The sequence below is a fragment of the Phoenix dactylifera genome, chromosome 14 (assembly GCF_009389715.1).
Source record: "Phoenix dactylifera cultivar Barhee BC4 chromosome 14, palm_55x_up_171113_PBpolish2nd_filt_p, whole genome shotgun sequence".
Lineage (NCBI taxonomy): Eukaryota > Viridiplantae > Streptophyta > Magnoliopsida > Arecales > Arecaceae > Phoenix > Phoenix dactylifera.
In genome coordinates this window covers 14920021-14992109 of record NC_052405.1, presented here as the reverse complement: position 1 = coordinate 14992109, position 72089 = coordinate 14920021, and the positions used below count along the sequence as shown (strand labels likewise).

Below are 72089 nucleotides of genomic sequence, written 5' to 3'. Positions count from 1 at the left end.
GAAAGCAACATGACAAGGGTTCATCCATCACCCTTTTGCCAAAGAAATTAGCTTTCCATTACAAAAATCACCTCCCCTTTTGTTTTTCTTTTCTTTTCTTTTCAGAAACAGGGCATACCCTGTTTCTCTTTTTCCTTTTTTTTCTTTGAATGGCTGCTTCCCCTGTTTTCTTTTCTTCTTCCCACGAATCAGCCTCCCCTTTTTCCCTTCTCAGCCGACTCCTCTTATACTCAACTCTCCCTCTCTATGGATCTTGGGAATGCGCTGGAGGAGGCTGAATCTTAGGCGCGTGAGGCTGGGAGGTGATCGCGGGCGAAGATGAGCTGGAAATGAAGCTCGGACGGGTGAGTCACAGATCTGGAAGATGCCTGGAAGGAAGGAGCGTGGACGCGGGGATCTGTGGGAGGAGCGGACGCTGATCTCGGCTGGGATATTGCGGAGAAATGAAGCCGCGGACGCTGTGGAGGAGGCAGTGTGCTGGGAAGCTTCACGATCTCTTCCGGATGTCCGCTGGGAAGATTCACGGGATGCTGGGACGCGTGAACTGATCACGGCCGGAAGAAGAGCTGGGAGGCGTAGATGGTGCTCACGGAAGTTGATCGCTTCACGGGATGCTGGGAATCCCGAAGATTGCTCGCAGATGAGAGCTGATGGCAGAGGTTTGCATGCGAACGGAAAGGCTGAAGAGCCGGCTGCGGGATGGAGGAGGCGGCTTCACAGGCTCAGGCGGACGTTTGGGTGCGGGAGAATCGCGCGTGCTTCGCGGAAGAACGGAGGAGGCGGACGGCTGGGACGCTGATGGACGAAGGAACTGATCGTGGAGATCTGAGAGGAGCTGGTGATGCGGACGGGGTCGCGGTGGAGAAGATGGACGGCTGGGAAATCCGTTGCGAGAGGATCGTGGAAGGCTGCAGGGGGGGCGCTGGAGTTGTGTGGGATAGCCAACCAATACTTGGAATATTTCCCCAACTACACGTGATCTTTCTTTATTTTGATCCCCAATGTGCTCTAGAAGCTGTGGTATATAGACATGTGTAGCTCCGGTGCAAGTATGCTTGACCAGGTTCAATTATGCTCCTAACATCATCAGGCTTGGAGCCATGCCTTATCCCAAACTATACAAAATGCGCATTTAAACTCTTGATTTACAATAACCTGTGCACCACAAAAATATAATATTAATGCAACACTTTTATCATTATTTATTAGCAATAATATTAATTTAAGTGATGTGTAAATCGCACTTTTGTGCTCTCATCACACCCCCCAACTAGCTTATTGTTAGTCTCTTAGCAATTAACGGACAAATGAAAAAAATGAGAGTGCAAAAGGTGTGGTTTAAACTATGACTTTTTATTGAAGCTAAAGATACAAAACTAAGATACGTACCCACTTTCGTAGGGCGTCACGATTGCACTTAGCACGTGCAACAAGCCGTTAAACCCCTAGGTTACCCTAGTGGACGAGTGTTGTCTCGTGAGGATTTGCAGAGATGTTACCCACAAACATCATTCATAAAATGATATACAATGAAATCTAAGTCAATACATATGTGATATATATTTTTCTCAAGCTTGGCAACTATCAAAGCAAGGGGAATACTAAAGTGTAGTATGCATAAACAGAATGACTTTCTTAGAGTACTAATACCTCCACCACAACATGGTACCGCTTGAATTTTAGGTGCACTACTCAAGTTCGCAAGTGTTTACTACAGTTTATTAGAACCTGATCTATCAAATTTTCAGAATATCACATGTTGTCTACATTCGTCAAGAATGGTTCGTATGTAAAGAAAGAGCTATCAATCCCAACTAAATATCCAAAGTACACAAAGGTCCAATACAATGGAGTCAAACCAGCCATTACCACATGTCACTGGGTTCAGCCCGACCAACCCTATTTATGCCCTTTTTTTTTTTTTTAACACATATGATGATTACAATAGTCCAACCCCCTTAGGCTCTAGCAAGGTCCATGTAGCGAGTTTTCGGCCAATGACTCTTGATCCAGTTGGCTCAAGGCATTAGGTGAAAACACCCCTCGGGCTTAATTACTCGAACCAAACTACGCCACGAGGTTAGACTTGTCATCTCCTCATTTATTTATTTATTTATTTATTTTAAATTTTTTTTTCAAAATAGAGAAGGTAAACTGAACAATATAATGTGACTGCAACGTGACTATAGGTCAACCAAGATCGGAACATAAGGCATTTAGATGATCTAGCCGGGGTATTCAACCTCTATCTTTATGTGAAAACCAAATCAAGAACCTTATAGTACGGACAAGGATACTCGTACTTCTTTTTCAGATATGGCTTAATAAAAATGTATTAAACAAATGTGAACTCCTGAGGCCTTCCTATAATCATTAAATACATGTGCGGGGATCTAATAATAGGTCTCTAATCAGTCATAGTACGCATGTATTCCTTGCCTTAATAGTTGCACAAACTCAATATGAAAATACATGTGCATTTGCTTAGAAAAGAATGCAAAAACATTTTTTTTTTTTTTTTTTTGTTGCAAAATACTTCCCTCCCCCCAACTTAAACATTGCATTGTCCTCAATGTAATAGATACAAGAAAATTATAATGAAAGACAGTAGAGAAAATAATATTGGAGAGAAGAGGAATATCTTGAGCTGTTGATATCCAGAAAATAAAACTTACAAAACTAGAAAAATAATCCTAACTAATATACACATACCTTTGCCTTCATGTTCAGTCATAAGAAGGCTCCCCCAAGAAAAAGGAGTCTTCTTCATCTGCAAAATTCTCAAGAAAAGGTTTAAGTCTGTGTCCATTTACCTTAAAAATTCTACCATCCCGTGGATTCTCAATCTCAACCGCCCCATGTGGAAAAACAGCTTTTATAATGTAAGGACCTATCCATCTCGATCGCAACTTACCAGGAAACAGATGTAAGCGGGAATCATATAAAAGAACTTTTTGCAAAGGTTCAAAAGATTTTTTTAAAATTGATTTATCATGTAAGATCTTCATTCGTTCTTTGCAAATTTTAGCATTGTCATAAGCATCTCTGCGATCTCATTAAGCTCGTTCAATTGCAATTTTCTAGCTAGACCGGCATCTTGTAAATCAAAATTCAATTTTCTAATTGCCCAATACGATTTATGTTCTATTTCTACAGGCAGATGACACGCTTTTCCATAGACTAGACGGTAGGGAGACATGCCAAGAATGGTTTTGTATGCAGTACGATAGCCCATAATGCATCTGATAGTTTCAAGGACCAATCTTTTCGTGATGGGTTCACCGTTTTCTCTAAAATACGCTTGATCTCCCTATTGGCTAATTCTACTTGGCCACTAGTTTGCGGGTGATATGGGGTAGCAACTTTGTGGGTGACACCATACTTTTTTAATAATGTCTCAAAAGGCTTATTACAAAAGTGTTTTCCACCATCACTAATTATGACCTTAGGCATCCCAAATCGTGAAAAAATATTTTCTTTTAAAAACTTCAGGACTGGTTTGTGATCATTGGTCTTACAAGCAACAGCTTCTACCCATTTGGACACATATTCGACACCGACTAAAATGTACTCATATCCAAAAGACGGTGGGAATGGGCCCATAAAATCGATGCCCCAACAATCGAAAATTTCGATAATAGTAATGGGTTGAAGAGGCATCATTTGCCTACGAGTTAGACTTCCAATACGTTGACATGGATCACATGTTCTGCAGAACTCATGGGCATCTTTGAACATAGTAGGCCAATAGAAACCACATTGCAAGACCTTTTGCAACAGTTTTCTTAGAGGCAAAGTGTCCACCGCAAGCATCAGTGTGGCAGAAAGAAAGTACGCTTTGTATATCATGATCCGGTATGCATCGTCTAAAGATTTGATCATTGCAATATTTAAACAAATAGGGTTCGTCATAGTAATAATTCTTTACCTCGCGCAAGAAAATTTTTCTATCTGTCGACCCCCAATGCTCCGGCATCCGGCTTGTAACAAGAAAATTTACAATATCTGCATACCATGGTATACTAGAAAGTGCAAACAACTGCTCTTCAGGGAATGAGTCCTTGATGGAAAACTGTGGCACTGAATCATGAAAAACTAATCGTGATAAATGGTCAGCAACCACATTCTCTACTCCTTTTTTATCTTTGATAGTGATGTCAAATTCTTGGAGTAGAAGTATCCATCGTATTAAGCGTGGTTTGGCCTCTTTCTTATCCAACAAATATTTTAGTGCCGCATGGTCCGTGAAGATAACAATAGGAGCACCAAGGATATAAGAGCGAAATTTATCTAAGGCAAATACTACTGCAAGCAATTCCTTCTCGGTGGTAGTGTAATTCATTTGAGCATCGTTTAAGGTTTTGCTTGCATAGTAAATGAACATATGGCTTATTATCCTTGCGTTGTCCTAGGACAGCTCCTATTGCATAGTCGCTAGCGTCGCACATAATCTCAAACGGTAATGACCAATCGGGTGGTCGCACGATGGGTGCAGGGCTAAGCATAGACTTCAACTTTTCGAAATGCCTCCTGACAGGTTTCAGTCCAATTGAACGGTGTATCAAGGGATAGGAGATTACATAATGGTCGAGATATGACACTAAAGTCCTTGATGAATCTCCTATAAAATCCGGCGTGACCCAAAAATGATCTAACATCTCTAACCGTCTTGGGTGCAGGTAGCTTAGCAATTAAATCAGTCTTAGCTCTATCTACTTCCATTCCCTTTCGATGAAACAATGTATCCTAAGACAATTCCCTTTGGCACCATGAAGTGACATTTCTCCCAATTCAGTATCAAATTCTTTTCTATACATCGAGCTAAGACAGCTTGTAAATGTGACAGGCAATCATCAAATGAGTCGCCAAAAATGGAGAAATCGTCCATGAACACTTCCAAAAAATTTCTCGTTCATGTCTTCAAAGATGCTGAGCATGCATCTTTGGAATGTTGCAGGTGCATTACACAACCCGAATGGCATTCGTCGGAAAGCAAATGTGCCAAAAGGACAAGTGAAGGTAGTCTTCTCTTGATCTTCTGGTGCAATTTCAATTTGATAATATCCCGAATAGCCATCGAAGAAAACAATAGAAAGCATGTCCTGCAACTCTCTCCAATACTTGGTCTAGGAAGGGTAGAGGAAAGTGATCCTTTCGTGTGACCAAATTAAGCTTTCGGTAGTCAACACACATACGCCAACTCGTCAGGATACGAGTTGGAACTAGTTCACCTTGTTCATTTTCTACTACCGTCAAACCCGACTTCTTAGGAACGACTTGAGTAGGGCTTACCCACTTGCTATCGGAAATTGGGTGAATAATACCCACATCAAGCAACTTGAGGACTTCTGCCTTAACCACATCTCTCATCGTAGGATTTAACCTTCGTTGCATTTGCCTTGTGGTTTTGGCATTGTCCTCCAAATATATCCGGTGCGTGCAAATTAAGGGGCTAATTCCCTTCAAATCGGCAATAGACCACCCTAAGGCTCCTTTATGATTCTTTAAAACATCAATTAATTTTCTTTCTTGGTATGATCAAGTCCAGACGAGATGATTACAGGAAAAGTATCTTCGGGTCCAAGAAAAGTATACTTAAGTTCCTTTGGTAAGGGTTTCAATTCGAGCTTGGGTGCTTGCTTCATGGGATGGTACTATTTTCACCTCTCGAGGCGACAATCCCTCAAATTCTCCTACTTTTGGTCTCCACCCATTGACCATCTTGATATCCTGATTATCCACAATAGGTGTGACTGACAAATCACCATCATTGGTGCCATTAGGACACCAATCAATCAAGCTATCGTTGAATGGGTCGTTAATTGCTTTAGCTAACAAATAATCTTCTGCGATGGTTTCAACCCAATCAACCTCCTTACTCTCTTCGGGATCGTTGGGTTGTTTGCACACATTAAAAATATTCAGTTCTAAGGTCATGTTACCAAAAGAAAGCTTCATGACGCCATTCCTACAATTAATTAATGCATTAGAAGTCGCAAGGAATGGACGTCCTAAAATGACCGGAATCTGAGACTGTGAGTTCGAAGCCGGATGTGTGTCCAATACGATAAAATCGACAGGAAAGTAGAACTTGTCTACTTGGACTAATACATCCTCGACAATCCCCCTTGGAATTTTAACTGACCGGTCAGCTAATTGCAAAGTGACGGAGGTTGGCTTCAACTCACCTAAACCAAGTTGCTCATATACAGAATATGGCAACAAATTCACACTCGCCCCTAAATCTAACAATGCTCGCTCTATCCTAAAGTCGCCTATGATGCATGAGATGGTTGGGCAACCTGGATCTTTATATTTAGGGAGAATGTTGTGCTGCAAAATAGCACTCACATTTTCAGTTAAAAATGCCTTCTTCTTAACATTTAATCGACGCTTGACAGTACACAAGTCCTTCAAAAATTTGGCATATGAAGGTACTTGTTTGATTGCATCAAGAAGAGGTATGTTGATCTTTACTTGTTTAAAAAGCTCAAGAATTTCAGAATTAGGTTCGAGCTTTTGCAACGGCTTTAACCGTTGTGGAAAAGGTGGAGGAAAAGGACATTCAACTTTCTCGGTAGAAGTTGGGACCTCAACTTCTTCTTTGTCCCTTTCATCGACTTTGGGAGCATCAGAATTAGAAGTGACTTGCGGTCTCAATGGGACGGTTTGATCAATGACTTTCCCATTACGCAAAGTCATAATGCTCTTTGCATGCTCTGTATGCGAACTAGAAGGAGCCGTATTATTACTACCGTGCATTTGTGGGTTAGGTTGGGGTTGAGCTGGAAGCTTACCCTTCTCTTGGATACTTAGGACGGTAGTCAACATTGACAATTGGTTCCTTATATCTTCAAAATTTCGAGTATTTTGAGCATTGATATTAGCTTGACCTTGTAGAAAAGTTTGTATGGATTGCAAGGTATCCTCGATATTTGGCTTTTGAGAGGGTGATGATGCATAAGGAGGATGTGCAGGTGGAGGAGCTGAATGGTGTGACTGTTGAGGATGATCGTTTCTCCACCTAAAGTTTGGATGATTCTTCCAACCAGGGTTATAGGCATTCGAGTATGGATCGTTATAAGGCTTTTGGTAGGAGTTCATAGCATTTGCTTGATCGTGCAAGACTTCCTTGAATGCCGGTATGGTGGGGCAATCTGTAGTGGTATGACCCGACATATCGCAGATACCACAACACTCATTTCTAAGTTCTATAGTCTTGACAGGCTCAACCTTCCTAAGCTCAATTTCTTCTACCTTCCTAGTGAGGGCTGCCATTTTAGCATGAAGATCATCCTCAGTTCTGAGGTTGTAAAGGCCTCCCATGTACAGAGCTAGTAGGCTTAGGCAAAGACTTGTTGTTTCTATCCCCGTTATCCCAAAGTTGGGCAGTCTCAGCAAGGGAATCCAAATATTCCCATGCCTCATCAGGGTGTTTTTCTAAAAATCTACCATTGCACATGGTCTCTACAAATTGTTTTAACTGTGGAGATAAACCTTCATAAAAGAAGCTAATGGTTCTCCAAGTTTCGAACCCGTGATGAGGGCATGAGAGAAGAAGGTCTTTAAATCTTTCCCAACATTCATAAAATGTTTCATTATCTTTTTGTTGGAAATTGCTAATATGTCTTTTTAAAAAGTTGGTCCTTTGTGTGGGAAAGAACTTCTTTAAAAATTCTCTCTGCATATCTTGCCAAGTTCTTATTGATCTAGGTCGCAACGAGTTTAGCCATGTTTTGGCCTTATCCTTTAGAGAGAAAGGGAACAATGTCAACTTGAGGACATCCTCGGTGACGTTCGGCACTCTAAATGTAATGCTCAATTCTTCAAAATCCTTTCAAATGAAGATACGGACTCTCGGACTCTAACCCGTGGAAACTTGGGCAGCAATTGGATTATCCCTGGTTTGATGTCAAAATGTCCTACATTATCAGGAAAAATTATGCATGAAGGCTGACTAGTCCTAGCCGGTTGTAGGTATTGTCTTAGAGTCATAACATGGGGTTCTCGTTCTCGATTGTGGTGACTCCCCGCATCTTCATTTAGATCAGCCATCTCACAAGGTGTGAGATATTGCGAAGGAATTTCAGAAGTATGTCCTAAGGGATGATCTAAAGTTGTACGACTTAATCGACCGGTGTCGTCCCTATTCCACTTTAGCATGCAAAATATTTCCCTCTTTTTTTTTCTTTTTTTTTAAAAAAAATAAATAAATATAAGTACCAACTAAAGATACTCTAAAACGACATCCTAAAACAAAAAATCCTATTCACAATCAAACATGCAACAAAACATTACACCTCAATTTCTAATATTTTTCTTAAATTTCTAGACAGCTCCTAACTGGTTTGAAGAGGACACCTAAGCCTCCAATCCGGTCTAATGAACCTAGTTGACCAGGTAAGCTCCCAGGTAAGTGGAGGGGTCACGATGCGTTCGCAAAGGTCCCACTTAAAACCCACTTGCCTCGAACAGATGAACTGTCTCCCTTATAGGGACAAAGCTTGCCTAGACATCAACTAAGCCACAGAGCGAAATTGGTGCAACTTTCGGTGGTCTTCGTCCTATTGAGCTCGAATGTCCTTAGGGGCCAACGTCTAGTTGATTTTAGTTAAGCTTGGGATATTTATGCACTGGGGTGATTTTTGGGCTAAGGACGAGTGATGAAATCCCGACCTTATCTTTTTAAATGGGTTCAGCCCTTAGAATATTTTATGTTGATGCCTTACACTATATGCAACAATCAAGAGATTTTTTTTTTAATATTTTATGACATGACATTAAATTTCATTGAATAGGCGATCAAGCAAATTAATTATTTTTTTTTAAATTTTATGAGTTGAAGTCTGAAATTTGAAATTTGAAATTTGAAATTTAAAATTTAAAATTTTAGGTTTTCCCTCTTTTTTAAATTTTGAATGATCACACTTGATCTTTTCTTAAAGTTATTTTTTTTTTAATTTTTAATTAGCAACAAGGGTTAATGAGATATAATAACAATATAATTCTGATTCTAAAAAAAATAAATGCAGAAAGTTTAAAGTAGAAAGCAGCAAGGTTTCATATTAATCTGAATGGCAATCAGACCGTTCAGATTATCTAACAATGTGTCTTACACTAGCTGACCAAATTTGAGTCAAATCAGACGGCTAATTTCTATGATATCAGAGTTTGATGCCAGACTGTGCAGGGAATTAAAAATAGTAGTAAGATGCAATTTTTTTTTTTAAAAGAAAAATACTAACTACTAAGGTAAAAATTAAATCTAAAATTATACTAATAACTCAGCCGTTCCCCGGCAACGGCGCCAAAAACTTGGTGCAAAAGTAAAACTGTTCTCCCAAGTGCAGGAGAATCGCACAAGTAGTATAACTCGGAAGTCCGAGGTCGATTCCTCAGGGAACGATCTATAGATTATTAGCGTAATTTTTAGATGTAATTTTTAGTGGATCTTCAGAAATTAAAAGCAGAGAATAATAGATAATTAAACAACGTTCAAGAATATGGAGAAGGCTAGGGATCTGGATTCCCTCTTGACAATGTTACTTTCAACAATTAAATTTTGCGATTCTTGATTAAGGATTAATTAGATAGAATAGTTCTAAGCATGGGATATATACTTTGAAAACATAAATTCAACATTTAAGTATTTATCGTGCCGGTTACGTCTACGACAAATCAAAAATCGAAACAATCCATGCATCAATAAATATAAACCATACAAGATCTATCTAATAAATAAATATGCAAGAATCCAAAACATACCAATGGATATAAAACAATTAGAATAAAGGTTTAGAATGTACTTGATGAAAGCAACATGACAAGGGTTCATCCATCACCCTTTTGCCAAAGAAATTAGCTTTCCATTACAAAAATCACCTCCCCTTTTGTTTTTCTTTTCTTTTCTTTTCAGAAACAGGGCATACCCTGTTTCTCTTTTTCCTTTTTTTTCTTTGAATGGCTGCTTCCCCTGTTTTCTTTTCTTCTTCCCACGAATCAGCCTCCCCTTTTTCCCTTCTCAGCCGACTCCTCTTATACTCAACTCTCCCTCTCTATGGATCTTGGGAATGCGCTGGAGGAGGCTGAATCTTAGGCGCGTGAGGCTGGGAGGTGATCGCGGGCGAAGATGAGCTGGAAATGAAGCTCGGACGGGTGAGTCACAGATCTGGAAGATGCCTGGAAGGAAGGAGCGTGGACGCGGGGATCTGTGGGAGGAGCGGACGCTGATCTCGGCTGGGATATTGCGGAGAAATGAAGCCGCGGACGCTGTGGAGGAGGCAGTGTGCTGGGAAGCTTCACGATCTCTTCCGGATGTCCGCTGGGAAGATTCACGGGATGCTGGGACGCGTGAACTGATCACGGCCGGAAGAAGAGCTGGGAGGCGTAGATGGTGCTCACGGAAGTTGATCGCTTCACGGGATGCTGGGAATCCCGAAGATTGCTCGCAGATGAGAGCTGATGGCAGAGGTTTGCATGCGAACGGAAGGGCTGAAGAGCCGGCTGTGGGATGGAGGCGGCGGCTTCACAGGCTCAGGCGGACGTTTGGGTGCGGGAGAATCGCGCGTGCTTCGCGGAAGAACGGAGGAGGCGGACGGCTGGGACGCTGATGGACGAAGGAACTGATCGTGGAGATCTGAGAGGAGCTGGTGATGCGGACGGGGTCGCGGTGGAGAAGATGGACGGCTGGGAAATCCGTTGCGAGAGGATCGTGGAAGGCTGCAGGGGGGGCGCTGGAGTTGTGTGGGATAGCCAACCAATACTTGGAATATTTCCCAACTACACGTGATCTTTCTTTATTTTGATCCCCAATGTGCTCTAGAAGCTGTGGCATGTAGACATGTGTAGCTCCGGTGCAAGTATGCTTGACCAGGTTCAATTATGCTCCTAACATCATCAGGCTTGGAGCCATGCCTTATCCCAAGCTATACAAAATGCGCATTTAAACTCTTGATTTACAATAACCTGTGCACCACAAAAATATAATATTAATGCAACACTTTTATCATTATTTATTAGCAATAATATTAATTTAAGTGATGTGTAAATCGCACTTTTGTGCTCTCATCACACCCCCCAACTAGCTTATTGTTAGTCTCTTAGCAATTAACGGACAAATGAAAAAAATGAGAGTGCAAAAGGTGTGGTTTAAAACTATGACTTTTTATTGAAGCTAAAGATACAAAACTAAGATACGTACCCACTTTCGTAGGGCGTCACGATTGCACTTAGCACGTGCAACAAGCCGTTAAACCCCTAGGTTACCCTAGTGGACGAGTGTTGTCTCGTGAGGGTTTGCAGAGATGTTACCCACAAACATCATTCATAAAATGATATACAATGAAATCTAAGTCAATACACATGTGATATATATTTTTCTCAAGCTTGGCAACTATCAAAGCAAGGAGAATACTAAAGTGTAGTATGCATAAACAGAATGACTTTCTTAGAGTACTAATACCTCCACCACAACATGGTACCGCTTGAATTTTAGGTGCACTACTCAAGTTCGCAAGTGTTTACTACAGTTTATTAGAACCTGATCTATCAAATTTTCAGAATATCACATGTTGTCTACATTCGTCAAGAATGGTTCGTATGTAAAGAAAGAGCTATCAATCCCAACTAAATATCCAAAGTACACAAAGGTCCAATACAATGGAGTCAAACCAACCATTACCACATGTCACTGGGTTCAGCCCGACCAACCCTATTTATGCCCTTTTTTTTTTTTTTTAACACATATGATGATTACAATAGTCCAACCCCCTTAGGCTCTAGCAAGGTCCATGTAGCGAGTTTTCGGCCAATGACTCTTGATCCAGTTGGCTCAAGGCATTAGGTGAAAACACCCCTCGGGCTTAATTACTCGAACCAAACTACGCCACGAGGTTAGACTTGTCATCTCCTCATTTATTTATTTATTTATTTATTTTAAATTTTTTTTTTCAAAATAGAGAAGGTAAACTGAACAATATAATATGACTGCAACGTGACTATAGGTCAACCAAGATCGGAACATAAGGCATTTAGATGATCTAGCCGGGGTATTCAAACCTCTATCTTTATGTGAAAACCAAATCAAGAACCTTATAGTACGGACAAGGATACTCATACTTCTTTTACAGATATGGCTTAATAAAAATGTATTAAACAAATGTGAACTCCTGAGGCCTTCCTATAATCATTAAATACATGTGCGGAGATCTAATAATAGGTCTCTAATCAGTCATAGTACGCATGTATTCCTTGCCTTAATAGTTGCACAAAACTCAATATGAAAATACATGTGCATTTGCTTAGAAAAGAATGCAAAAACTTTTTTTTTTTTTTTGTTTTTTTGCAAAATACTTCCCTCCCCCCAACTTAAACATTGCATTGTCCTCAATGTAATAGATACAAGAAAATTATAATGAAAGACAGTAGAGAAAATAATATTGGAGAGAAGAGGAATACCTTGAGCTGTTGATATCCAGAAAATAAAACCTACAAAACTAGAAAAATAATCCTAACTAATATACACATACCTTTGCCTTCATGTTCAGTCATAAGAAGGCTCCCCCAAGAAAAAGGAGTCTTCTTCATCTGCAAAATTCTCAAGAAAAGGTTTAAGTCTGTGTCCATTTACCTTAAAAATTCTACCATCCCGTGGATTCTCAATCTCAACCGCCCCATGTGGAAAAACAGTTTTTATAATATAAGGACCTGTCCATCTCGATCGCAACTTACCAGGAAACAGATGTAAGCGGAAATCATATAAAAGAACTTTTTGCAAAGGTTCAAAAGATTTTTTTAAAATTGATTTATCATGTAAGATCTTCATTCGTTCTTTGCAAATTTTAGCATTGTCATAAGCATCTCTGCGAATCTCATTAAGCTCATTCAATTGTAATTTTCTAGCTAGACCGGCATCTTGTAAATCAAAATTTAATTTTCTAATTGCCCAATACGATTTATGTTCTATTTCTACAGGCAGATGACATGCTTTTCCATAGACTAGACGGTAGGGAGACATGCCAAGAATAGTTTTGTATGCAGTACGATAGGCCCATAATGCATCTGATAGTTTCAAGGACCAATCTTTTCGTGATGGGTTCACCGTTTCTCTAAAATACGCTTGATCTCCCTATTGGCTAATTCTACTTGGCCACTAGTTTGCGGGTGATATGGGGTAGCAACTTTGTGGGTGACACCATACTTTTTTAATAATGTCTCAAAAGGCTTATTACAAAAGTGTTTTCCACCATCACTAATTATGACCTTAGGCATCCCAAATCGTGAAAAAATATTTTCTTTTAAAAACTTCAGGACTGGTTTGTGATCATTGGTCTTACAAGCAACAGCTTCTACCCATTTGGACACATATTCGACACCGACTAAAATGTACTCATATCCAAAAGATGGTGGGAATGGGCCCATAAAATCGATACCCCAACAATCGAAAATTTCGATAATAGTAATGGGTTGAAGAGGCATCATTTGCCTAGAGTTAGACTTCCAATACGTTGACATGGATCACATGTCTTGCAGAACTCGTGGGCATCTTTGAACATAGTGGGCCAATAGAAACCACATTGCAAAACTTTTGCAACAGTTTTCTTAGAGGCAAAGTGTCCACCGCAAGCATCAGTGTGGCAGAAAGAAAGTACGCTTTGTATATCATGATCCGGTATGCATCGTCTAAAGATTTGATCATTGCAATATTTAAACAAATAGGGTTCGTCATAGTAATAATTCTTTACTTCGCGCAAGAAAATTTTTCTATCTGTCGACCCCCAATGCTCCGGCATCCGGCTAGTAACAAGAAAATTTACAATATCTGCATACCATGGTATACTAGAAAGTGCAAACAACTGCTCTTCAGGGAATGAGTCCTTGATGGAAAATTGTGGCACTGAATCATGAAAAACTAATCGTGATAAATGGTCAGCAACCACATTCTCTACTCCTTTTTTATCTTTGATAGTGATGTCAAATTCTTGGAGTAGAAGTATCCATCGTATTAAGCGTGGTTTGGCCTCTTTCTTATCCAACAAATATTTTAGTGCCGCATGGTCCGTGAAGATAACAATAGGAGCACCAAGGATATAAGAGCGAAATTTATCTAAGGCAAATACTACTGCAAGCAATTCCTTTTCGGTGGTAGTGTAATTCATTTGAGCATCGTTTAAGGTTTTGCTTGCATAGTAAATGACATATGGCTTATTATCCTTGCGTTGTCCTAAGACAGCTCCTATTGCATAGTCGCTAGCGTCGCACATAATCTCAAAAGGTAATGACCAATCGGGTGGTCGAACGATGGGTGCAGTGCTAAGCATAGACTTTAACTTCTCGAATGCATCTTGGCAAGTTTCAGTCCAATTGAATGGTGTATCAAGGGATAGGAGATTACATAATGGTCGAGATATGACACTAAAGTCCTTGATGAATCTCCTATAAAATCCGGCGTGACCCAAAAATGATCTAACATCTCTAACCGTCTTGGGTGCAGGTAGCTTAGCAATTAAATCAGTCTTAGCTCTATCTACTTCCATGCCCTTCGATGAAACAATATGTCCTAAGACAATTCCCTTTGGCACCATGAAGTGGCATTTCTCCCAATTCAGTATCAAATTCTTTTCCATACATCGAGCTAAGACAGCTTGTAAATGTGACAGGCAATCATCAAATGTGTCGCCAAAAATGGAGAAGTCGTCCATGAACACTTCCAAAAATTTCTCGTTCATGTCTTCAAAGATGCTGAGCATGCATCTTTGGAATGTTGCAGGTGCATTACACAACCCGAATGGCATTCGTCGGAAAGCAAATGTGCCAAAAGGACAAGTGAAGGTAGTCTTCTCTTGATCTTCCGGTGAAATTTCAATTTGATAATATCCCGAATAGCCATCGAGAAAACAATAGAAATCATGCCCTGCAACCCTCTCCAATACTTGGTCTAGGAAGGGTAGAGGAAAGTGATCCTTTCGTGTGACCAAATTCAGCTTTCGGTAGTCAACACACATGCGCCAACTCGTCGGGACACGAGTTGGAACTAGTTCACCTTGTTCATTTTCTACTACCGTCAAACCCGATTTCTTAGGAACGACTTGAGTAGGGCTTACCCACTTGCTGTCGGAAATTGGGTAAATAATACCCACGTCATGCAACTTGAGGACTTCTGCCTTAACCACATCTCTCATTGTAGGATTTAACCTTCGTTGCATTTGCCTTATGGTTTTGGCATTGTCCTCCAAATATATCCGGTGCGTGCAAATTAAGAGGCTAATTCCCTTCAAATCGGCAATAGACCACCCTAAGGCTCCTTTATGATTCTTTAAAACATCAATTAATTTTCTTTCTTGGATATGATCAAGTCCAGACGAGATGATTACAGGAAAAGTATCTTCGGGTCCAAGAAAAGCATACTTAAGTTCCTTTGGTAAGGGTTTCAATTCGAGCTTGGGTGCTTGCTTATGGGATGGTACTATTTTCACCTCTCGAGGCGACAATCCCTCAAATTCTCCTACTTTTGGTCTCCACCCATTGACCATCTTGATATCCTGATTATCCACAATAGGTGTGACTGACAAATCACCATCATTGGTGCCATTAGGACACCAATCAATCAAGCTATCGTTGAATGGGTCGTTAATTGCTTTAGCTAACAAATAATCTTCTGCGATGGTTTCAACCCAATCAACCTCCTTACTCTCTTCGGGATCGTTGGGTTGTTTGCACACATTAAAAATATTCAGTTCTAAGGTCATGTTACCAAAAGAAAGCTTCATGACGCCATTCCTACAATTAATTAATGCATTAGAAGTCGCAAGGAATGGACGTCCTAAAATGACCGGAATCTGAGACTGTGAGTTCGAAGCCGGATGTGTGTCCAATACGATAAAATCGACAGGAAAGTAGAACTTGTCTACTTGGACTAATACATCCTCGACAATCCCCCTTGGAATTTTAACTGACCGGTCAGCTAATTGCAAAGTGACGGAGGTTGGCTTCAACTCACCTAAACCAAGTTGCTCATATACAGAATATGGCAACAAATTCACACTCGCCCCTAAATCTAACAATGCTCGCTCTATCCTAAAGTCGCCTATGATGCATGAGATGGTTGGGCAACCTGGATCTTTATATTTAGGGAGAATGTTGTGCTGCAAAATAGCACTCACATTTTCAGTTAAAAATGCCTTCTTCTTAACATTTAATCGACGCTTGACAGTACACAAGTCCTTTAAAAATTTGGCATATGAAGGTACTTGTTTGATTGCATCAAGAAGAGGTATGTTGATCTTTACTTGTTTAAAAAGCTCAAGAATTTCAGAATTAGGTTCGAGCTTTTGCAACGGCTTTAACCGTTGTGGAAAAGGTGGAGGAAAAGGACATTCCACTTTCTCGGTAGAAGTTGGGACCTCAACTTCTTCTTTGTCCCTTTCATCGACTTTGGGAGCATCAGAATTAGAAGTGACTTGCGGTCTCAATGGGACGGTTTGATCAATGACTTTCCCATTACGCAAAGTCATAATGCTTTTTGCATGCTCTGTATGCGAACTAGAAGGAGCCGTATTATTACTACCGTGCATTTGTGGGTTAGGTTGGGGTTGAGCTGGAAGCTTACCCTTCTCTTGAATACTTAGGACGGTAGTCAACATTGACAATTGGTTCCTTATATCTTCAAAATTTCGAGTATTTTGAGCATTGATATTAGCTTGACCTTGTAGAAAAGTTTGTATGGATTGCAATGTATCCTCGATATTTGGCTTTTGAGAAGGTGATGATGCATAAGGAGGATGTGCAGGTGGAGGAGCTGAATGGTGTGACTGTTGAGGATGATCGTTTCTCCACCTAAAGTTTGGATGATTCTTCCAACCAGGGTTATAGGCATTCGAGTATGGATCGTTATAAGGCTTTTGGTAGGAGTTCATAGCATTTGCTTGATCGTGCAAGACTTCCTTGAATGCCGGTATGGTGGGGCAATCTGTAGTGGTATGACCCGACATATCGCAGATACCACAACACTCATTTCTAAGCTCTATAGTCTTGACAGGCTCAACCTTCCTCACAGCAACCTGACCAACCCCACCGCCATAGATCCCGGCCAATCCCGGTGGCCGGCGGCGGCACAATCCGGAAGAGAGAGGCCGAAACAGGGGTACCCTGTTTCGGGCTCTTCTCCGACGATTCACCGACCAAACACCCCATCAACAAGGCCCTAATCCTAGCAAATGAAGCATAAAGAAGGAAGCCACACTTACCTCGGTCCGACGGCGTGCTCCGGCGGCCTTTCCGGCGAGCAATCGGAGGAGGAAATCCGTGAGCACACGCACGGGTCCAAAGCTTTTTCTCCCGTTTGCGGGAGGTCTTCACCGAAGAAAACTTCCTCCGTGGCCGGCCGGATCTCGGTCTCCTCTCCGGCGATCAACCCCTCCGGCGACCAACCTCTCCCCGGACGCTGCCGCCGCCGCTCTCCCCCTTCCCTTTTTTTTTTTTTTGTGTTTCTTCTCCCACGATCGTGCCCTAGGCACGATCGTATATGGTGGATGGGCCCGGTCTTTTCGGGCCGGCCCGTCCACCTCTCTCTTTTTTTTTTCTTTTCTTTTTTTTTCCTGGGTATCACATACTCTCCCCCCTTAAAAAAAATTTCGTCCTCAAAATTAACTTACTTGAAGCTTCAAACTTTAAAAATATGCATCCGTTATATCATCCCCGAGATCTCAAGTAGTCTCCCTCTCAGAGTACCTACTCACAAGATTTTGACATACAAAAATCATAGCATCTCAAAACTTGATCCTTTCTATTTACCACACGTAGTAAGTTCTTTTGGTATCCTTCAAAAGAATTCCAAACTCCCAACCTTGGATTAAAATGCCATAATTATATCCCAAGAAATTAATTTCTCTTGATTCTACATAGAGATCATAATTGACTTGACAGAAATAGGAGAAATCTTTAGTATCAAATGCTCTTAATATTCTATAATCATTTTTCTTTTCTTTCTCCCACATCATTCCAACAATAAAAGATCCATAGAATCAACAACATTCTCCTGAAACTAACTCAAGTATTTCATCATAATGCCTTTTAGATCAAATATTAATGATCTTAACCAGTGTCAAAATAAGTCAAACCACCACACTTCCGCTGCACTCTCTGATTTAATTCATTTAATTCTCTAAAGTCACAAAATGATTTCTGACTAAAGTATCACTTTGCATTGAGACTAAGAAACTCCAAATTTCAAATTTCCAAGTAGAACTAGAGCAAAACCTCTAGATCTTTTTGTCCTCAATTTATATAGAGTGTACATACCATAACTAACCCCCGATCCTTTAGTCAAGTTTAAGGTCACTATGTGATCTCCACAACCTTTTTGGAATCCAAAATATCTAGGTTTGATTTAAAGGGGGTAATTCTTTGTATTCTCTTTGCAATTTAATTAGAAAATCTACTTTGATTTTCCTTCCGACAGAATTTATTTCAAATTCAATGGGTTAGAAGTCATTGAACCAATACACTATGATTAGAATTTAACTCGATCGATCTCCCGATCTTCCTTCACCAAGATTCTTAACATCCATCAGTAATGCTATATATGATAATTCATGTAAGCATCTCATGACCGAAGTCTCTACTCAATATGACATTTATTAGTGGCTTCATCAATAATGACAAAAGATCCCTGCTCAAATCTTAAACCTAGGCTTGAGTTTTAAATTAACACATCAAATAGTCTGCTACAATTATAAGTAAAATCCAGTAGCCCAATCCAAACATGAGAATTCAAATAATTAGAATTCTCCCATCAATATGCATACTCTATGGCCTCAAAATAATCAAATACATCCATAGAAAATAGACCTATTTGCAATATCCAACATGCCAACACCAGATATAATCCACATACATTTTCAACTTCGAAGAACGTTCCTTTCAATATTATGAAATCTCCTTAGCTTATTCCAATACTAAATCAACGTACAAATCCCACTCTAATAATTAGCAGCAAAACCAAAAGTATGATCACATCAAAACCCACATCAAATTTGAACTTTCAAATCATTTAAATAATATCTGAACATGGTATACTCGATATGCCATTGCTGACCTACACTTATCTTAGGTCAAACCTCTTTTATCATGATCAAAGACAATTTATACTTTCCTTCCGTATGCATCGAAAACCAAACCGATGCATACATTTTATCACAATGCCCAGTGATCTTACACCGTAAGCACTGAATTTAATTATCATGTTTCAAGTAATCATAACCTTAAGCTATGATATATTTCTGTCACAATACCTAATGATCTTAAACATATGCTCAGATTCCAACTGGTCACATTTTCCAACAATCTTAAACCTCAAACTTTAATGCCACTAAGGCCACAGTCCCTAGTGGTCTTAAACCTTAGATTATAATATCATTCTTGTAACAATCTCAAGTGATTATAAACCAAATCTCTGATAGTTTTTCTATCATAATTCTCCACTGATACTCACCTGAACATAAACCCTAGGATACCTTAACCTTAAGCTCTGATACCACTCTGTCACGCCCCGAACCCGTCACCCGGGTCCGGCACGCGACCGGCCGCATGAGCCCTAGAGCAAGGCCCTAAAGATCATGCAAGGCCTAAGATAAACAACAATTCCAATAATTCCATAAATGCCAAAATCAAAGATTGATGTAATTCAATCAAATCCAGCTACAATGTACTGATTTATTACATAATTTCAAATGTCCATAAATAAAAGATAAATTGACTTCTAACTATCTAGCAGTCTGACTCCAGATCGAGCTCACTTCTTGTCCCATCCGACAGATTCTACGAATCCAGTGCCTCTGAAAAAAAATGGAAGTGTAGTATGAGCTTTTCCAGCCCAGTAAGAATCCCAACAGCCATACACAACAAAATCATAAAATAATCAAGTATCAAAATATATATATCATTTCATCATTTCAAAAGCTCAACAAACAACAAATGTATGTAATCAGTACATATACACAAATCCTTTTTCACATTATGTGATCCATTCCCGTATTACTCAAATTCCAAAGTTTTCAAACTTTTCATTTCTGGCGTTGGACTAACCAAGATCATGTCCCAGTCCAAGACTGCACAAATCCCACGCATAAGCTCGTGGCAGCTATCCCACGCGTAAGCCCGTGGAGGCTATCCTACGCATAAGCTCGTAGAGGCTATCCCACGCGTAAGCCCGTGGAGGCTATCCTACGCATAAGCGCGTAGAGGCTATCCCACGCATAAGCCCGTGGAGGCTATCCCACGCATCAGCTCGTGGCCGCTATCCTACGCATAAGCTCGTAGAGGCTATCTCATGACAAGGTTAGTCCAACCCATATTACATGTCTAGTTTTACATGTTCAATCACATTCCCATCACATCACATATTTTCATAAATTTTCAAAAAATATGTTATTTCTTCCCAAATGAATTTATCTCAATATTTTCATTATAAACAACATGCACGCCTCATAGGTGCCGCATCAACTCATAAACAATAACAACATAATAATGAAAATATGTTGATAAAAATTCGTCTCATATGTATCATATCAACTCACAAGCAATAACATCAAAACTGCAAATAAATCCAACGATAAATCAATATACGCATAGAAGTGCTCAGATGTAGGGATTCTTACAGAAATTGTAGACTGACTCAAACACAGTCCGAATCGCAACCTACGCGCTGGGGTGCTGAGTCCCCTGATCAAAACCTCCTGGCTCCGCCGACTCTTCCTCTACAACATCAATTATATTTCACAAACTAAATTATTCAATATTTAAATATTCTAAACCATAATTCTCATCTGTTATGGGGTCCATCATCAGGTCCCCAAACATCTCAATCCTCCCAGATCTAGGGCAGTCGGGATAGTCCGACTCCCATCTTGTACCACCGGCCTACGTCGTCGCCAGCCGTGGCCGCTGCCACGCCGGCGATGATGGCCGGTCCCGGTAAAGAGACCAACATAAAGGAATGATTCCTCTCTCTTCATGGTTGGGAGTACATCTCCCTCCTTCAAATCTCTTTGGTCTAAGGGTAATAGCCATGGTGGCTGTGCCCTTTCCTTCCCCAACCCGACAACACCACAGCCACCACTAGCCACATCATCGCCGGCCAAGAGAAGGAGGGAAGAAGAGATATCTTCTTCTTCTTCTTCTTATTCCCCCAAGAATCGGCATGCTTTCCTCCCTTCCTCCTCCCCCTTCACCCACGGAAGACCACCCTGAGGGTGGCTCGGCTCCCCCCACCCGCCAGCAACCACCTCACCGTCGTCGCCGGCCGGCAGCCAACCGATGAGGGAAGAGAAGGGAGATGGGATCACGAGGTAGGAGATCTCGGTCCACCTCTCTCCATCCCCTCTAAAACCCTAGAAATCCCTCTCCGATCCTCACAGCAACCTGACCAACCCCACCGCCATAGATCCCGGCCAATCCCGGTGGCCGGCGGCGGCACAATCCGGAAGAGAGAGGCCGAAACAGGGGTACCCTGTTTCGGGCTCTTCTCCGACGATTCACCGACCAAACACCCCATCAACAAGGCCCTAATCCTAGCAAATGAAGCATAAAGAAGGAAGCCACACTTACCTCGGTCCGACGGCGTGCTCCGGCGGCCTTTCCGGCGAGCAATCGGAGGAGGAAATCCGTGAGCACACGCACGGGTCCAAAGCTTTTTCTCCCGTTTGCGGGAGGTCTTCACCGAAGAAACCTTCCTCCGTGGCCGGCCGGATCTCGGTCTCCTCTCCGGCGATCAACCCCTCCGGCGACCAACCTCTCCCCGGACGCTGCCGCCGCCGCTCTCCCCCTTCCCTTTTTTTTTTTTTTTGTGTTTCTTCTCCCACGATCGTGCCCTAGGCACGATCGTATATGGTGGATGGGCCCGGTCTTTTCGGGCCGGCCCGTCCACCTCTCTCTTTTTTTTTTTCTTTTCTTTTTTTTTTCCTGGGTATCACAGTAATCTGAGATAGTAATCATGAAATCGCGATGTGAAAAGTCGATTTCACTAAAATCAGATTTTACTATTCATTCACGATTACTGTTCATTCATTATTTCACTGTTCATGTCTCAATGTTCGTGATGAACAGTAATGCTAGTGTATATTGTCAACTTATGTTATACATTCAACTATGCACAAAATCAACATGCTAGGGTAAAATGTAAATATATATTAATCAATTTTTATCACTAGAAATTAAGTTGTATATTTGATTGGTCTAAGAGTAGCCAAAGCATCTTAAACGATGATAATATACATATTCAGTGCTTTAGTGGAATCAAAATTTGGATTGTCTAGAAGTTTGATAATTTGGCCCCAAAGGGAGATTGTCAAATTTTTTATAGATGTATTTAGGTTTATTATTGAGTTTTCATTTAGAAATTTATGATCTAGAATCCATAACATGCTCTCTTACAAAACGGTGTCTAGAAAGATCTGTCTAGGTAGCTTAGTACTTAAGTGAGCCTAGTGCTCCACCTCCTATCTGGGATCGGCCTGGCTGTCTTGTACTTGAGTACTAACCAAATTTTTAGAGATCAAATATCTAGCAAGATAACTCTATGAGGTGTTAATAAGATAATATATTGACATTATATTGGAAGAGATACCTAAATACCCAAAGGTAAAGGGTCTTATTCCTTTCAATATTAATAATTTGGGTCTTATTAACATTCGGTCTTTACAAATAACTTGTGTGTTATAACTTTTACCCAAAGGAGAGTTATAATGACACTGAATTTTTGTTTATAGAAATCTCAACGTGGGTTGATTTTTCAAACTAAAGTTAAGATGGAATTTTGTGTTTCATAGTACTTAGTAAGCAAGTTTATTTGTTTGCAGTCATTACACTAAATGAGTCATCACGTCTCCTTATACTAAGTGGTGATAATTTCTCGAAATGGAAAGAGAAAATTCTCCTAACTTTAGGGTGCATGGATATTGATTTGGCGCTCCGTAAGGATGAACCACCAATCCCAATGGAATTAAGTGCGACAATCAAAAAGAGTGCATATGATCGGTGGGAGCGGTCAAACCGCTTGTGTTTTATGTATATGTAGAACTATGTGGGAAAGAGCATTCAGGGTTCTATCCCTAGATGCACTAAGGCAAAAAAATTTCTCAAGGCTGTAGAGGAACAGTACGAGACTTCTGATAAGGCCTTAGCTAGCACTCTAATGAATAAGATGTCATCCATGAAGTATAATGGTACCAAAGGGATCCGTGAGCATATCATGGAAATGCGAGACATCGCTATACAACTAAAGTCTTTGGAGAATAAGTTTTCTGAGTCATTCCTTGTCCACTTCATACTTAACTCCCTTCCTAAAGAATTTGGGCAACTTAAGATATTTTACAACACACATAAGGAAAAATGGTCTATTCATGAATTATTGACCATGTGTGTGCAAGAAGAAGAGAGGTTAAACCAAGAGAAACTGGAAATTGCCCATCTAGTGACTTGGAAGACCGGACAAGGAAAAATGGAGAAAAGTGACGCCAACAAGAAGAAAGGTAAAAAGGTGAAGGGCAATAAAGATACTTCAAAGTGCTTTTTCTATAAAGACAAGGGTTACTACAAAAAGGATTGCCCCAAGTTTAAAGGATGGCTCGAGAAGAAAGGTAAACTATTCTCCTTAGTGTGTTTTGAATCTAATTTAGTTAATATACCTCATAATACATGGTGGATTGATTCTGGATCTACAATCCATATTGCCAATACCATGCTGGGTTTCATAAATCGAAGGAATCCGACGGAAAGTGAATGATGCATCTATTTAGGAAACCGGATGCATTCACATGTCGAAGCGGTTGGAATCTTTAGGCTTGTCTTTCACTCCGGTTTCGTTTTGGACCTTGAAAGAACTTTCTACATTCCATTTTTTTTTCCAGAAATCTTGTTTCCATTTCAAGACTGTCATTATTGGAAATGCAAATTTAGTTGATGGTTTGTTCAAACTCCATTTGGATTTAACTTTTGATCTTACTCTTATTACTACACATGGTATTATTGGCAAAAAGCGTTGTGTTATGGATGAGAATTCTTCTATGTTATGGCATAGAACATTCGGACATATCTCCATAGAAAGAATCAAAAGGTTAGTGAATGAAGGAGTACTTAGTGCTCTTGATTTCTCTGACTTTGGTACTTGTGTGGAATGCATTAAAAGAAAGCAAACCAACAAAACCAAGAAGGGTGCCAGGAGAAGCTCTCAAGCATTAGAGATTATACACTCTAACATTTGTGATCCTTTGGTCTATTTATAATTAAGATCCCAAACATTTTGAGGATCGTATCATTACAAACTCAGCATCGTGCTGCAACAACTTGTTGACATGGTGTAACAACTCAGGGATGTGGTATAACCACTTGACATATGATGGAATTGTTGGGACCCCGTAAGCATATGGGCGAAGGGATCGAGCTGTCTCTGTTGTGAGAAGGTACTGCTTGGCTTGGGTTGGTTCGTCTGACCGAATTGAAAGACTTTACCTTTGAAGGTGGGCTATTTCTGGTCTCTTCGTCCCAGCTTTCAGGTCAACTAGGGGATCTTTATCACTTTAGAGTATCTCTGAATGTGCCTCAATTGCCATATAAATTATAAGCTGGATGAATCTAATGATGCCGCATCATTTTGGTCACTTAATGCAACATCATGATTTATGAGTTCTCATTATTAGACTCATGCTCCAACAGGAGAGAGAACCGTCCAAGGATGAAGATACAGACGTCTAAACTGATTACAATCACGGCCAGAAAGTTCTGCACAAAGTCGAGAAAGATAGGGGAGTCGCGGTATAAGCGATTCTTGCTGTCTCGAGGGCTATTTCAGTGTTTAAACTTAGAAGACCCTTTCACAGCACAGTAAGCTTTGGAATTCAAAGCCTGGTCAAGCCAAAGATGAATCAACTCAGGCAGCATCTATCTATTAAACGACGTACAACTTCTATTCCGAGAGTTTATAATAAGAGCATCATCTTTCAGTATCCAACGCTAAACCTTTTTCTAGCTTGCGCATGCACTAAGAGATGGGATGGCAACCAGGGAATGGGGAAGCTAACATGGCTTTCCTTTGCCACTGATAAAAAGCATATATGGCAACTGTTGCTGGAAATTGGACCCGGGGGCTACCGCGAAGCCGGGGAAGGAGGAGCTTCGCTGCAGGGACGGTGGTCGGCGGCGCTCCGACTGGTGACGTCCTCCTGGAGGGGTGTAAGTCCTGCAAAAAGCCGGTGGCCGGGCTCCCCGGCGCCGGCCCTCCGATGCCTAAGTCAGAGGGGGGGCAGATATGTGGAGAGAGCAAGGAAGAGAGTATATGGAGAAGACAGCAGAAATATTTTTATAAGATGAAGAAGATGAAGAGGGTGATATCCTCCATTGTGTCCGTGCTGTTTGCTTCTTTTCACCCGATCCAGGAGGGTTCTGTCCGGGCCGCCCCATCCTTTTCCCCCCAGGTTTCCTTTTATAGAAGAATTTTTGTTACCTGGGAGGTGACAGGAGGTTTGTCCTCTTTTGTAATAATTGGGCACGATTTGGCCCATTAATGGCGTAGTGGAGAACGGGACCGAATCGGACTGGAATCAGGGAGTTGTCACGGTCGATCGGACCTGTTGGAGTGGTTGAACCGCCGGCTGTGGTGGGCCTAGGGTCCGTAGATGACAAGTGCATTGATTGCTGAGTGAACCGGTGGTCAGAAAGAGCCATACGCTTTGATGGTTCAGTGATCCGGAGATCATCTTGAGCCGTGTTCATTTAATGACTGAGTGCATCGGAGGCCTGAGGGGGTCTCATGCATTAATGATAGGGTGTGCCGAATGCCTGCGGAGATCTTGTGCCTTAATGACTTGGGGATGGTGGCAGATTGAAGTGGAGTCATGTATTTAGTTGTCAGATCCTTTGGAGGGTTAGGCGGAGATTGGATATTTGGCTAAGGCATGGGCTCGGCGAGGTTGCCTTTCTGGTCGGCGCTCTCTGGTCTCGGCCTTCTGGTCTCGGCTCTCTGGTTTCGGCCTTCTGGTCTTGGCCTTCTGGTCTTGGCTCTCTGGTCTCGGCTCTCTGGTCTCGGCCTTCTGGTCTCGGCCTTCTGGTCTCGGCCTTCTGTGCTCGGCCTGCTGTGCTCGGCTCGGCCTATGAGCTCGATCACTTAGATGAGCTCGAGAGCGGAAGAGCCCGAGCACTTGGATGAGCTCGAGGGCGGAAGAGCTCGATCACTTAGATGAGCTCGAGAGCGGAAGAGCCCGAGCACTTGGATGAGCTCGAGGGCGGACGGATTTGGATGCTATAATTGCATTTGTGGGATGGTCCATTTTTCCACCAACACTACCCCCCGACTTCCGAGTTCGAGCTGCCTTTTGGCTCGGACGAAGGAAGTAGTCCAGTCGTCGATCATCCTGTAATATAGCCAAATATATATGGAGATGTGCGTGCCAAGCAGGATGTACCTTTTTATGCAGTTAGAGTTAAAGTGCTTTAGGTCGACTCAGCGGCCTTCTTTGGCGTGTGGTCAACTCAGCAGGGTGCCCCCACTCAGATCGGGGCGTGTTGTCGTAGGAGGCGTCGAATGGCGTTGAAAGGCGTCGAATGGCGTTGAATGTCGTCGAATGGCGTCGAAATGTCGTCGAATGGCGTCGAAGTGTCGTCGAATGGCGTCGAAGTGTCGTCGAATGGCGTCGAATGGCGTCGAAGTGGCGTCGAAGTGGCGTCGAATGGCGTCGAGTGGCGTCGAGTGGCGTCGAGTGTCGTCGAGTGTCGTCGAAGTGTCGTCGAATGTCGTCAAAGTTGGCATCCCGAGCTTAGCCAGAGCATCATTGGAGACGCATACAGGAGACGGACTTCGTCCGTCGGCGATCGTGCGCCCTATTCGGGGCGATGTTGGTCGTTTTTTGGATTCTCCGACCTGGAAATAGATAAAATATTGAAATTATTTGAAGCCAAAGTGGCGTCCTGTACCTTTTGGAGATATTTTGATGGCTTCCGAGCTTCGAAGTCCCTCAGGACTTGGCTCAGCACCGGCCTTCTTTGGCTCAATTTTCTGGGAGGTGTTCTGCATTCGGGCTTCTGAGCTCGGGCTTCGGAGCTTGGCAGCCTTCTGAGCTCGGCGGCCTTCGGAGCTCGGCCTTCTGAGCTCGGCAGCCTTCTGGACCATGAAAGGATTTAGCTTCATAGTACTTTCTTGGGGTAGAATCTCCTATGAATCTAGCCAGAGGAGCGCTCATCCTTTGGAAGGCATACAAAATAAGGCATCAGCTGAGCTTTCATTATGTACTAAAATTCTTTTTTAAAGCCTTGCAATGATGAGGAAAATAGCTACAGCGTCGTCATAAAGAGGGCTCAACACCCTTTTGGTCTTCATCAGAAAAGGAGATGTGACTTTCACAGTGCACGGATGCTTTGAGGAAGCTCTTTTTTCGGAGCTCGGAGCTTCTGGTGCCTCTAGTTGCCCGCCCTCTGATGGTATTGATGATGCCCGTGAGAGGTCAGTTGTCATTCTGCTCCTTATGCGGCACTGGATTTTGTTCCTCGGGCTCTCTCCTGTAGGCATGATCACGGACAAAATAACTCAACCGACCTCGGCGGACAAGTGCCTCGATCTCATCACGAAGCTCGTAGCAATCCTCCGTATCATGGCCGCGATCTCGGTGGAAGCGGCAGTACTTTTTCGAGTGCTTTCGTGACTCTGTCGGACGCATTCTCAATGGAGGTCGGAGGTAGCCCCGACCCTCAATCTCCATGAGAATTTCTGCTCGGGTGGATGTGAGAGGAGTGTACGTCTGAAATTTTTGGAGGGGAGACCCCGGGTGAGCTAGGCTCTTGGGCCAAGGAGGCTCTTTCTCATGCCAGGGGAATCTGCTACTTGGTTGGGAGTGCTCCTGGTGCCTCTTCTGCATCTTGGCAGGTTGTTCGGCTTCCTCCCGCCGAGAGGCCATGGCTTCCTCAGCCTTGGCGTACTTGCGAGCTCGGGCCAACGTTTCGGTGAGGTCCGCAGGAAAGTTCTTCTCGATAGAGAAGAGGAACCTGTAAGACCGGGCTCCAGTCTTTAGTGCCGACATGGCGATTGACTGGTCCAGCTCCCGGACTTCCCATGTTGCGGCAGTAAACCGATCCAAGTACTCCTTGAAGGACTCTCCCTCCTCTTGTTTGATGTCAAGGAGGGAGTCCGACGTCCGCCGCTGGGGCTGGCTAGCGGCAAAATTATTGGCAAACTGCCTGCCGAGCTGCTCAAAGGAGGAGACAGTACTCGGCTTCAGCCCGGTGAACCAAAGCCGGGCCGGTCCTCGGAGCGTTGCTGGAAAGGCTTTGCACATCATGGCCTCCGAGGCTCCTTGTAGGGCCATTAAGACCCGATAACTTTCCAGGTGGTCGAGGGGGTCGGCCCTGCCGTTGTAAGGCTCCACCTGGGGCATCTTGAACCGCGGCGGGACTGGTTCGTCATCAATTTGCTGGGAGAAGGGGGACTTTGTGGTGAACTCAAAGTCACCATCACGTCCCGGTTTCCTTCCATGGAGTGCCTGGATCTGGCGCTCCAGCTCCTCGACCTTCTTGTCGAGTTCATCATTCTGGGGGATCGCTGCAGCGGTCCGTTCTGGTGCAAGTTGCCCTGGAACTGACTCGGCCTCTGAGGGTTGGGGCCTGACTCGGCTTCTAGCTGGGTGTTCTCTCCAGAGGGAGGCCTGGACTTGAGAGTCCTGACCTCGAAAGGGAAGTCCGCTTGTAGGAAGCTCCGGTTGGACTGGAGCCGGAGGAGGCGGTGCCGTTGGGATGCCCCTGGGTTGCAGGCTTTGGACAGCGGTGGCCAAGGCCTGCACCTGTTGCACCAGGGCATCGAATTGCTCCGGCCGAACTTGATGAACTGACTCAGCCGGAGGTGGTGAGTTCCGGACGGAATGCTCAGGACTGGGTGGAGGACGTCGAGAGGCGTTGGAAGCCCCTTTGCTTCTTAGCTTCATGGCAGCGAACTCGGTCCCTTCCTCTAGCGCCAACTGTTGCTGAAAATTGGACTCGGGGGCTACCGCGAAGCCGGGGAAGGAGGAGCTTCGCTGCAGGGACGGTGGTCGGCGGCGCTCCGACTGGTGACGTCCTCCTGGAGGGGTGTAAGTCCTGCAAAAAGCCGGTGGCCGGGCTCCCCGGCGCCGGCCCTCCGATGCTTAAGTCAGAGGGGGGGCAGATATGTGGAGAGAGCAAGGAAGAGAGTATATGGAGAAGACAGCAGGAATATTTTTATAAGATGAAGAAGATGAAGAGGGTGATATCCTCCATTGTGTCCGTGCTGTTTGCTTCTTTTCACCCGGTCCAGGAGGGTTCTGTCCGGGCCCCCATCCTTTTCCCCCCAGGTTTCCTTTTATAGAAGGATTTTTGTTACCTGAGAGGTGACAGGAGGTTTGTCCTCTTTTGTAATAATTGGGCACGATTTGGCCCATTAATGGCGTAGTGGAGAACGGGACCGAATCGGACCGGAATCAGGGAGTTGTCACGGTCGATCGGACCTGTTGGAGTGGTTGAACCGCCGGCTGTGGTGGGCCTGGGGTCCGTAGATGACAAGTGCATTGATTGCTGAGTGAACCGGTGGTCAGAAAGAGCCATACGCTTTGATGGTTCAGTGATCCGGAGATCATCTTGAGCCGTGTTCATTTAATGACTGAGTGCATCGGAGGCCTGAGGGGGTCTCATGCATTAATGATAGGGTGTGCCGAATGCCTGCGGAGATCTTGTGCCTTAATGACTTGGGGATGGTGGCAGATTGAAGTGGAGTCATGTATTTAGTTGTCAGATCCTTTGGAGGGTTAGGCGGAGATTGGATATTTGGCTAAGGCATGGGCTCGGCGGGGTTGCCTTTCTGGTCGGCGCTCTCTGGTCTCGGCCTTCTGGTCTCGGCCTTCTGGTCTCGGCTCTCTGGTTTCGGCCTTCTGGTCTTGGCCTTCTGGTCTCGGCTCTCTGGTCTCGGCCCTCTGGTCTCGGCCTTCTGGTCTCGGCCTTCTCGTCTCGGCCTTCTGTGCTCGGCCTGCTGTGCTCGGCTCGGCCTATGAGCTCGATCACTTAGATGAGCTCGAGAGCGGAAGAGCCCGAGCACTTGGATGAGCTCGAGGGCGGAAGAGCTCGATCACTTAGATGAGCTCGAGAGCGGAAGAGCCCGAGCACTTGGATGAGCTCGAGGGCGGACGGATTTGGATGCTATAATTGCATTTGTGGGGTGGTCCATTTTTCCACCAACAGCAACCTTAAATCATATGGTGTGATATCTGTCCAAAATCAGGACCAACAACTAGGATACCAGAGCAAATCCTGCTGATATCATCATACCTAACATACTAAACTTTTTTGTGAGAATTGTGGTAATATCGTGGAGACCATCGAGCATGTTCTTCTGCAGTGTCCTAGAGCACGAGAGATATGGCGGAGTTCTCCGGTCCCCTTACCTGACGCGGTGGGCTCAGCACAGGATCTGTTGCGCGTGTTGAGATATTCCATATGTAGGCCCAGATTGGCGGTGGATGGGATATTGAGGGCGTACCTGTCCTATCATATTTGGTTGGACAGGAACGCCGGTATTTTTGAGGGGAGGCGGTTGCTTCCGAGGATGGTGGTGGACAGAGCGGCGCGACACGCGAGGGAGATTATGGCGGCTGCCACTAAGTTTTCTTTTGGGATGGCTAGGGACACCTGGGGTACTCCTCACGCTGCTTCAGCACCCCGTTTTGCCCTTGTCTCTTGGGTACCCCCATTCCTTGGCTATCTCAAAGTAAACTTCGACGGCAGCAGGTCATTGGATGGTGTGACTGGAGGGGTAGGTTTTGTGATCAGGGATCACTGTGGTAGGTTGATTGCAGCAGGAGGGCGGCGCACACCAGGGCTTACAGTTGTTGGGGCGGAGTTGCGTGCTGCATGGGAGGGTTTGTCCTACGCTAGGCAGGTACTTGGCGTCGAGTGGGTGCACCTTGAGGGAGACTTGCGGTGGTGATCGACTGGATCCGAGGGGCGGACAGGTACGGTGATGGTCATCCCCTAATTCGGGAGACTTGCAGGTTGGCTCAGCTGATGAGCGGTTTTTAGGCTGTCCATATATTTAGGGAGGCGAACAGGGCCACTGACTGGATCACCTTTTTTGTAGCCCGGCATTCCGAGGATTTTCTGTGGACGTCTACTTCAGATGCTCCTTCTCCTTTGTTGTCTATCCTTTGTTGATCCTTAGTTCTTCCTCGTTTTTTTCTCTCTAGAAGCAAGGCGAAGAGAGGAGAACAAGATCCATTTGGACTGCACCAACCAAACAAACAACTTCTACCCTTTGGACTTGACCGAGCTCACTTCAAAAGCCATTACAACTATGCCCTCGCACCATGAGGTGAGAGGTGATGCCCTATATACTTGGATCTCTTATCTCGGCCACATGGCTCACATCCTTTTCCTCAGCCATATATCTTAGGCTAGCTCCAGCCCACAGCACATTCAAGAGAGAGAGAGAGAGAGAGAGGAGGCCTTCTGAAGACAGCTTGCCAAAGAACCCACTAGTACCAGCACCACAATTTGGATGCTTCTAAAAGGCCTAGTGCCACAACTTAGAACCTCACCCAAAATCACTAATTATAAGATATTTTTAGATTCCTTAGTTGTGTATGAGTACTCAAGATCTCTCCGACGAATAACTGATGTGAGATTAAACATATATCTATATAAATCTGAACCAGTATGTAATTGACCCAGATCTGAACCAAAATTAGGTCAGATCTGAACCAATATGTAATTGACCCAGATCTGAACCAAATTGGATCAGATCTGAACTAGTATGTAATTGATCCGGATCTGAACAAAAATTGGGTCAGATCTGAACCAGTATGCAATTGGCTCAGACCTGAACCAGAAACTTGGATCAGACCTGAACCAGAAAATTGTTAGACCAAAATCAGAGCGTGGGTCAGACCCAAATTGAGGAATTGAATAGACCTAAATCAGAAATTGAACTAGGTTAGAGACCTAAGAATGAAATTGAGTCCTATAGATGGATTGTAAACTGGGTAATTAAGAAAGATGGTAATTAAATGAAGTCGAATGTGTAATTAACAAGTAATTTAATGATGTTGTTAGGTAATTGAAGAATTGGCACTCAAACCTAAGGATTGGTGGGCGAACTAAGGTAAGTAACCTTGAAATAATCTTATGGTTTATCAAATACTTGTGATTACATGATTATGAAATTTGTATATGATTATTTATGTTTCTACAAAAATTAGGATCAAGCATGAGTTAGCAATAGTTGCATGATTTTAATTAAATGACATTCATCATGATTACCATATTATGTATATAAATTTATGGTGGTACATAAGTTGCACGAAAATCAAAGTTTTCAGCATGATCATGAATTCTATTTATCATGATGCCATTATCCATTTTCCAATGTTTCTACGAAATAAGAATTATGAAAAGTATGATATGTTTTTAAGAACTCTCAGATCGCTATGTATGACCCCCGCCAGTGGGTAACAGTAACTAGGCATATAACCCCCGCCAGTGGGTAAAAGTAACTTGGCTTTACGACCCCCGCCAGTGGGTAATAGTAACTGAAAGATGATCCTGCAGTGGTAAAGGACTTGCCGTGGGAATAAGAGCGGCCATAGCTGCACTACTATCTGAGAGTACGGATATCAAAGCATGGAATAATGGCAAAAGTTTTTATGATGCATAATCATATTTATGAAGTTGAATGAATGGACATGCATAGTTTTATGAGTGGTTTTAATATAGAATTGCTTTCTTTATTTAAAATGTTTGTTCTTCAAATGGTGTATTAGCATATTATGCTTGATCCAATAAGATTATGCTTGTTTACCTACTGGGCTTTATAGCTCACACCATTTTATTTATGTTTTTCAGATGAATAGGAGATGATAGGAACAAGGAGCGTGACATACTCCAGGGTTATGAGAAAGACAAATGTTAAATGTAGATATTGTTTTTAGAAGCTTTGTATGCATTTTAATACATGAACATTTAATGACTTTCATGAATATAGTTGTTTACAATTTGAAGTATTAAAGTGGATGCGTGTTATTGTATGCTTAACTTGGCAATAAAACAGCCGTGTCATGAACCGAATTCGGGGCGTGACACAAAGTCTTTCCTGAAATAGTAATATTTGTAACTGGCTCTACATAAAAAACCATTAAAGTTGTTCCAACTTACAATCTCAATGGGTCCAAAATTTTTATCAAACTAGATTCAATGTAGGATCCTTAAGTTATGTTCCTGCTCGAAATAAGGATCAAAAAGTCTCAGCAAAATAACCCTACTAGGAAGTTAAACATGTCTACACTTCTCATGAAAGAATTAAAGAAAAATCCTATATTAACTGAAAATCAGCAATTAAATACGTTATTTGGATTTTCTTTCACCTAGATCACATATAGTTTGCCATTAATGCTTGGTTTTTTTATCTTGATTGTGTCAATTTTCCACGGCAAAGGAATTTTCCATGGCAAGAAAAATGCCTTGGCTTGGAGCTCTTCTTCACTTTGGTGTGACTGATGTTGTTGGGGTCTTGGTTTCCTTGAGAAGAAGGCTAATGTGTTCCTCCTCTCAAACTCTTTAAATTTACTTGGTCTCTCTTCATGTTCTTTAGAAACATCATCTTGTTCCTCATCTTTCCAAATGGGATGGGCCAAACACTTGGTTTCTTATCACTTTCTTTTTTAATTGCAGCTTCTAGGAAATAGTAAAGCATTAGATTCGCGCAATAAGTTTGACCCACTATAATAATGTCAAAAGCAAGCTTTTGTTCTTTTTAGAGATTGGTCAGGAATGCAAGAGCTAAATTAATTTTGCAAATGTTTTTCTTGTAATATCCTTAAGCTAATTGAGAAGGTTGAATGAGAAACATGTGTATAGGAAGACCTCAGTAAATAATATTTTTGATGCTTCTTTGATACATGCATATATATTATCTTAGTTAAATTTATTTTCTACATATACCTTCTTTTTTCTTCTTTTCATCAACTCAAATACTTGGATATGCGTCCAAATCCAATTCTTGTGTCCATGTTCATGCAACACAATGCCTTGTTACACTCCAGATTAGCCACCATTTTGTAATTTTTTGAAGAAGCCTTCATTCTTGATTGGACCTCTTGTGGAAAGCCTAGATCCGAAAATAAATAATGAGCAGATTCTTTCCATGATCACTTTCTAGTTCATATCAATGGAAGACATCAAATCCTAGCACATTATAAAGATTATTTTTTGCAATTACTTCCCATATGTTTAAAATTTCTTAGTTTTTGGCTAAGAATGCATGTGGAGATATTCACATGTAGGTTCAAGGTAATTCTAACTTCTAAATCCATAAATAGAGGTGTCTTAGTATTGTGAAAGCCATCTTGAGTTCCATTTAATTGTAAATATTTTTCTTTAACTTCGCAATTTTTGAAAAAAAATTCTCTGTTTTTTCCCTCCTATCTTGCTACCCTATTCCTGAGTATATAATCTTTTGCACTAAATATATACCTTTATTCCTTAGTTTTGAAGCTATTTTGTTGGATTTTATCATTTTTTATTTACCATTTTAAAAGTCTTTAATTTTGGCAGGTTCAGGAATACCTTTTTGTTTTACCGTGTTGCCATTTTTTTTGATGACTTAGAAGAATGGTGCATCCTCTTCGTACTTTGTGAAAAGCGGTAACTTTTTTATATACACCTTTTACGTATTCAGGTTGATATCATATTATCTAAAAATGACGTTCTTATGTTATCCATCTTCATGGAAATGTTAACTCTCCACGCTGGAATTTGTGCTGTTAAAAACCTACAGAAGATCAAGATTCACAGTACTATTCCAATACCATACTGCTACCCAATTGGTAGAAGAGAATATTGAACGATCATGTCAATAATAAATTACTATAACTTTATAATGAGATGCTTATCTAAGAATCCTTCTTTAGACTTAAATTTGTATTCCCTGAGGTTTCAAGGATTCATCATATGGTGGATTTGATATTTTCTCTAGCTTATTATGCTGAAAAAAAAGTGTGCTTTAGTTGAAATGTTGATGAGTGAAGGATACAATTATTGTTTATCTTTTCAGGTGGCCACCTGAGCTATGACTAGCAATGTCCACTTCAATATGACTTATCAAACTTTACTTGGTAGTTCCACCAGTTGAGTAGGGTCAAGCAAGGCCACCTCCCCAGTTTTTGTTTTTCCTCCTATCTACTCCTCACTGTCTCCTCTCCTCTCCTGCCCCAGGGTCTAAGTAGGTCAAGACTCATTAGAGATTGTGTTTGACCATTGGTGGGTTAGGTTGGTTTTGCAGTCAAACAGATCAGGCTGATAGAGATTGATCCAGCTCGTACCTGATTTAATCAAACCCATTCCCATACGCGGCCTAAGAGGTTGCTTTAGGTGTGTGGGTCTTCAAGTGCCCTGCCTAAGGCCTAGGAAACTTATATAGGAACCATAGACATTGGGCTGCCTTAGCGCTCTGCTAGGCGTAATATGGGGACTTGGAGAACTCAAAAAGCCTAAATGGATTGGTGGACTTTGATGGGTTCTGTTGGCTACCAGCAGCTCTTTTGGGTTATTTTGTTGTTCTCTTGGCAGAGAGCAAACTTAGCAAAGAGAATGGAGAACATAGGCTGCAATGGCAATTGGACAACCAATCCACTGGCTATCAAAGCCATTGGGGATTGTAACTGTTGCTGCTGCATTAGTTGAGATCATGTTTCTTGCAACTACTGCAATAAGCCATGATCCATGACTCCAAACCTTTTTCATCCAGTCTGGGGGCTGGCATTAGTGGTGTTAACTGCTGATGAAGGGGAAACTTTTATCAAATCCTTTGATGCTGCTTCCATTCCTCTTACCTATGCCTTTTTTTATACTGTGTATACATGCTGTAATGGACAACTATGGATAAACAAATGCATTTATTCTTCTTAATGTATTTTGTGCGAGATTAGAACAATCTCACAAATTATTTTTTATTTCTTTTTGATTTCATTGTTTAGTTGTTTTAGTAGGTAATTGTCTTATTTAGCACAAGAAGATGTTCTGTATGATCAGGTTATAATTGTTTACTTCAATTAAAACTTAGTCTGCCAAACCCCACCCACAACATCAGGTATCTACTAAAAGGAGAACAATATATTGGAATAATTCCTCTATAAAATGAGCTTGTTCAATAAGATGCTTACGTGATACATCCAACGTGCAATGCAATTCACATTTCTTTTTTTGGAGTCATTCATGATGGTTTGTTTCATTTTTTCTCTTGCATAAAAATTTTCAAATCTAAATGCTAACTCCCTTCTAGTACATCAGTTGCCTTTACCGGCTCTTGTATCTCCTTTATCTTCTTTGCCTTGTTCACTTCACCCCATTTATGTAGTCCAAAGTCTCATTTATCACCTCAAGTAGGATGTCCTTGCAAGAGGTGACATCATCTCCTATACTTGTCAAGTGACTTATTTGAAAAACATCCTTAGCATGGTTACTGAATTAGGCGGTACGGAATGTACCGAATCCGTACCGGTACACGGTGTGGGGGGCATACCAAGACACGGTACGCCGAACCGGCTTCCATATTAGGTGTACCGACACAGTGATAGGGTGGCACCGATACGGGCTCCGGTACTAAGATGGCATACCATGGTCCTTAGTAATTGCACTTGAAGTGATTGCTATCTTTGTCTATCATTCCAACTTGAAACCTTTTCAGTATCACCATCCAACGCTGCTAAAGGCATGAATCAATTTAACTTGACAGAATCAAGACCAATCAGCAACGTTAAATATTTGTGCATTAATGAAATTGTTATTGTGATGAAGTAAGATAAGGACAATGAAATGCATACCAAATTGTCAATACAAGAAGACATGAATTCTTATGGCTTATGACTGTAAATTGACAAGTCTTTAAAAAAAAAACAAAGAAAATTTACCCCAAATTCATGGCCCCTTACCCTCTCATTTACTACTATTTACTTTTGAATTCAAATATATGACCAGTTATGAAGGAATAATGTCCTTTGGGAAGAGATTCTGGGAAGCCTGTCCACGAAAATTTTGGTGAGGGACTGCCTAAACCTGAACGAAGGCTATTAAAATCATGCTCTACCAGCAGCAGATATACTAAACCAAATAAAGAATGCAATCACTTATTTCAATCAATTCTATCCTTGAGAAAGGAAGACATGTTCTCCCCTTTCAATCAAAACAAAAGGAAAGAACAACGAAAGGAATAACAATGAGAGAGTCATGGATTCAATGTAAGATTTCAGGTGCCATTCCAGTTAACATCTATGATTGTTGGCAGATTATATTTAAGATCTCCATGCATCTGAATCACACATAACAGAATAAAATAACCAAACAATGAATTTGAAAGGGAAAATTATTAGATGTTAATCATTTTCTCTCTTTCTCTTGTGCATTCATCTTCTAGCTTGAGATGCTAGACTTGGAGGTTAACTTAGAAGTGATTGAGGGCAAGCAAAGCGTCTAAGTGCTGCACTGATGCTTGTGGAAATAACAAGCCCATGAGAAGTGGTATCAAAGCCAAGCTCAATGTGCACCACAATCCTTGTGAGTCATTTTAGCCCCTCTCTAGGGGATACCTAGGTCGAGGAGGACTCTTTAGGGTCGAGTAGGATGCAACCCCCTCCCCTCCTCCTTTTTTAATCATGCAAACAGAAAATCAAATTCACCATTATAGCGTAATAGAGGTTAAGATTAATCAAAACAATAGCATGTCATTTTGTCACATCTTAATTAGCCAAGTCAAATATAGGTGTTCAGAGTGACACTGATATCACATTATTAAAATTTAAATATGAAAAATAAAAATATGACAATTCTTTGAAAGAAACTAAAGTTTATAAGTTATAGTTGAAATCCTCTATTTGCATTAAAAATTGCAACTAGGAGAAAGAAAATAGAAAATAGACAAAAGTATGGATGAAAAGGTAGGAAAAGAGGAAGAAGAGGAGAGCAAAAGATATTCCATATGAGAAAAGAAAAAGAGAGTAACATGAGAAGAGAAAGAGAAAGTAATGTGAGAAGGGAAGAGGAAAAGGAAAGGAAAAGAGTAAGTATGAAAAAAATAAAATGAAAAACTTTTAGGGGTCTTTGGACTAACAAAAATTGCTGAGTGCCTCCCGGAGAGTGTTGGGCTCCACAAGAGCCTCTGATTCAAGGTGCATAGGTGAATTGGTTGATGATAGCTGATTGAAGGCTAGTTACTTGCCCTAGCATTGAAGATGAGGGAGGTGTTGAGTGGGGAGAGATGGGGGAAGGAATGACAAAACCAAAACAAATATAAAATTTTGCTGACTGCACTTCTAGTTTAACTAAAATAAGTTTATTTTAGTCACAACAGTGAAAATAAGATCAAGTGAGAATAATAAAAGTGGAGCCTATGTAACCTTTAGCGTAAGAATGCCTAGTCGGACACTGCCTAGGTGCCTAGGCAATAGCTGAGATACATAGAATTATTTATCCACCATGACATGCAACACAAAAAGGTAGGATGTATAACATTGCTCTTCAAGAAACAACATATAACACTGCATAGAACGAAAAACACACATACACACACATGCTCTTCAGTTTGCTCATCTTCGATGCTCTCATCATCATTATAATTGCTTTCAGTTGTGCACATCATGGTCTCAAAAAATGGTTTGTCAAATGAGAGATCCCCAACTTCAAATATATAAAACACATATCAGAGGCTTCCACAGCATGCAATTAAGGAAACCTTCCTCTTTCTCTGGTCTTCTCTTATCTTTGCACATACAACTTGTCTAGTGAGTGAAGAGATGGAAGGGATGGCAAATGCAAGAGATTTTGGTGCAGAGTAAATTGGTTTGTTGCTGAGCTATTCAGTACTTAACCTGCCTTACCTGTTAAACCTTTCTGAGCATTTTGGACTGCCTAGTTGCCCTTTTGAGCCTATTCGGCTCTTTATGCATCAGGATGGGTTCTCGGCATTTTGGGCTGTTTGGTTGCCCTGTTGAGCCTATTCGCCTGCTTAAGCATCTAGAGTAGGTATAGGTCTCCTAAGTTCCTAGGCAAGGAAACAGGTCCCCATGGAGCTGCTTGGGCTAGCAATTAAAACAGTATGGTTTCTTTAATGTCTGTCCAATGTCTACATCATTTACTCTTGCTTTCATCCTAATCCCTGTTCTTGGGTGAAGGAACTCTTAGTTGCACTGCAGGTAACTTGGTTCTGTGAAACTTCTATCCACTACGTAGTCTGCATTATAATATTCATTTATAACATTGTAAGTTTAACCTTCTACAGGTTCTTGTAATGAGAGAACTTCCTCTTCCACAACTTTGATGCTGAAAGTATCAAATTTTATTGGAGACATCTATGGATTGAAAAGGTGGGGCTACTCACGTTATAGCTGCTTCTTGGTTATTAGATATTAAATGGAATTTTTGAATGTTTATGGCAGTGCAAGTAAAAAGTTGTATTTCATAAATGTAAGAAAACACATGAAGAGTTGTTGATGTTTCCACTTTTTCCAAGGATGGGTGGGTAATTCATTTGGAGCAGGTGCCTCCTGAAAAGTAATAGGGGGGTGCCTAACTTTGCTGAAGTGTTTTTTTTACTCATATATGTAATGGTGTAAGCCTTTATATCCATTTCTTCAAAATCGGATGTGTTAAATGAGATAGGTTTTGCATAGATGAGTTGACACCACCAACTTGGGCTTGGTGTCACTTGCAAAGATATGTATTGAACCAACGATGTCTCAGGTGTTCAGGCTAATAGCAGATTTTAAAAAATTATAGCTTAGGAAACAGAAATATGCTAAAAAACAAAGCACAATGAGGGAACTGGAAATACTGGTTTTGTTGCATGAAGGTTTTGAGAGGTTGGATTAATTGGAGACACTACTTACTGAATATGCTTTCTATAACACAATAGGCAGCTGGAGTTGAATGTTCTCTGATGGCATGCTCATTATTTTTTGGGACTTTGGGCTGCATTGAAACTGATAGTTGCCAACTTTTTCGAGTTAATTTATTCATAGCCCCGACCAATTAACCACTGAAGATTGTCAATCATATGGTAGATGCATCCTGCAATGGTGTAATTACAAAAACTAGTAAAGGAGTAATTATGTCCTAAAAGCGTGCCATGGTTTGCATCTCTTCTTTTCTAAAAGATTTTCTCACTTTAAGTAAGACAATTGCTATTCTATTTTGTGGTTCTGAATTGCTTTTCATGTTCTTTCAGAAAGAAAGATTGGAAAGAGAAATGGAGATAAAGCGGGTTACAGAGGAACTGCTGGCTCAAGCAAAACATTACCCTTGCTGAGACATCCTATTTTGGTTCTTTTCCTTTAAAATTTTTGTATGCTTAAATAAGAGTTTCCTGGAAGAGTGATCCCTGATTGCCACTAAATGCTGGTAATTAGCTCACATAGGTTGTTCTGTTTCCTAACTTCATGCTTGGATTTGCATGATATATCAGCTTTTCAATGCTATCAGACAGTCTGAAGAACATAACTTCTGTTTCCTTTATGCCTGTCCACCTTCTGCTTGTTTTGTATAAGACAAGACAAGGGTGTAACTGATACATATCATGCATGATAAAATGTTTGATCTGGGAAATTATCATGTGGTGAATTTGCTGATAGGAACTATAGTCTGTCAGGGCAGGTGGTGAAATTTGCATTGGCTACATGCTTCACCTACCTGACATGCTTAGCTATATCCATTCATTACTCAGTTTATCTATTTCTATTATTATGAAAGAATTGTTATATAACGTACTATTTATGTTCCACATATTTAGAGTTATCTACTGTTGGGATTCATGCGAAGAACTTTGATATTCACAAAATGCAGATATCTACAGATCTATATGGGGTTCGACAGCATAAGCTGGCTTTGAAAGTTGGTAAACAACTATTATACTTCAAGGTATTTTAAACAACTAGTTGATGAGTATAATGTCATGATAAGCACCATAACTTTTGACTATTTAGATGTGTTCTCAATTTTATATTAATTCTTATAGATAATATTTGTTATATCTTTAGAAAATGCTTGCTGTCCATTATATATGATTATTTTTCTAATTCTCTTCATGGTCTAGCTTGAGATCCTAATTCAAGAGATGTCAAACGAGGCATTTATGGATTGGCTATGTGGAGCTGGTTCAGCTGATGGCATCGTCAGGAAGTTTAAATGATGTTGTTTAGCTATTTTGTCCTGCTAGAGAATTCCTAAAAATTAAAACACCTTCCCTTCCACCTCCCCGGCTCTCTCTTTCTAATTTATAAGCTATAAGTTTGTAGGTTTCTTGTTTACTTCCACCTCCCCGGCTCTGCCATTACCTTTTACACACTGTGAGTTTATAATATGACTTAAATGATTATGGCAGTAAAAGGTACTTCAACTTTTTTTTGAAAAAAAAATTGTTACTGGAACTCGAACCTTAAATGATTCAGCAGGTCTCAAGTAGAATTTTTGTCCAAAAACTTCAAATTAAAGCTTTTTTTATTTTTTTTTATTTTTGGAGGAGTCCAAAAGACATTTCAAAATTTTTGCCAAACATTTCAAAAACATCAAAAAAAGCATTTAGCCCTCTAAAAAACACTTGTTGGTCCTTCAAAAACAAATGGAGCCTAGAAATAAGAAAAAGAAAAGAAAAAGTTTAAAAAGATTCAAAGGGGGGCTAAGTATTAAAAGTAGAAAAGAAAGTAGTTTGAGTAAAGATTGAAATGAAACAATAAGAGAAAAGTAACAGAGGTATCAAACTGGCATCTAATAGCCTATGTTTGCTCTTGTCATATCGGAAGGAAAATATATAACAGAGGTATCAAACTGGCATCTAAGTCACCCATTCGAGGAGTAGAGTGATGATGCTGCAATTTTATAGCATGAGTATTGTTGAAAATAGTCTGGTTAGCCATCGACACCAAATAGTTAACTGAGCCAAAGAGTCCCATCCCTTTCCAAGATTCGGTGGAATGGTTGCAGACTTCCAGCTCATCCAAATAAGCCACCGATCTTTTAACATTGTAGCTAGGACTATTGAGTAAACACAATAGATCTTGCCACATTAGAGTTGAGAAATGGCAGGAGATGAGTAGGTGTTGGTAATTCCCTGAAATCCATTGCAAAGAGTGCATTCTTGTGGCGTTGATCGTCCTTGTTTTGTTAGGTTATTAGCAGTTAGTATTTTTCCTTGAATTGCTAGCAATGGAAGATCTAAACTTTTGTTGGTGTTGGAGATTCCTACAAACCAATTTGCCTAATCTAATTTCTGGCATGCAATATTGAAGAAGGTGTTATATGACTTCATACGAAAACTCGGGATGTCCACAGCCATATAAGCTTGTCAGCATCATCTTGTAAGTGTATGTTTGAAAGAAGAGGGCACAAGTGTTGGTATTCATCCATTAGTTGTAGTTCAATCTTCCAATAAGTGAGCAAACACATAAATGCTGGCTAGATGATAATGAAAGTAGCCTTGGATAGGAGTGCTACAAAGAGTAGTTTCCGGGCCAAGAAAGAATCCTTCATCCATCTTCAGGCAAGAAAAGAGAGCTTCATAGGGAGCTATTATGACAATGGAGGACAGATTTGTAGAAAGACAGAGTTGGCTTGAAATTATTCAAGAAGAGTGGTCTTTGTTTGTAATATTTATGGATCAGTGTTGTTTTTTGGAGTGTTGTAGGTCTACCATTCACTAGCATCAAATTCTACTACCAAGCAAATCTAAGTTCATTTAGTGGAGGTCTTTTATACCTAGTCCTCCTTCATATTATTTCTCAGGCAGCATTGCTGTCAAATTTATCAAACAAAAACCCCCAAAATTGAGTTTTTTCCTTTCTCAAAAAAAAAAGGCCCATGTCTTTAATCAATATGTTTAACTAACAAATTAGGTAGAGAAAGACAAACATAAGATATTTTAACATAGTAAATGGGATAAAGTTAACAAAAACCAATCTCCTTTAATTGAAATGGATGCTTCCCTTTCAAGTTGAGAGTCATAGGTCAATTTTGTCGAGTAGCTACTAGAGTCTTTTAAATAGTTTATTGTCATGCAGATAAACTCCTACTTATCTCCTAGAGAGCTGCTCAAGATTGTAATGGAGAATCTCCGCGACCTCTCTGTTGTGCAAGTCCTATATAAAGAAGAACTGATTTTATATAGTTGATGTTGGAAAACTTTGATAGCACTGGCCTATTATTGAGAGGCTTTTCAGAATATAGGAATAACATCTACAAATTGAATAATGGAGATATTCTCAATAATTAGCTTAGGCTTTAAGAAAACTCTAGGCATTTTCTCCATGCTTCCTTTTCAAGTTGAGCATCCTTAGTCAATTTTATCAAGGAGTGGCTACTAGAGTGTTTCCAGTACCTTCTTGTGATATAGAGAAACTCCAATATATCTAACAAGAAGCTGCTTAAACTTGTAATGGGGAATCTCTATCAATAGCAGACCTTTGCTAACAGGTCCCATATAACAAGACTTGTTTTTGAGTAGTTGATGTTCAGACCAAAATTTAGCTCAAAAATATTTAGGAAAAATTTGATAGCAGTGACTATATTTGAGAGGCTTCTCAAAATAGGAGAGTGCCATCTACAAATTGAGGGAGGAGATATTCTCAATAATTGTGCTTAAGCCTTATAGATAGGTTTGGGCATCTTCTTCATGCACTCTCTTGCTCAGAAGATCCAATATCATTTTAGATAAGATTCAAGGCTCAAAATTGGTTCAAATTCTAGTTTTCCACCTTTTTAGCCTTTTTATCATTGGTTCTTGGTTCTAATAATTTCATTGATGCTCATGTTTCCACCTTTACCATTCAAATGTCATCAATAGAACTACTAACAATCCACCTCCATTATTAGAAAACAAACTCTTGTTGGACTTCACTTGTCAAACCTGTGACTTAAGTTTGAATACCAATGGATTATCTTGCAAAGCATGTAGAAAATCTTGAATGGGTCCAGCTTTGTGGCTAGACCCAAAACTATATAATTGATCTCACATATTGTCCCCTTAATTTATATCCTATAAAGCTATGTTACGATTTTTATCTAAGCTTCCATCATGGCCGAGATATTAGGTTTTGTTGGTGTTGGGCCCCAGTGTCTTAGCCAATATAAACTAATGTCTTGATACATTGACCAACATGACATGAATGTATGGGATAAGACATTTTGAATATTTTCTATTTTATAGGTCAATTGGTTGAGTTGGTAAAATAATTATATTTGATACAATGGTCTAGGTTCAATCTTGCTTAAAGGTGTAAATGAGCCAATGGGACCTATCTTGACTTCAACTTGTTTTGATAATCAAGCAAAGCTCGAACTAGCTCATTTAATTCCAAAATGAAATTGAGTTGTTCTAAGAGATCTGGTGAGATTGGAGGTCTTTCAAGACTTTCCTATATATTTTGCATTAGTTTTTCCAATTATATTTTGTTCTTATAATTGAAATATATACTATACTTGATAAATTATATGTATTTAATTAAATTGATAATGGTGAAAAATAATGCATATATATATATATATATATATATTCATATTTCTAGCTAAATCAAGTCAAGCTCAAGTGAGCTAATCCTAGCTTTAGCTTGCTTTCTCACTATGCAAATCGAACTTGAGGCAAATTTTAATTTAGATATGAGGTGGCTTGCAAATATCTCATTCATGTTGTGTCCTGTTCTCACTTCAATTTAGGTGGGTTTCCTGTTATCCTATTTCTTAAAAAGAATAGTAGTAGAAATAGTAGTAGAATAGTAGTACTAGTTGCAGCAGCTGTTGTAGATGGATATTGAATCAAAGACCAAACAATAACTAATCTAGGTTTTAATTACTAAATTAGCCCCAAGGTATCGATAACTTGTATCTTATATATTAGCCTAGATGTTGGGATTATACTTTCCAAACTTGCCTAACTTTCATCTTGATCAAGATAAACTAAGATTCCATTTCTTCTGAATCAAAAATGTTTTAAATAACTCAAAATTATCACTCAAAAGTCACTCAACTAGTGTGGTGAATTCTCATTGCCCATTTGAATGAATACCGTAAAGCATACAGTCTAATGAACCAAAATGATTGGTGCAAGATATCTGAATAACTTCTTTGAGTGATTTTTCATTGTAATTAATGCTACACAACTGTCACGCCCCAAATTCGGATCATGACACGATCGTGCTATTGCAAAATTAAACATACGATAACACGCAACCACTTTAAAACTTCAGATTAATTATGAACAATGTCATTCTTGAATGTCATCAAATGTTTCATCAGTAAAAGATTGATTACAAATCATCTAAAAATAGCAACATTTAATATTTCATTTTCTTTTTCGATAACCCTAAGCACGTCGCGCTCCTTGTTTCTAGCATCTTCTATTCATCTGTAAGAATATAAGTAAATTGGTGTGAGCTATAAAGCTTAGTAAGTAATCATGCATAATCTTATCAGATCAAGCATAATATTTTTCATTCTAGTGCATTATTTTAAGAAACTAACAGTTGTAACAAAGTAAGCAGTTCATACAACATATAATCAAATCAGACGTAAAACTTTTGTCTTTATTTCATGCTTTGAAATCCGTACTCGCCATTATTCTTGCTTTGAAATCCATACTTAGCATTATTCATGCCTTGAAATATGTGCTGTCATTATTCTTGCTTTGAAATCTGTGCTTGTAACAAAGTAAACATTTTATATAAACCAACAGTCATAAAACTATGCAAGTCCATTCATGCAATTTCACAAATATGATTATGCATTATAAAACTTTTGCCATTATTCCATACTTTGAAATTCATACTCTCAGATGGTAATATAGCTATGGCCGCTCTTATTCCCACGGCAAGGCCTTTACCATTGCAGGGTCATCTTCCAATTACTATTACCCACTGGCGGGGGTCGTAAAGCCACGTTACTTTTACCCACTGATGGGAGTCGTACATAGCGATCTGAGAGTTCTTAAAACATATCATGCTTTTCATAAATCTTTTCTCATAGAAACTTTAGAAAGTGAATAATGGCATCATGATAGATAAAACTCATGATCATGCTGAAAATTTTGATTTTTCGTGTTGCACTGCTTTAGTTCCTTGGAGCATAAAAGAGGGGAATGAGAAGAAATGAGAGGGTGATGGAGTTCCTCTGCGAGGGATCCATGGGCCTTAATAGCCCTTAGCTAGAAGAGGAGAGTGGTGGTGATCGTGGCTGTCAGGCGGTTGTAACCGTCTCAGCTGGCGATCACCGCCTCTGGGTCTCAAGATGGGCCGGCCACGTTGGGCTTGGCCCATTAGCTCACTGTGTGTGGGCTGTTCCTCAAATTCTTCCCTCCTTAAAAATAATTTCGTTCTCGAAATTTATATACCTTAATTCTTAAACAAATGAAGTTACTTAGTCTTTTATCTAACATTCTACCATGTTTCCGCTGCGCACTCTGATTCAAAACACTAAAATCCTTGGATTCACTAATAACTTTTGATCGAAATACTACTTGTATTATGAACTAAAGAGATCCATATTTACAATTTTCCAAGTACAGCCTAAAAAAAGGAATTGTTGATTCTTGTCCCTTAATTTACCTCGAATACATCTAATCTAGATTAACTCTCAAGTCAATTGATCCATTCAAAATCATCATATGGGCTCGTTACTATAATTCCAAAATGTATTGAATCTTAATTCTTTTATCAATTCAACTAGACGATTCCAAGTCAAACTCTTATAACTATATATATATATATATATATATATATATATATATATATATATATATATATATATATATATATATATATATATATATATATATATATGTATGTATGTATGTATGTATATGCTCCAACAAATTACAAGACTTTAATTCAACACCAATGAGTCAAACCTCAAAGATCTTCCATCACAACCATCTATGTCTAGAAAAAATTCAAATTCTTCATGCAATTTAAGTTTCAACCTCAACACTATTGACAAATGACCCTAGATCAACTTATAAACCCAAACTTTCAATTGAAATTTCATATACATCACATAGTCTACGATAGATAAGAATAAAATTTATTATTTGGATCCAAAGATGATGATTAAGTCAATTAATAATTTCACCAAGATGAATACAATAAAATCAATTCTTCAATAAAAAAGCTAGAAGTAATATTACAATATATCCCCATATCAAAATGAACTTCCAAATTGATTAATAAACAAATAATTACATTGTATGATAATATTCCATGACCAATCCTCTTTCATTAAATTTTGGTCAAAATCCAATTAATCATAACGTGAAATATCCACTGAGAGGACTCCCAACATAGCTGATCCACACTTTGGCTACGAGCCTAGTAAGCAAGCATTCCAATTTCAATATCTATGTCCAAAATCAAAGTCTCCACTCAATAACAAATATCCCTTGTCAAATCATAAACTTAAACTTGAGGTTAAGCTAACACATCCAATAGTGTCCAATAATTATGAGAAAGATCTAATAGTCCAATCCAAAAATGAAAATTCAAATAACTAGAATTCCTCCATTAATATGCATACTCTATGGCCTTAAGAATTAAATTCCCCAATGGAAATACAATTATTTGCAATATCCAAGTATGCCAATACCAATTATAATCCACATACGGATTTAACCTTGAAGAACAATCCTTTATGATATTATATTAAAAAAAAATCTTTCTTGGCTCATTCCAATTCTATGACCAATCCATGTACAAATCACAATCTAATAATCACATCCAAATCCTTACAAATTTTAAACTTTCGAGTCATTTAAACAATATCTGAACATGGTATAACTGCTATGCCGGGGTAAACCTTCCTACACTTACCTTAGGTCAAACATCCCCCATCCTGATCAAAACCATCTTATCCAGTCCTTCATACTCATCGAATACCAATCTCAGTACTTATATTTTTATCACAATGCTTAGTGATTTTTCACTTAAGCACTGAATTTAATTTTACTACTTTTGTCATGTCCGAGGTGATCATAATCTTAAGCTATGATACATTTCTATTGTAAACCCTAGTGATCTTAAACTTATTCTTTGGTTCTAATTTTGGTCATAATCTCATGTGATCATAACTTAAACTCTGGCAATTTTCTAATCACAATTCATAATGATCTTAACCTAAGCTTTGATAATTTTTCTGTCACAATCACGTCCCTAGAATGGCTTGTATTAGCCCTACATTCCTTCTTTTTGTTGCTTATTGTCACCTAAGACAATATAAACCAATATTATTATTTTATTTTATTTTTTAATTTATTTATTTATTATATTATTATTATTATTCCAATTATGTGAAAGCCAACTTAGCTACCCATTCCCATGATTAAATTTTTGTTGCTCATATAATCAAATCAAACGTAAAACTTTTGTCTTTATTTCATGCTTTGAAATCCGTACTCGTCATTATTCTTGCTTTGAAATCCGTACTTAGCATTATTCATGCCTTGAAATCTGTGCTGTCATTATTCTTGCTTTGAAATCTGTGCTTGTAACAAAGTAAACATTTCATATAAACCAACAGTCATAAAACTATGCAAGTCCATTCATGCAACTTCACAAATATGATTATGCATCATAAAACTTTTGCTATTATTTCATACTTTGAAATTCATACTCTCAAATGATAGTGTAGCTATGGCCGCTCTTATTCCCACGGCAAGGTCTTTGCCACTGCAGGGTCATCTTCCAGTTACTATTATCCACTGGTAGGGTTCGTAAAGCCCCGTTACTTTTACCCACTAGCGGGGGTCGTATGCCTAGTTACTGTTAGCCACTGGCGAGGGTCATATATAGCGATCTGAGAGTTCTTAAAACATATCATGCTTTTCATAAATCTTTTCTCATAGAAACTTTGGAAAGTAAATAATGGCATAATGATAGATAAAACTCATGATCATACTGAAAACCTTGATTTTTCGTGCAACTTCTATACATCATAAATTTATATACATATTATGATATTCATGATGAATGTCATCTAATTAAAATTATGCAACTATTGATAACACATGCTTGATCCTAATTTTATAAAAACATAAATAATCATATATAATTTCATAATCGAGTAGTCACAAGTATTTGATAAAATATAAGATTATATCAGGGTTACTTACTTTTTCCACAATTCATATACCCAATTCTAATTGCATAAATAATACTTTTTCATCTTATAAAACATGATACATGATCCATAATAAGATTAAGACAGGTTACTTACCTTAATTTGCTCACCAAATGCTAATTCTCCAATACCTAGCAAAATCATTAAATTACATGTCACTTGCATATTTAATTTCTATTTATTTATAATCTTAAAGTCATTTACAGCCCATCCATAGGACTCAATTTCATTTTTGGATCCATAGTCTAATCAATTTCTGGTTCAAGCCTATGGCCCAATTCAATTTCTGGTTCGGATTTGATTTCATTTCTGGTTCAGGTCTGGGTCTATTGCATACTGGTTCAGGTCTGACCCATTTACTGGTTCAGGCCTGGGTCAATTGCATACTAGTTCAAATCTGACCCAATTTCAGGTTCAGATCTGGGTCAATTGCGTACTGGCTCAGATCTGACCCAATTACTGGTTCAAGTCTGAGTCAATTGCATACTGGTTCAGATTTGACCCAATTACTGGTTCAGGCCTGGGTCAATTGTATATTGGTTCAGTTAATTCTGGGTTTAAGAATGTTGGGCTCGGACCAAGGCCTAGCCCGGCCTCGGGCCTTTAAAGCCCGGTTCATTTGAAGACCACCCCAGAATCAGGCCCAATTCGGCCCACAGAAATTTTTATTTTATTTTCCTTTCTTCTTTTCTTTTCCTTCTTTTCCTCTTTTTCTTTTCTTTTCTTTTTTCTTCTTTTTCTTTTCTTTCTTCTCCTTCTCTTCTCCTCCCTTCCCGAACCTTCTTCTCTTCCTTTCTTCTTCCCGTCTCGATCTCCTCCCCCTCCTCTTCTCCTCTCCTCCCATAGGGCAAAGGGGCGAGCCTGGAAGTGCTTCGGAGGAAGCCGGCGGCGCTGCAGCCAACCAGCGGCACCCGCGGCGCCCGCGGTCCGACCTGCAGCAGCCGTGGTCCGGCTGGCCGCTCTCATCCTCCACCTACGGTGGAGAAGTTGGGGCGCGTGCACCTCTGAAGGAGCAGAGGAACCGGCCGAAGCTAGTGGAGCTTGCGTAGCGCGCGGCCGATCGCCACAGTCGGCCTGATGGCGTCCACAGTGCCCCGATCCGGCGGCGTCTACGGCCAAAACAGGGAGATCCCCCTTCGGCTCGTCTTCTCCAATCACCTCCGGCTGAGATCAAACTGGTTCCACCCTTGGGAACTGGATTTGCACGAGCCGAGGACCATTCCCATGAATCGGAAGATAGGTTTGCATTTTTGGATTTCTAGATCTAAGATTTTAGTGGAAGGAAAAGAAATCGGGTGAAGGAGAAAGGACCTCAGCCAATGTCAGCTCACAGCCGATCTAGACCTTTCTCCTCCCTCCTCTTCATCTTCTTCCTTCTCTCCTTCACTCTTCGATCTCTTCTATTTTCTTTTTTTTCCCTTCTTGGTTTTGTTTCATAGCCAGACTGGATCCTACTTGAATGAAGTATGAACGATACAAGAGAGAAGAGATCAAGACTTACCTAGCTCCGGGACAACTCTGTGATGTTCCCTCCAGCGGCTCGGATCCCTACTCCGATGATATTGCTCCTGCTTCAGTTCCTTGTAGCATAAAAGAGGGGAATGAGAAGAAATGAGAGGGTGATGGAGTTCCTCTGCGAGGGATCCATGAGCCTTAATAGCCCTCAGCTGGAAGAGGAGAGTGGTGGTGATCGTGGCTGTCAGGCCGTTGTAACCGTCTCAGCTGGCGATCACCACCTCTGGGTCTTCAGATGGGCCGGCCATGTTGGGCTTGGCCCATTAGCTCACCGTTTGTGGGCTGGTCCTCACAACAACTCCCTTTATGCATGCATGATCTATTAACTTTCACGTGTCAAGAGGTTATTTTGGTTTTCGCTTGTAGATTTGTTGCCAAATACATCGGGTTAATTAATCATGGAGCTGCCAAGTCAGCTATAGGCTCGACGAATACTTTGGGTGCCATGAAGCATTTTTCTTTTCTGAGCTGAATACCACTTACTAAAATGGCTAATATCGTAGTATATTATAGTATAGATAATATTTTGCATCCCTAAAACTCATACATAGATACTACTCTACATTGATCACTAACAAATGGCAATTACTAGAGTACATAAACTAAACTAAATAATATACTTATTTAAATCTCCTGCAAATAACCATGCATTAATTCCACATGCCAAGATCGATTTTGTCATGATCCAGATCAAAAAGAAAGCAGCTCAGAAGGTGGATGGTCACTCGAACAAACTTCTGAAAGCACTCAACATAAGCTTGCACTCTCAGTTAACCATATACATGTAACAAACCGAACAACTACATCGGATTCTACGGAACCTTTATACGGTTTAGAAAGAGGACGAGAGCCGTTATATAAAAAGTGAGCTTCTAGCTCTCTCTCCACCATTTCACATGACGTAGGTTAATTAGCAACACCAATTCCTAAAGCAACGGAATCACAGGCAAAAGTTATCCCTCCCTCATCTCAACTTTAAAGGGCCTTTTTAACAATGCTAAAAAGAATGCTGGCATCACTCCACTTGCTTGCACCCATTGCCATAGAGCTATTTGAGAGCATTCCTTCTTGACTCGCCCCCACTCTTATCTTCATATCTTCTCAGTTAAGTTCTATTGTTTGTCCCCACAAGAAACATTAGCTCTCCACTCCATCTTCGGTTCACACTATTGGGGGTCCTTTCATACACTATAAAACACTCACGCATCCCCTCTGATCTCCCATACTCATATCCTCGTAGCTAGAAATGGGGAGGGTTATCTTGCTAGCCATAGTCTTTGCACTGGCCTTCGCACTGACCGAGAGCATTCCCTTCACCGAGAAGGACCTCGCGTCGGAGGAGAGCTTCCGGGACTTGTATGAGAGGTGGCGGAGCATCCACACGGTGTCGCGGGACCTCGACCTCGATGAGAAGCACAAGAGGTTCAATGTGTTCAAGGAGAATGTCAAGTTCATTCATGAATTCAACAAGAAGGACAAGCCCTACAAGTTGAAGCTAAACAAGTTCGGGGACATGACCAAGGAAGAGTTCAGGAACACGTTTGCTGGGTCTAAAGTGATGCACCACCGGATGCGCCGGGGAAGCCTGCGTAGCTCCGCCAGGACGTTCATGTATGAGAAGATAGCTGACTTGCCTCCCTCTGTGGACTGGAGGCAAAATGGTGCAGTTACAGGCGTCAAAGATCAAGGCCAATGTGGTAAGATCTTCTATAAGCTGGATCCTCCTGTGTCCAAACTAGTAGAAATTTTCACAAAATATATGTACACAGCAGGGTTTGATAGGAGAAAATGATAAGCTGTTATCTCATCTAACTAAGCCTTAAAACCAAACTAATTGGGGTTGGCTACATGAATCCTTTCTCTCCATTCTGCTATATTGTACTAGTGCTCTAATTATTAATAAAATCTCCACTGACCAAATTATCTTTCCAAATATCAGAAGTAAGTTCAAGGTATTAATATACCACAAATTTCATAAATAGTTTGGAGACTAACTATCTACTGCTTATTTAACTCATAATCACAAATATGCTGCTGATTAACTAGTCTTAGTGGTTTTTGTTGTAGCTACCATCTGGAGCTGCCTTTCTCATATTTACTTATTTTCCATGATCTTGCACCCATGGCATCATATCTAATGATTATTTTAGTTATGCATTTATTTTTTTTTTATCCCAAACTTTTGGTGAACTTGGCCACCTTTGCAAGAGTTTCATATTTCTCCCTTGCTGAACTACCATTGGCTGCTTCATCATGATGGTATATATACTTTAAGTCAGAATTCTTACATGCCATTGCTGATATTGTAGGTAGCTGTTGGGCTTTCTCAGCAGTTGCTGCAGTGGAGGGCATAAACCAGATCAGAACCAAAAACCTTGTTTCCCTCTCGGAGCAAGAGCTGGTCGACTGTGATACCAAGGATGACAATGGATGTGATGGAGGTCTAATGGATCATGCATTTGAGTTCATTAAAGGAAACGGGGGAATAACAACTGAAGCAAACTACCCCTATGTAGGGAAAGATCAAACATGCAACTTATCCAAGGTAGCTCAAGTTCAATTGAAGTAGTAGTTCTTACATAGATCGCATACTTAATCGATGATTCCAATAGAAAATTCAAAATATACCCTTAAAACCAATGTACTGAAAAATGACCAGATGTTACAGTTCTCGTGAGGAATATGTTGATCATTTAATTTTAGATGATGCAAAGAATAAGTTGGGTCTTCAGTAAGCTATTGATAACAAAATGGCTGTCTTGCCCATTTGCATAGTTATTAAAGGGCCAGAAGCATTCATCTAATGTACATTTGGAACAAAAAGGAGTAATTGTTGCTGGTCTTGCAGGAGAATTCTCATGTGGTTGTGATTGATGGACATGAGGATGTTCCCGAGAACGACGAGGATGCTTTGATGCAAGCAGTGGCCAATCAGCCTGTCTCTGTCGCTATTGAAGCAAGCGGTTCAGCTTTCCAATTTTACTCTGAGGTTTGTGCACATATTTGTTATGTTTGCCTCATGTTATATATCTGAAATAGGCCTAACTCACCAAGGAAGATCATCTTATGATATAGGTGATGTTTGCATCTAAACCAATTTTTTTTTTTTTTTATGTATATCATGAATCTTTTGACTATATGATGGAGCTTTATCACTTTTATACCAGGGTGTTTTCACTGGAGATTGTGGCACAGATCTGGATCATGGAGTTGCTGTCGTAGGATATGGAACAACAAGGGATGGGACAAAATATTGGATAGTAAAGAATTCATGGGGTTCTACGTGGGGTGAGAATGGCTATGTAAGGATGGAGCGTGGTATCTCAGCAAAACAAGGGCTATGTGGTATAGCTATGCAGGCATCCTATCCAACCAAAGCATCTCCCGAGAAAGAAGCACCTCTTAAGGATGAGCTTTAGGAAGTTAATTCCTTTCACATTCTCCCTGGAAAAAAAAAAAACTTAAAGGTTTCTGTGTTTTTAATTTCTCTTGTAAGACAATTCCACTTAATATTAATGAATAAATGAGCGTTTAGCTCCATTATGCTTTTCTTGATCAAGTTTAGAAGGAGAGTTTATTTTTCAGAGAAAGAAAGGGAAAAAAATCTAAATTAAGGACCTATGTCTTCATTTTGATAATAGTTTCAGCACAACCTGAAATCTTATTGAAAAATTATAGTATCCAGCCATTTTTCTGAACAAAATTAGTAATGCTCAGCACTTCTTCCCAAGATTGCAAAACAATATCTAAAATGCCTGTTTTCAAATTGGCATTGTAGTATCATGGCAGCATTTTCCTGAATAACTATGATTTACATGGCTGTCATGCTCCTGCCTGTGCGGAGCATGTGAGGCATCTAGTGCCCATGTGGGGGCCACATGAGGGGGAAAATACGGAGCATCCCTGCCAGATATTGTCCGGTTCCGAGGCTTCATGCAAACGTCCTTCACCCCTCTCCGGTTTTGTTTTCCTCCCAAAATGCATCTGCAGGATTTGGAGACACCCACCTCATATGCCCAGGCTCTGAAACGATCTGATTGGAAACTATTGGGCCTTACATCCTTCCCACCATCAGACAAGAGTCAGGATTTGGAAACACCCGCCTCATATGCCCAGGCTCTGAAACGAGTCTTTTCAATGTGGGACTATTGAGCCTCACAATGGCACCATGATATACTAATTAATGTGAAGAGCCAATAAAGTAACATCTGTTGCTATATGGATAGAACCTAACACAATATTGAAATGCTCTGATTTTTATTTAGACACGTCATTACCCTAGAGGGTTTACATGCATATGATGATACTTTGGTAAGAAGAAACACAAAGTTGAATGAAGCATATCATGTCATCCATAGCACCTGATGGGGTCATTGCATGCTTTCCTAGCAGATTGTTTTACTCCTGTTCCACCCCTTTCTCCAAGTATTGCTGATGGTACTCTTCTGCCCTGTAGAACTTCTTCGCTGGAAGAATCTCTGTCACAATTTTCCTGTCCTTAATCTCCTTTTCCTTCTCCTCTAGGGATTCCCTAGCATATTTAGCTTGCGCCTCATTGTAGTAGTATATGCCTGACCGGTATTGGGTGCCCACATCATTCCCCTTTGGAACAGAAAAATCAAAAGTCATTGTTAAATACTAAATTTTATATATATATATATATATATATATATATATATATATATATATATATATATATATATATATATATATATATATATATATATATATATTAATGGTATTATATGGAAAATACAGGAAAAATAAAGGTATTTTCCAAATCACTATTCACTCAATAAAAAAATATTTTCTAGGCCTTACTAGCTTTCTTGGAGGAGAACTCGAAACAAAATTTGAATTTTGAGAAAGATATTGTATTAGAAAAGAAGAAATGGTAAATATATAGTGGCAACTATATATAAAACAGCCATTGTAACGATATAATGGTAAAGCAACGATCGTTAATTATGCATCCATTATTAATATGTATAACATAAAGGACTTTCCAGAATGGTTAACAATGGTCATTGGAATATTATAATTGTCGTTATTTTAAATCATGAGCAGAATGCATGCACCGACAAAGTATACATCCAATAAATTGTTGTAATGAATATTATGATGTCGTATAAGACTTCAAAGCAAAAGCACTAACTTAGGTGGTGTTGGTGGAGATGACATGGGTGAGATCAAGCCAGGATATGAATCCCACCATGGTTGGAGTTTTAGATCAAGTCAATGCACAACTTTGACATGTTATGATTCCTTACTAGGCTAGACTCGAGCTTGCCTCAACAGTTCCCAGTCATATTTCTTATGTAGTAAACTATCTTTTTACAAAATCTTTTAGTAACAGGGCGCGAGATCTAAGATTACCAAACAATATTTGTAACACCAAACTTTTTAGAATATATATATATATATATATATTACAGAATGAAATAGCATTTATCATGTGCTATGTAGCAGTAAATTTTCGATAGCTACAAGGTATATTGTTGTTAGAAAAAGCTTTTTGGTGGTGGCTTTTGATGACTGTGGAATCAACTTTTGACGTAGCAAACAGTTTTGATCACTGCTCAAAACCTTATCTGATGGCAGGTTCTTGTAGTGGTTGATCAGGGATAAATACAAAGCAACTTACCAGCATCTACGCAGCAGTTTGCATGGATACAGTGAATGACTTTGTATTCATTCATGAAACAACATCAGAACTTTGATGAATGAATTGATTCATTTGTCATATACAAGTGTCGGCATCACTAATTACATCGCAAAACATAGCCAAATAACTGATGTTAGTGAACACAGTATAGTGATTTTTTTTTTAGTTGGTGTGATTCTTAGAAGTACCCTTGTGTTGTAGCACAACATGAGCATGCAGTACATGCGTGGGCTCAAATGAAGGGAGCAAGAGAAGAGAATAGGTCAAGAAACTTATGAGCTATATCTCTGAATTAAAGTTGGGTTAGCTATCGTGAGGTGACGTTTGGGTTAGGCTTCTAGTGTTTATTTTTTAGCAATAGGTTTCTAGTGTTTGTAGGCTTTGATCTCGTAACATCATGGCTCTACTTTAGCAAGTAAAAAAGTCAAGAGTCTCCATCCATGAGTTCTTAAAACAATCCTTGTCAAATTATAAACACACCTCCTCCTGAAAACACATTTCACACCGTTCATTCCCCCTCCCCCCCAACCGGTGTTATTGTAGAAATCTCGATCAAAATATCATTGGGCATAGCCCTTCTTCGTTAGGGCCGGCAAAAGAGCAACCTGTTCGCGAGTTAGTTCAAGTTTGGTGCAATTTATCTTGAGTCGAAACTAGTGGAGCTAGAGCTAGGTTTAGCTAGCTCCTGTATGGCTCTAATTAACTTGAAATACTAATATATAAATATATTATATATAATATAATATATAATATATTATATATTATATATTATTATTATCTAAATAAATAATTATTTTTGTAATTATTTATTATTATGTTAATATTAACCATGTGGAATAGAATGCATTTCAATTATAAGATTAAAATATAATGAAGATTATTATGGCAATCTATAGAAATGAAAGTCTCAAATGACTTTAATCTTTTATTATATCTCTTAAACATTCTATTGATGGACAACTAGAGCTTGGCTCGATTATAAAATGATAATTATAGTTGTAATCTTTTTTTTAGTTGTTTAACTAAAAAAAAAAGCCCCAATGCTTATAATTGAAACTATAATTAAAAATTATCGCAATTCCCACTACAAAATCTTGTAACCAAGAAAGACCTTGAAAGGAATCACCTCGCTCCTCTAACTATCAAACTTCTCCTTCTTCATTGCACCGTTCTAGGGCTAAAACTGGGTCTGGCTGGGCCACTGGGCTACACTACTACTCGAACCCAATCCGAATATTTCTTTTGGTCTTTGGGCCGAGCTTAGGTCCGAAAATTTTTAGATAATTCAAGCTTGAGCCTTGCCTCAACTTGATTGGTCCGCCTCAATTACCTATTTAGACCAAAAATAGATCTGGCCTGAACCCAATTAAAGTTTAATATTTTATAATATTGCTTCACAAGAAAATTAGCTAGTCAAAATTTAGGTTTTCTCCTATAATACAAGTAAATGATACATGATACATTATTCTTATATAGTAATTATTCTTATACTAATTCAATAGCATATGATAATTTAATCGAAATATGGTTTTCTCAATAGTAACCTTACCACCAACTCAATTACTGGGTAACTATATCTCTTTCCACATTAAACAACCATAGATGTACTTATATTTGCATATTTCAATTACAAATAACCAAATGAGGCCCCTTTTCACTACTGCAATTCCAATTACAAGTAATTAAATTGCAGCCTGTAATTGAATTGCATTATTCAATTGAATTACACAACCAAACGACGCCAAATGGAAAGTTCTATTTGTATCTAGCCCATTGGACCAGATGGGCTACTAAAAGTACTGTGAAGAGGCAGTTGGAATACTAAATGAACACGGCCCAAGATTTGGTATGTTGAAACTAGATACGTCTGAACCTAGTACGTGTCAAATGTTTGGTGCAACTCTGGTGAAAAAAGGTTCCAAAAAAGTGACTCAAAAGTTGTGTTGATTCTACCCAACCCACTCGTCTAGGCTCTTCCCTTTTATCTTGATCAGAGATTCAGGTTCTAGGCTACCAGTGGTTATAGGTTTGGACTTACTATTCTCAACCCAAAACAAGCTCATGACATCTACAATATTGAGGTAAAATTTCGACTACATGCTTGATGTAATGCTTCAATCAGTGATTTAATTTTTCTCAATATCATGCCATTTATACATAGGTTAGAAGTCTAGAATATTTCATGTACAAAGACTTCATGCATCGATGTCAACTTCTGTTTTTATATGAACAATAGCAAATAGAGATGGAGTGGTAGGTATCACATACTCGGAAAGTAGGGATTAAACAAGCATACCATGCATTCATAAGAAAGAAGTGTGATTAAGACCATAAATTTTGATTTCTATAGACAGCATTGAACAAGAGAAAAAATCCATTTTCTTTTCTGACTTTTATTTCTTTTAAATAATATTAATAATAGTAATAGTAATAAGCAGCAAGCAATCAATTCCAAATTTCTCATCTATTTGTTGATCCAAGTATAAGAGATAAATAAGAAGTCAATCGCTAGCTGTTGCATGACTATTCTTCCCGTCATTATTAAAGGGCGAGTTGATGCGCCCCAAGTAGTCTCCTAAGTAGTTTTCAATATAAGGTTTTCAATATTATGACCTATGCTAGGTCCATAAGTTAGTCAAGCTTTCGGTGTTTTCAATATAAGGTTTTCAATATTATGACCTATGCTAGGTCCATAAGGTTTTCAATATTATGTTTTATAATTCACCTCCGAATAATGAGAAGGTAGCTCGATCCTTTTTAACTCTTCTCTTCCTAGTAAGCAGGGATCTAGAACAATAGATCGAATTACTATATAAAGAAGACTTGTACTATCCTAGATATCTGAAATGTCCATGTAGTTACTTGGCTCCTAGAAGTTATAAAATGTCACCCAAGCTGTTGTAGATTTGGTCAGAGAAGACCAAGAAAGAACTAATTCTAAAGCCCACAAGTGTTCATATCTTCTGTTTTACTTGATACTTTCAGACCAGTACAAGTCCTCTTGTACTACTTGAGATTAGCTCCCAAGAGAAAATTGTAGTTATTATTATAACTATATGCAAAAAAGCGTCACTCTCACTTGCTCCAGTTTGCTAATTGGAACTTATCCACTATAGTTGCTTGGCCAATGAAGTCTACCTAATGGCAAGTAGGCCAACTTGTATTTGTAAATCTACTTATTCTAATAACTAAAAGTAAAGACAAACCATAGTTATTGTTATCTAAGACACAGTCCACAAGCCATGTCATGCTGGCCATGTATGTCATATGGCTCATCCTAAATGAATGGCTTGAGGAGCCACAGGAGGACTCTATTAGCCCAATGGACATTCATTAAAATAGCAGACACTGCATCAATTTAACAACTATTATAACAGTTCTCATAGTTCATTTTGAGAAGAATAATATTTTAGATTAAATCTTAAGAAAACAATGTTTCATTCTATGAATGACATAATAACTTGGTGGTGTTAATATTTTATTGTTGTTTTTTGTTATTTTCGGTTTCAGAGTTTACTAACACAGACATTAGGACAGAAATTATTTTTTAATGTTAAGCAATATCTAGTCAAATATCAACTTGGTAAGTGAGGACCATTTCTTTCCAAGGGGGGTTGTTATTAGGTAAACTATTGTTACTAAGAAATTGTGCTAGTTCGCTCTCACGACGCAGCAGATGGGGACATGGGTGCACCATATAGGATTCAGCAGCTCTGTAAATTAAGCTAGTAATTGGTGTGAATTTAAAGTATGGATGCAAATGGACCAACCTGTGGATCAAGTTTTATATTTCTGACTGTTTTAATGCCTGATGTGGATGGTGTTGGAGGAAATATACAACAATATTTTAGAGGCAAAGAGACTAGACTTTTTGGCCAATAAGAACACAATATCAAATTTTTAGAAATTTAAATAACAATTTTTTTTTTGGTGAATAGAAATGTTTCTACTCCTTTAATTTTTTTCCTTTCCTTGAACTATATTCCAAACAAATGAATGGTTCTACGTCTACTGACTCAGAAAACACTCACAGACTATCTTCAAAGACATCTCTATGTAAAAGATTTTTCCTAAAGGTCACCGTAGATGTAATAACCCAGAACCAAAATGGCTAGCTGGAATATATTTTTTTAGAATTTCTTAGTCCTATATACGTACCCAAATCTTTTCGGCGAATAACCAATGTGGAACTAAACACACGCCCGCATGGGTCCTCACATACTTTCTCCATTCAAGCCCTGGCATCCTCGTCAAACTAAGAGTTCCAATCCATTTAAATCTAATCACAAGCACTACGATAGGCCCATGGTCAACCTCCATAAACTCGTATTGCAGTGTCCCCTAGTTCACCTAGGCTATAGGTCGAATTTGATATTATTTGTAACAATATAGCCCAGATCCCCACCACCATATCAAAGATCCCCTCTAGTATATGCCTAAACATCCAATAACCAAAGGCTAAAAGATAAAATTACAGAAAGAAACAAGATAACCATACCTGGCGATTGAGAGTGGTGGGATCATGGCGGCCCCAAAAGGCTGCAAGAAGCTTGGGATACGGACAGGCAACAGGATCGAAGTGGATCCTCACCACCTCTGCATGGTTTGTGCCTCCCATGCGCACGTCCTCGTAGCTGGGATCCGGGAGCTTCCCCTGGGAGTATCCCACTTCCGTCTTCGCCACCCCCTCCACCCTCTGGAACGCCAGCTCCACCCCCCAGAAGCACCCCGCCGCGAACTGCGCCAGCTCGAGGCCGGGCTTTTCCGGCGTGTCGAGATCCGGAGCCTCCGCCGGGTTGCTTGCACCGTTCTCCGCCATTCCGCTCTTCTTCTGTTCTGGTCTACCAAGAATTGCTCTTAATCAGCTCTGGGGGTTAATATTTTAAAGGCGGAGGAGCTGCAAGTTGTTATTGCTTTATTAATATATTTCAATGTTGAGCTGAATTTGGTGCTGAAATGCGGGCAGGTTCAAATTTTATAGGTGGAGCAGCTACAAACTATTATTACGTATTGAATTGTTTGGCTGAATTTGGTGCTGAAATCCAGGCAGGTTCACATTTTATAGGCGGAGCACCAAATTGTTATTACTTTACCATAAGTCAATGTTGAATTGTTGTGGTGCTGAAGTCTGGGCTTAAAAATATGGTGAGATTGACAAGAAGATTCCCTAGGGTTGGGTTTGATCATTTGTTTATAACTTTGGAAAGTTGCCAAAAAGAAAAATAGGGTCCTTCTCTCCTCATGAAGATGTGTTGGCCTCTAGATGGATTCGTTATCCAGTCCACATCGCCAATGGACAGAACTAATCAAGTAGGATACCTGGCATATCTTAATTAGGTTAGTTTGCTTTGGCCATCATTGGATGTGCAATGGTCGCATTGAGATCTGTGCAAGTAGATGAATGGAGTTCGGAGAGCTTTGAGATTTGTGCGATCCAATGGTCGATGTTGCGAAAGAAGAACAATCGTTCTTTCATGCGAGGATCGTACAATAGATGCTTAGAGATATGTGCAAGCAGATAAATGAAGGAGTTCGGAGTGCTTCGAGATTTCTAGGGGAGTGTAATCGATGTCATGAAAGAATATCAATCATTCTTTGTATGAAAGATACAACCAGAACCAATTCAAGAGATATGAAATGATTGCAAAAGAAGCAGTGAACGAAAACTTAATGGTTGAACAGAAGGAAAAACTAGAAGCCAATTTTCTAGAAGCTACAAAAACCGATTGAAACCAAAAAATCGGAACCTGAAGGATAATATCAGCAATAGAGGAATAAAAGTTCTTGACAACATTATTATGATAAATCAACTATGGCAAAAAATACAAAATAATAAAGGAAGTCTTCTCTCAACAAGGTCAGTTTGTTGAGAGGGAAGGAAACCAAAAATGAGAAGAGAATACATGATTAAAAAAAACTTCTCTCTTAAATTCATTACGAGAACCAGACTTTAAATAGACAAAGTTAAGCCTAAAACATAGGACCACTTAGCAACAACCTAACAAATTTGACTAATTCAAATGACCATATTCTTACTCCAACTCTAACAAACCAAGAACAGAAAACAAGTAGTGGGCATGACACGTTGGTCTTACATTGATTTGGTCTCTTGCATTATTTCAACACTCCCCCTTAATGCAGAGACTTTCACAACTCCTAATTTATCTCTGAAATATAAAAAACTTTCTACTGGCAATGCCTTGGTGAAGATGTCGGCTACTTGGTCCTTGGTGTTGCAATATTCCAGCCCAATGCTTTCATTTGCCACAAGTTCGCAGATGAAGTGGTGACGGAGTTCAATGTGTTTAGTGCATTAGTGATGCACTAGATTCTTTGTCATGGCTATTGTTGACTGATTGTCGCAGGAGATGACTGTTGGCCCCTCTTGAACTTGCTTCATGTCCTCTAGAATTATTGTTAGCCAAACACCATGACAAGCTGTAGCAGTAACAGCGACATACTCGACTTCCGAAGATGACAGCGCTGTCGACTGTTATTTCTTTGAACTCCATAAAATTACTTCCGAACCAAAATTGAAGATGTAGCCTGAAGTACTTCTTCGATCATCAATGAAGGCTGCCCAATCTCTATCAGAGAAACCATGTAAATTGAATTTGTCAGTGTTAGTGTATGAAATACCATAGTTATCAGTTCTTCTAAGGTATCTCAACACCCTCTTTGCTGCAACGAGATGAGCCTTGCTTGGATTTTGCATAAATCTTGATAACAAACTTGTTGCATATATGATATCGGATCGAGTGTTTGTAAGATATAATAAACTCCCAATAAGACTCTTATAGATATGAGCATCAATCTTTTCCTCACCATCATTTTGACTGAATTTTTCACTAGTGTTCATCGAAGTCTTCATTGGCTTGCAGTTTCCCATTGCAAATTTTTCTAGAAACTTTTTCATACTTCTCTTGAGAGACAAAGATACTACCATCAAATTATGCCACTTCCAACCCAAAAAAGTAACTCATCATTCCTAAAGCAGTCATCTCAAACTTCTTTATCATATTGTTTTTAAATTTAGCAATCAATTCATTATTGCTACCAGTGTATATCAAGTCATCTACATATAAAAAGACTATTAGCACATCTCCATTACCTCTTGATTTAATATACAAAGTTGGCTCACTCATGCTTCTTTGAAAGCCATTCTCTTGAAAGTGTTTGTCGATCCTTTCTTACCATGTTTTAGGAGCTTGCTTAAGGCCATAAAGTGCTTTCCGAAGATAATACACCTTGTGTTCTTCATTGGCAACTTCATATCCCTGTGGTTGCTGTACATACACTTCCTCACACAACAAACCATTTAAAAAGGCTGATTTCACATCAAGTTGAAAAGCATTGATAATAAGCAGCTATGGCTAATAGAGTTCTAATTGTATCACATTTAACTACCGGAGCATAGGTTTCATCAAAGTCGATACCTTCCCATTGCATATAGCCTTTTGCAACAATTCTTGCTTTCAATTTCTAAACTGAACCATCCGCACTGTACTTTGGCTTGTATATCCACTTCAAACCAATAGCCTCTTGATTAGGTGGTAGATTCACCAACTCCCAGTTGCTATTTCTTCTCAAGGCTGAGATTTCATCATCCATGGCGGCACACCATTCCTTGTGTTTCACAGCTTCTACAAAACAAGTTGGCTCTACAACTTGAGTCAAGTGGCACCTCTCATATATTTCCTGCAAGGATCTCATCTTCAAATACATTGGGCCGCTCCTGGTGGCACCCATGTGGTGCAGCCCCTCTTGCCCACCTGTCACTTAGTATGGGGCTTTGCGCTGCCTTTGTTTAAGAAAATAAAATTGCATTTTCACTATTAGCAATTGCTTTTGGTGTAATGGTAGCGCTTGATCCTGACAATTGGTATCAGAGCGAGGTTGCGGGTTCGAGTCTTCCAGGCTGGTGCTGGGGGGTGATTGTCGGCCTTATGGGGGGTCATCACCATCCTTTGACTCGGGAGAATGTAACTGGCCGTGGACTAACCGCCCGACCCGTAGCACCCATGTGGTGCAACCTCTCCAGCCCACTTGTCGCTTAGTACAAGGCTTTGCGTTGTCTTTGTTTAAGAAAATAAAGTTGCGCCTTCACTATCAGCAATTGTTTTTGGTATAATGGTAGCGCTTGATCCTGACAAATGCATTTCATACTGTTATTATCTAGCTTTTGCCTTTTCTGAGATGGAACATAGACATAAGTGTCACGACCCCCGCACCATTTCCGGCGGGCCGCCGCGACGGTCCTAGGGTGCGGGTAGGCATAAGGCCACCAGCCACCACGTAGAACCCTACTACCTATCAATCATCAATAAATTCTGAAAATTTTGGCATGATGCATGCACAAAATGATCACTTTTTCTATGGTGACCTGTCAGGATTATCTCATTACATACAACAACGCTACCTGTCAGAGCAGCAATCACATAACCTGTCACATAACGAACCTGGACAATATATATCAATACATCATCACAGGCATATAACTCAACTGTATAAAAATCTGGTTCCCATTCCATCCATGGTCAAACCCATATCCACAACAGGATCTATGACTGTAACTATACACTAAATACAACAGAAGATTTATAATACACCAAAAGGGGATAAACCTCTATCTACATTATACTATACTATGGAGCGGCACAGCTAGCAGGCAACCACTAATCCTGCTCCTCTCTATACAATACCTGCCCTGCAATCAAAAATATCAAACTGGGGAGTGAGTATATGAATACTTAGTGAGTGGAGTAGAGAGTACTATGCACATGAGACAAGATATAATCATGGCTCGAGGTGAAATCTCAAGAGCAATAACAAGATGAACATGATCCCAACATAGAGAATATGGAGTAAATCATCAATATCACCACAATCAATATCAACTCATCTGAAGCATATATGGAATAATCAAGTAAACATATATGCTACTCATGAATATGCTCAACAGATCATAATACTGAATCATATAAATCAGGTGTCAATAGGCTGAATCATCAACAAGACAGCTATCGGGAGGTGGGTTTTACGCCCAGGCGAACCAGCAAGAACTTCCTACTGCCATATGCATATATCGAATATGACACCACACCAATATGTAAATCATCACTAGACAGCTGTCGGAAGGTGGGTTTTACGCCCCAGGTGAACTAGCAACAACTCCCTACTGTCACATGCATATGCAGGATAAGACACCATACTGATCATGTAAATGCTGGCCAGTATCCAGAACAGAAATCCATCTCACATCTATATACTAAACGGCACCTCGCAGAAATTTTACATCCGCGGAAAGCCATACTGCACCTCGCGGGGTCTTACTATGCCCGGCGGCAAGCAGAATATAAGTCGTAGGACCGGCCGATCCTACGCCTAGGGCTGTGTCCCCCTAGGAAGGGACTGGGCTCCGTCCACCCAGAAGGCTACTATGTGCACAAAGGCCGATATTCAACCCCATCGACTATAGGTGTCCTGCAGATACTGCCAAGCCATGCATAAATGCCATAACGCACCCTCCCAATACTCTACTAAAAAGGAGTATGATCAAGACTACCACTCACTCGACTCTGACCCAAATCATAAACTAACATCAGGGTTGGAAGTGAGGGTCAAGGAAGTGCAATACAACTCAATATACCATGAAAAGGGCTCTACAAGTCTTTGAAATAGAGGAAATGAAATTAATTTACAAAAGAAGTCATTTCACAATTCAGATCCAATTTAATTACTCATAAAGGAGTATAATCAAAGCTACCACTCACAAGTCTTTGAAATAGAGGAAATGAAATCAATTTACAAAAGAAGTCATTTCACAATTCAGATCCAATTTAATTACTCATAAAGGAGTATAATCAAAGCTACCACTCACAAGTCTTTGAAATAGAGGAAATGAAATTAATTTACAAAAGAAATCATTTCACAATTCGGAATCAATTTGATTACTCATCAACCCCTCGTAATTCCTCTCAATGTTCCCTCCAATGCATGTACAGAATAATCAAGCATAGAGAATCAAGATTATAGAGGAATCTACTACAACAATTAATAAATAAGCTCAGGTGGAATCAAGTCACACTTGGCAACATTCATGAAAATGAATAAGGAATGTGCTCATGGTGCAAAGTACAAACTCCCACTCACCTGTCAATCCGGCACAGCCCTGATACGCCTCCAAATATCTACAGCAGGCAGTGGGGAACTTCTTCCTCTTATTTCCTAGCTTCTTGCCCAACTGTGACATGCATTTACAATACATTTAGTCTTGTATCAAGGGCTATAATCTACGTGCTAATTATAATATAGGGGACTTTAATTGATTCAACTCCCCCGTTCCCTAAATCTTTTCTTTTCTTTCTTTTTTTCTTTTTCTATTAATTAACTCACCATTTATGTGTATTAGGGACTCCCTTGCATGAGTACAAGGTCCCCTTAGCTTAATCTGGGCTTAATACCCTATTATGGCATGAAATCCCCTATTTTCCCACTCGGATAAACAGTAACCCGGACCGACAGCCGGTTACTTCATCCTGGGTTTGATCCATTTTCTAAACTCCAAATTTGATGAAATTTTTACCTAACATTCTACACTCATAGAGGATTCCAAAGAGGTAACATGCATTGCTATCGGAGGTCGTTTGACCCCCTAAATAATTTGCCGAAGTTGGGACTTCGACATAGTTTTTCCGTAGTGCCGGAAAAATTTGTCAAAATATGATTCTTCCTTTTTTAACCGCCTCTACAACCCTTATCCGACCCCTCTAGACTATATCCACCCTTTGTATAGCCTAATGTCATCAAAAGACTAGATAGGGACGGATATTTACCTTTTTCTTTTTGGAAATCGAGGTCCTTGCGTAGAGGGGAAGGAGATCTACGTTTTTTCCTTCAGCTGGAAGTGCAACCGGGATCTCTTTCCTCCTCGAATCCCCTTCCTCTTCTTCTTTCTTCTTCTTCTTCTTCTCTTTTTCTTTCTTTCTTTCCTCTCTGTGAAACACCTGAGACTCCCCCTCTCTGTCTCTCGGTTTCATTCCAAAAGCCACAGCAAACCCCCTAATTAAATCACATCAAAACACTATTCACCCTTTTTTTAATATTATTAAATTTTCATTTTGCCCCTGTCACTTCAACGGATCTACAGTTATGCCATTAACTTTTGATTCCTTTCCATTTTACCTCTCATATCAATTTTAAAGAACTATTCTATCCCTTTTTATATAAAAAAATTTTTGGGCTTATTACAATAAGCGAGGCTCCCAAAGACTTTAAAGTGATTTACCTTAGGCTTCCATCTATTCCACACTTCAAACGGTGTCTTACCATGGAGTAAAGAGGTAGGACTTCGGTTAAGGATATATGCTGCAGTATGAACAGATTCAGCTCAAAAATTATTAGAAAATCCTTCATCCTTGAGCATGCTCTTAGCCATCTCAACTAAACTTCTATTCTTTCGCTCGGCCACTCCATTTTGCTTGTGAATACCACGATCCTCACAAAAAGAATTAAATTATTTTAAGAGAAACTCTTCTCCTCTATCAGTTTGCAGTATCTTGAGTGCATATCCACTTTTCTTTTCGATATAACTTTTGACTTTCTTAAATATATCAAAACATTCAAATTTTTCTGTAACAAAATAGACCCATACAAATCTGTTGAAATCATCAACAAAAACAACAAAATATCGATTATTGTCTAAGGATGGAGTTTGCATAGGCCCACACAAATCAGCATGCACCAACTCAAGAGGTTTTGAAGCTCACCAAGCCTTTCCTTTTGGAAAAGCATCTCATCGATGTTTCCCAAGCACACAACTTTCACAAATCTGATCATCTTTTATAATTCGAGGCAACCCTATTACCATATTCAGTTTTGATAAAAGCTCCAAATTTTTAAAACCTAAATGCCCATATCTATGATGCCACAATAAGGAGTCATTTGACAATGTAACAGTCAAGGCATGTTTCAAACTCTAATTAATTCTTAGAGGAAACATTTTATTTTCAGTCATGGGAACTTCAACAATGAGCCTACTATTAGTCTTAACTTGATAAACCTTGCATTTCAAATCTTCGAAAATAAGAGAATAACCTTCTATCAAGAATTGTCCCACACTTAATAGATTTAATACCAAATCAGGAACATACAAGACATTTTTTACCAGCTTCCTACCCCAAGAATCAAGTTTCACAGTACCTTTTCCTCGAGCTTCTCGGATAGTGCCATCACCCATCTTCACATTTATTGTAACAGATCTGTCCAAGCAAGAAAAGATTTCCACACAACCTGTCATATGATTGTTGCATCCATTGTCCATGTACCAAACATTATTAACACATTCTTTTGCAATAAAACATGCAAGAATAAACTTTCATTTGATTCCTTTTGCTCTTCTTCTACAAAGTTTGCTTGTTTTTCCTTCAATCTGCAAACACGCTCAATGTGACCACCATTTTCGCAATAATGACGCTAAGGAGGATGCCGATACTTCTCATTACTTTTCTTAAGCCGACAGAACCTTTCAATATGACCATACTTCTTATAGTAATTGCACTGAAAAAGTTTAGAGTTCTCACCTCGACCATTACCTTCGTTACAAGCTTGATGGGTTTTTTCACTATATCCTCCACCTCTACATCAATGGCACCATCAATTCATCCTTCCCCATCTTCAAAGGTGAAGGATATGATTTCTGGAGCAAAAAGATGAAGACTCTTTTCGTCTCAAAGGATCCGTGGGAGTTGGTGGAAAAAGGCTATGGAGATGAAGGAGCATCTAGGGAAAACATCAAGGAGATCAAAATGAAAGATGCCATAGCTCTTTTTTTCATCCAGCAGGCCATTGATGATACGGTATTTCCTCGAATCTCTGCAGCTACAAAGTCAAAAGAAGCTTGGGATCTCCTACAATCTGAATACCAAGGCAATGCAAAGGTATTAACTGTTAAACTTCAATCTCTTTGTCGAAAATTTGAAACCTTGAACATGAAGGATGGTGATTCTATGGATAAGTATTTTTCTAGCATACTAGAAATTATTAATCAGATGAGAAATTATAGTTAAACCATGCCTGAACAAAGAGTTGTTGAGAAAGTTTTACATAGTTTGTCTGCTAAGTATGATCATGTTGCAGCTACCATCGAAGAATCGAAAGACTTAACTAGTTTTCAATTAGTGAATTGCTTGGCTCTCTACAATCTCATGAGGATGGATTGAAAAGATCAAGTGAAGGTTCAATTGAGAAGGCCTTCCAATCTAAGGTGAATGTTTCAAAGGAAGGTAACAATAAAAATTTCTCTACAAGAGGTCGAGGAGGAAGTTCCTTACGAGGATAAATCAACTATGGCAAAAAATACAAAATAATAGAGGAAGTCTTCTCTCAACAAAGTCAGTTTGTTGAGAGGGAAGGAAACCAAAAATAAGAAGAGAATACACGATTAAAAATACTTCTCTCTTAAATTCATTACGAGAACGAGACTTTAAATATATAAAGTTAAGCCTAAAACATAGGACCACTCAGCAATAATCTAACAAATTTGACTAATTCAAATGAACCTATTCTTACTCCAACTTTAACAAACCAAGAACAAAAAATAAGTAGTGGGCATGACACGTTGGTCTTGCATTTACTTGGTCTCCTGCATTACTTCAACATATTATCCCTCTCTCTCCAAATCAACCATCAATCCCAAGTAAAATCATATCCAAATCTTTCATGAGATCTCTCTTCACCAAAGACTTGCTCCAATTCTGCCAAAAGCAAAGCATATAATCCAGCCAGGAAGAGATAAAAAGTCTTGCAGGAAAACGTTATAGAATCTATCCTGTGAAATAAGACACTCTCCAGGAAGAGTAACTAAGTATACAAGACTCTGAGCAGTTTCTGGAGAACAAAAGTGACAGAAGAGATTAGAAACAAAGTTTGGAGAAAAATCATTTCCCTTTTTTCCTCTCCTGACTTGCTATCCAAATGATGGATTTTAACTTTGTCTTCTCTTCTATTAGATGTGTTTTGCTTTGGTATGTTTTTTTTCCCCTTAGCTGTGCATTTTTAAAATGTAACAACTAAAAAAATGCCGGATATACCTCATATCGTATAAACTGTTTACGACTGGTAAAGTATCTGAAATTTTTTATACATTACAGGTTATGTACATAACTTTTATTTAGACCAATTTGATTTCTAATTCACATAAAAACTTTCGACTTATTCCCAATTTGAGTCCCTCCGTCTCACAAGCATATGCGCCTCTTTTCTCTACCCCCATGCCCTCTAATAAAAGGAAAATATATTGAAGAAAAACTCATTAAATTTCTAATCAAACAATACAAAAATGAGTTTCCCTTCTCTTCTCTCCCAACCAAACAGGGGATTCTAACTTTCTCCTCTCTTTTTTTTATTCTTTTTATTTCTCTCAATCCAAATAGAGTGTTTAACAGATTACTTAATGGAGCAATCTTAGTTTTATATCTCTAAAAATAAATTTTTAAATTCAATTTTGTCAGATTAAGCATTAAGGATGTTAGATTTGGTGATTACGAAATTAGACTGTGCAGAGCACAATTGACCACTATTTCCATCATGTGACAGTACAGATTTTTTTTTGAATAGTTTTATAATTACTTATAAATCTATCATACATGTATATAGCATGATGAGCCAACTTGTGAGGACCCGTGTGAGAGTGCATTTAGCCCTATATCGGTTATTCGCTGGATAGATCTTAGATACTTATATAGGATCAAGAAACTCAAATAATACATTCTGGCTAGCCATGTTGGATGAAGTTCTGGATTGTTACAAATGGTATCAGAGCAGATCTAGCCTATAACCTATATGGACTAGGGGACACTGTAGCATTGATCTATTGAGACTAACCATTAGCTGATTGTAGTACTTGTGATTAGATTTGAATAAATTTGAACTCTTAGCCTGACAAAAATGTCAGGGCTTAAACGGGGGGAGTATGTGAGGACTCGTATGAGAGTGTATTTAGTTCTACATCAGTTATTCGCTAAATAGATCTTGAATACTTATATCGGATCAAGAAACTTGAATAATACCTTCCGGTTAGTCTTTTTTAATAAGGTCCTGAATTGTGACACGACTCCTCCGGAAAGAGAAATAGATTTGAGCCACAGCCAAGCGCATATGCCTACAGTTCTATCAGCAATCCAACGCCTCCCACTGTGTCCAATGCTCTTAAGCTTGTAAAGATTATCTCACCCATGCCGCTTTCAGAAAGGAAATGTTACTATGACATCCTCACAAGCAAGCCTGAAGAAATTTAGATTCTCATACCCATCTCATGCCCCAGGTCCACAACATGTTACATGCGGATTGGCCAATCGACACAAAGAGCTCAGTTGTCTAAAATGAGTGGCAGAGGGATTATTATTAGAAAGTACTTGTGGGGATGTTCATGTTTGGCCACAAATTTCATATGCTGAGTATACGCTGCTAGCAAGAGCATCATACCAATACTTGACTTCAAACTGTGTAATTCCAATCTTTGCCTTTGAGAGAGGATATAAAGAAAACCTAGCAAATTATGACAGAGGGAGGAAGGAAAATCTAGCAAAATGTTGTTATATGGGTGGGAGGTGGTAATAATTGGTGGTTCTCATCACATGTTTTATTTGAGCATGAATTACTCATGGCTTGTTTGAAAAATTTATCTTCCAAGTTCCAACTTGTGGTTGGATCAAAGTGGAACCAAAAGTCTCCTGAAAATTGC

The 72089-nt window shown here is 39.6% G+C and overlaps 2 protein-coding genes, 1 long non-coding RNA gene and 1 other non-coding gene across 4 annotated transcripts; 3 read left to right on the top strand and 1 right to left on the bottom strand.

The window, feature by feature from the left end:
• Positions 1-7532: 7532 nt before the first annotated feature.
• Positions 7533-7642, top strand: LOC120113212. The gene has a single exon (XR_005515013.1). It is a non-coding gene; the product is annotated as a small nucleolar RNA R71 (small nucleolar RNA).
• Positions 7643-38730: 31088 nt separating this feature from the next.
• On the top strand, positions 38731-41407 carry LOC120113081. The gene is made up of 2 exons (XR_005514918.1): positions 38731-39386; positions 40247-41407. It is a non-coding gene; the product is annotated as an uncharacterized LOC120113081 (long non-coding RNA).
• A 10397-nt stretch (positions 41408-51804) lies between these two features.
• Positions 51805-54225, top strand: LOC120113080 (vignain-like). Its single transcript, XM_039133806.1, has 4 exons — positions 51805-52379; positions 52992-53227; positions 53531-53671; positions 53850-54225. Exons 1-4 carry the CDS (start codon positions 51929-51931, stop codon positions 54099-54101), a joined length of 1080 nt encoding a protein of 359 aa, XP_038989734.1. The 5' UTR covers positions 51805-51928; the 3' UTR covers positions 54102-54225.
• A 680-nt stretch (positions 54226-54905) lies between these two features.
• LOC120113162 (peptide methionine sulfoxide reductase-like) lies at positions 54906-61187 on the bottom strand. The gene is given in 3 exon segments (XM_039133978.1): positions 54906-55098; positions 55101-55284; positions 60846-61187. Coding segments are annotated over 3 exon segments (573 nt in total). The 5' UTR covers positions 61167-61187; the 3' UTR covers positions 54906-55030.
• Between the last annotated feature and the right edge of the window lie 10902 nt (positions 61188-72089).

Coding starts and splice junctions, on each gene's coding strand:
- LOC120113080 (XM_039133806.1), top strand. CDS start 51,929: ATGGGGAGGGTTATCTTGCTAGCCATAGTCTTTGCACTGGCCTTCGCA. Junction 53,228..53,530: donor AAACATGCAACTTATCCAAG/GTAGCTCAAGTT, acceptor CTGGTCTTGCAG/GAGAATTCTCATGTGGTTGT. Junction 53,672..53,849: donor CTTTCCAATTTTACTCTGAG/GTTTGTGCACAT, acceptor CTTTTATACCAG/GGTGTTTTCACTGGAGATTG.